The sequence below is a fragment of the Lactuca sativa genome, chromosome 5 (assembly GCF_002870075.4).
Source record: "Lactuca sativa cultivar Salinas chromosome 5, Lsat_Salinas_v11, whole genome shotgun sequence".
NCBI lineage: Eukaryota > Viridiplantae > Streptophyta > Magnoliopsida > Asterales > Asteraceae > Lactuca > Lactuca sativa.
The window spans coordinates 143,309,861-143,381,949 of record NC_056627.2 but is presented as its reverse complement, the minus strand read 5'-3'; the positions used below and the strand labels follow the sequence as shown (position 1 = coordinate 143,381,949).

General features: G+C 35.7%; 1 protein-coding gene, 1 long non-coding RNA gene and 1 pseudogene across 2 annotated transcripts; 1 reads left to right on the top strand and 2 right to left on the bottom strand.

Moving 5' to 3' along the window:
• Positions 1 to 40,689: 40,689 nt before the first annotated feature.
• LOC111908125 (uncharacterized) lies at positions 40,690 to 42,241 on the bottom strand. The gene is made up of 3 exons (XR_002855768.3): positions 41,966 to 42,241; positions 41,547 to 41,587; positions 40,690 to 41,413 (listed from the first exon to the last, which is right to left on the bottom strand). It is a non-coding gene; the product is annotated as an uncharacterized LOC111908125 (long non-coding RNA).
• A 1,471-nt stretch (positions 42,242 to 43,712) lies between these two features.
• Positions 43,713 to 46,127, bottom strand: LOC111908136 (LRR receptor-like serine/threonine-protein kinase FEI 1; annotated as a pseudogene).
• A 295-nt stretch (positions 46,128 to 46,422) lies between these two features.
• LOC128134230 (uncharacterized) lies at positions 46,423 to 47,942 on the top strand. Its single transcript, XM_052771718.1, has 4 exons — positions 46,423 to 47,214; positions 47,285 to 47,351; positions 47,454 to 47,791; positions 47,889 to 47,942. Exons 1-4 carry the CDS (start codon positions 47,044 to 47,046, stop codon positions 47,940 to 47,942), a joined length of 630 nt encoding a protein of 209 aa, XP_052627678.1. The 5' UTR covers positions 46,423 to 47,043.
• Positions 47,943 to 72,089: the final 24,147 nt, after the last annotated feature.

Below are 72,089 nucleotides of genomic sequence, written 5' to 3'. Positions count from 1 at the left end.
TCCACTTAGTACTTATAAACTTATCAGAAAAGATCTTTTTAACATTTCCCAAAAGTTTATTTAAAATACTTCCATGGTATTTGATTCTTGGACTTCCAGTTATTAGAAGTTGATAAGTTTTCAATTTTCCTGTTATAGCATCCTAAAATACTCTTATAGTATTTTAACCTTTGTGTTTGGTTCTACAATTCATCTGGTACCTAGGTAAGTTTTAGACTTGTTGCAACAATACAATCACTCCCAAACACATGTTGGTCATATCTCAAATGAATAGAGTTGATCAGACTATATTGATCCCAGATATAATTACATAATTGTCTAGATTTAACTGTAATGTTCAACATCCAAATACTTTTGTTTTGTTCCTTTTGTGATACTCATTCTAGTATATATATATATTCTGCATGTACTCATACTTTTATAAAATATTGTTATATTTTTAAAGTATAACTCTTGGTCAGAGTGTTTTTATCCCAACGGGTTTATAGTTGTATATCTTTTATGATTGATATACTAAGTTCACTATAAACGATGCTCTGATACTAATCTGTCACACCCCCAAACCAGAACGGCGGAAATGTTCGGAGGCGGAGGACTTCATGTAAGTATCACAACACATGCAATATAGTAATCCAAGTACAAACAACCATTTCATTAATAAGTATAAGTTTTACATAAGTGTTTAAACATTACATATTCAAACACCAAAGTAGGTACAGTAGAAGACAAGAGTCGTGGTACGGTACTAGGTAGTCTTCTCAAGAGATTCGGGAATGTACCTGTCTACTGGATTCCTGAGAATAGAAGTTATTTGAAAAGAGTAGATCAGCATTTAAGCTGGTGAGTTCATAAGTATTTTAGTTCTGTAAGTATACTCTAGATTCTTTGGAAAAGTTCACTGGTTCCTCCAGAACATCCTATATTTCCTGAGGTGATAAACTGATAACCTCAATAGTTTCCCTATGTAATTACTTAGTTTATATTAATTATGTATAACCTAATATCGAACTGACAGTGAAATTGATATATCTGCCCTAAGCCCACAACCAAACAAGGAACAAGAAGTAAGGCGGAAGTCACACATTTCACTGTCAATAAGATATTACTTATATATAACTCTGATATAATAACTAAGGACTTATAGAATTAACCACTAAAGGTCTTTTATGTTATACTAGTTTACATAGATTGAATGAATAAGTTTCATTTGATAAGTGGTTTAATTCCATAACCCGTTTCATTTGTAAAAGTGGTTTAATCCCATAACCGTTCCATTTGTAAAAGTGGTTTAATCCCATAAACCGTTCCATTTGTAAAAGTGGTTTAATCCCATAAACCGTTTCCTTTGTGTAAGTGGTTAAATCCCATAAACCGTTTCCTTTGTATAAGTGGTTAAATCCCATAACCGTTTCTTTTGAAAGAGTGGTTTAATTTCATAAACCATGTCATTTGTAAAAGTATTATTAGTTATATATGTTCTATGGTAAAAACCTTAGTATTAATCCTGGAAAATATTATATTATCCATAATATTGCCTTGTGGTTTTAAATGTTCAAAAACAGAAGTACAAGTATATTTACCATACTTGATTTCATGATACGTAGCTTTGACTGTAAGTAAAAACTACAGAAGGTATATTTGGTCGGGATGTAATTATCTTTTCTTACTGTTCTAAGAGAAGTATATTACTTAGTAATTCACTCATTGTTTTATCCATGTGAGTTCTATTAACCATACTAATATGACTGATATGCCTGCGGCGACGTTCTTCAGGCGTCGGAATGGAATGATATTTGACACCCTAGGACTGCCGGCCAAACTGTAGCGAACAGTATAGGTGCGGGATTGTTAGTCCCATATAGATCTATACACAAATTCACGCTCTCCCTACAAGAGATTCTGGTTAATAGGCCAGGACTTAAAGTCGTACTTAGATAAGTACACCGTGAAGGGTCTCACAAATTTATTGTTTCAACGAGATTTACGATGTATTATTACCCCGTGATTGCTAACCCTGGTACTCTGTATCATACCTTTGTTAATGCAAACCCGATATGATGTATTATTACCCCGTGATTGCTAACCCTGGTACTCTTTATTGTATCTTTGTTAATGCACACCCGGTATGATGTATCTTTACTTCTTTAATATCTTATTCGTATATTAAAAGTATTATACATATCCTGGTATAGATAAATGAATTGTTGGTAATTTCCTTGGAAAGTATACAGTCGTGACTCATACTTGTATATTTAATTTTGAATCATAAATTATACCAATTATAATTTATATGCTCTAATCTAATTAGCATGATTTCTCATGGATGAACACATTTGCTCAGCCCGATACAAAGGTGGTGATACCAAAAGGAGTAACCGAACATTTGCAGATAGACTGCTTGAGGTGAAATCGAAAGGAGATGAGTGATTTGTACCTGGACACAAATACCACATAAACAGATTGCAACACTGTTTGGAATCGCATTTCACCAGCCAAGGAAAACACCTTAACTTTGCATGTTAGGATTGAACCTCCATAGAATTGGGATCCTTTTGCAATCACCTATTTGCACCCTCTGGCAGCTAGGAATGAATTTGAATCACACATTTATTTCTGGACTACCCTAAAGTCATTGAGGTAAGTGTGATTTTGTGTCAGTGGTGGTGGGACATCCCTATTACTAGTGTGTCCATCATTGATTTGTTTTTAAGGTTATACCATGTGGGTTCTCCTGTAATAAGATAAAGCATAACAAGATGAAGGTGCCTGTCACCTCTACTGATAGCCCTGTTGTGAATAATGTAGATATGGCCACGAGGTTAAGTATTAGGGATAGAAAAGATGAATTGTTTTGTTGGTTAATCTGATCTATCGACCCTCGCAAATATTGCCTCAACTAAATGTAAATCTAGCCTCTCACTAGCTTTGATTTTATAATAAAAACACCATTTTGTTTAAAAAACAGTCTATGAATAATATACTTTTTTGTGACTAATTGTGCCTATTCAATGTCTCAGTAGATGTGAAAATTCTTCCAGCTACAAAAGCTGAAGTGACATTTTCTAATACGGGTAAGTAATGAAAGGTTAATACATTTGAAATGTTGTTCCTTTATGAAACGTGTGCTTGCATGTCTCATAAGAAAAGTTTGAGCGATATGAAATATGTTTATAGGATAGATCTTGTGGTATTCAAATTCATATATATACATTGATACACATAAACATACAGACACACATTTCATATATATATTTACACTTATACAAATACGCTGATAGAAAATAAAACGGGTTCTAAACAAAGATTAATCCACCCTGCAGACAAAGAACACCATATCCGCTACTTTAATCAGCAAAGGCATGTATAAAGCTTGTCCAGTAGATGTTTTGTACTTAGGCTTTTTTAATGGATCGAACTACTTGGTGTATCCCGATATGAAGTTCAAGTTGCCTCTGTTATAACAATGGTTCGTGTCCATTGTTTTCATTACCATTTTCCGGATACCAGAAAAAGTGTGGTTTGGATTTATTGACCGAAGAAATTGGCAACCCTGATGCACACATGTGGCGGGTAGATGATATCGCCTGAGCAAATTAAGTCTGAAACAAAACATTAACCCATAAAACTACAATGAGCCCATAAATAGAGTTGACAATTGAAAATTGCACATATTAAAAATTAATGATTTTAGCATGAAGATGTTTTGACCATCATTAATGTTTTGACCATCATGAATGATTATGCAGCTTAAAGGGGAGCCATTCTTTCTTAGAATGAAGGTTAGTTAACTTTTTTAGTTTGTGACTGAAAAAACTTATTGCAAAAGCTATGAGTTCAAAAATTAGAATCACTACAACTAAAATCTCTATCAGATTTTTTTGCTTTAAAAAGATCTAATACTCGATCCTCAAATATATGCATCTGTATTGATATTTAAGGAATAAGCATGTAAAGAACTACATATCAGATCTGCAATTTCCGGCAAGATCTCCATAATCTCCAAACAGTATTCAATAAGAATGGAACTAGATGTCAGATTTAGACTACTGAAACGTTACTAGATATAGCATAAATTGGAAAGTTGAGCAGTAAAAATTTATTGGAATCAAAACAATTACATAAGAAAACGTTATATAAATTTACCTTCCCAACCACAAGATATACGGGCCTTCGAACAAACCCACAAAACCAACTCTTGAAATGTTATGAACACCTAACTGATACTGATCTGAATCTACTAGGCTGACAATAGAATACAGATCAATGTATAGTGTGAGTGACTGGCTATACAGATCAATGTATAGCGGATCTTTACCAGTTTTTTTATCTATGTGCATGATAAAGAAAAAAAAAGCCGACACATAAAACTCTTGGTGATTATCACGACTGAAAAAAAGAAAAAAATCGATAACTTAATGAAAACAAAGCATGATTTTCAGATATGTAAGAAAAGATTGCGATCTAGATTGATAGGGTGGATCATGACAGCGGCTGTGAAATTGTATTGAAATGAACCTGAACATCGTATTTATAATGGTTAAGAAATGTGTAGGCGTAACCCTATAACCCTGATTTCTAGCGTTGGTGATTTGCATCAACCTCCCCTACAATTGTACATATCTTCAAATAGAGCCCAAAGGTTATGCAAAATGACAGTTTTGTTGCTTGATGAAGAAAGTGCTACTTGATTTTTTATTTGTAATTTTTTTAACGGGCTCTTATATATAAATGGCCACAATAGTTGAATAGGTTTTTTAATGTAAATCTAATTATTCAACATGTGTCCAGTACAACAATTGAAACGTCGATCTCAAAGAAACACCTAAATATGGTTTGACTAGAAGTCTTTTTGTAAATATAACCAATACTCTTTAATTTATTTTCTTTTTGGAAAAATATTTCATACATTTTTCTTTCTTGTTTAAGTGAGAATATCTTTCATTATTTGACATTGTAATTATTCCATGTTGAGTATACCGTATTCATCGTTTAGCCTTTCAACATGAAATTATGTAATTAGCGCAAAATTATTATAATTTTTGGCTACACAATTAATGGTTTCACTAAATGTTAAAGTATGATTAATGTGTTAGATGAAATCATAATAAATACGTATACTGCTTATTTTATATATATATATATATATATATATATATATATATATATATATATATATATATATATATATATTGAATTAAATTTCCTGAAGAAAACGATGTTCATAACTAATGAAGATTATGTAAAATTGTGCCTATATTTATCGTTTAACATGCTCTTCAGTTAAAATCTACAAGTCAAAGAAAGCTTGACGATAAATATTTAGTTTTATGAATGTTTTGTCTGAAAGTTTATTTTGGTTGATTATTCGATTACTAACACCCGGTGTTTTGATATTAGCACATTGTTCTACATGAATTGCGACTTTGCATTTTAAGTATATTTGCATTCTTCTTCTATTTCAAGGCAACGTGAGTTTCACAACATATTAGAGACACTTGAATGGATTTTAATAAGCATGCGTGAACCCCAACACATGCACAAACTAGCTATGGACGATTTAAATTTGTTGGTAAATATCCATTGATTTTCAATCATTAACTGGCAGAAAGGCATGGTATTGAATATTTGTCGCAATATATTTGTGAATTTGGTATAAGTTTGAAAACTGGTGGTGGATTTATGAACTTACCAAATTAATTATGGGTAACGTAATAATTGTGTAAGACATGTCTTGCATCTTTTGTAGGGTACTACACCATGAGTAATGCAAAGAAACCCTAGATTCCTTGTCCGATACAACATAACTCGCTACTAATGCTCTATATTCATCAAGAAGCAATGAGGGGAAAATAATAATAAGAAGTGGTAAAAAATCAACATAAGTCGCCACTAAGGATCAACTACTAATCATTTTACACGAAATCAACATCCAATACTATAACAATATGCATGTTTTCTAACTCCTACAAAATGAGTCTAATGCAAACTTTTGGAGACAACCTTTTAGTGTGATTTGTAATTTGTAAAGTCCTAAAAATTCTAAGTAAAAGTTTCATTTTTAAACAACCCAAAATATTCATTCATTCATTCAAAGACAACCAAAATGTATCATATTGTCAATCATCAGAGTGAATCGTTAAAAGATAGTGCAAAATAAAGTTCCACGAGATGCAGATGCAGTTCGCTCGAGCCAGAAACTCCCTTTTGGAACCAGATGTTCCTAAAACATTTAAAACATGAAATCGTAAGCATAATTATACTTAGTGAGCTTCTCAAAATACCACATACCAATACAGGCGTCACCTTACATACATAACGGGCTCGCCCAACATACATAACTGGCCTCGCCCATCATACATAACAGGTCTCACCCAACGGGGTCACCCAATAATAAAACGACTCTCACCCAAAGGGTCACCCCGAATAATAAAAGGGGTCTTACCCAACGGGCCTCGCCCAGGAGTATAACGGGTCTCACACAACGGGCCTCGCCTAATAATATAACGGGTCTCACCCAACTGGCATCGCCCAATAATATAACGGGTCTCACCCAACGGGCCTTACCCAAAAATATAACAGGTCTCACCTAATCGGTTGAGGCATAGTGGAGGCAGTGACTGCAGTAGTAGGGTGGTGGTGTTAGTGTTGGTGTTGCTGATGGCAGTGTTGCTCGAGATTGTAATCGTGTATGGGGAGCATTGTAGGGTTTAGACGGCGTGTATGTGGGTTGGAGTCGGAGGTGGCGTAGGGCAACGCCGGAGGTAGTGTGTGGAAGCGTTGCTAGTCGTTTTGTTCTAGGGGAGAAGAAGCAAAAACAGATCAGTCATCGATTAGGGTGTGTTACGGCGATTATGAGGAAAAAGCCAAAACAAAGGGGGAAGGGGGGGGGGGGGGAATTTTGGACTTTTGAAACTTTTAGGAAATTTGGAGGCTTTCAATATTTTCAAGAATTTGGGTGGTTGAAAGCATACTATTTGAACCGATAGAAAAAATTAAGAGTAAATTACATGAATGTTCCTTATGGTTTGGGGTAATTTGCGCGCTTAGTCCCTAATTTATTTTTTTAACTTAGAAGGTCCCTACTGTATGTTTTTGTTACACAGTTGCTCCCTACTATTTGTTTTTTTACACGCTTGGTCCCTTTCTTACTTATAAAAACTGTTATTTAAATAGGGAATAATGATGGAGTATGTAAGGTAAGGTGAGGGGTGGGGTTGGGGGGTTTGTTTATTTAAATAAATTAAAAAGATCAAGGACAAAATAGTCTTTTTAGGTATGTCATATACTTTTTTATTGTTACTATTTTTTTTCTTTTGGACACACATAAAAATTAAAACATCACTATAAAACACTGTTAATTACATGTGTTTTTAATGTCATAATAAAATACCTATAGTCACATGTTATTCTTTTATATTCAAAATCATTAATTTTAAACATATATATGAAATTAAATTGTTATCATAAAAGACTTATGGTCACAAGTTATTTTTTAACTATCATAATAAAATACTTACGGTCACAATGATCTAAAGTGACTATTGGCTAGTATTTGTCATAATATTTATATGTAAAACAATGACAAAATGTGTGAACATAATTTGCAATGGTGACGGTTTTTAGTTAATATATAACTAAAACATTACTGGAATTTGATTAATGACCTTTGGTGATGCAATTAATCAAATACGTGAAAACCATGTTTCAAAAACACGTGGCCATAGGTCATTTTTGCACTAGTGTGAGGTGTTTCTTTGTTGCTTCCGGCCTTAAAGTGAACCTGGCTAGAACAAACTCATGCTAACTCATGTTACTAACTCGGAGATTCAAAACCTGCCTACTTAGTTGGCTTGTGCCATCAGTTTGTTTCCTTTTGTCCTATCATTGTGTTCCGATGGGTGCCAAGATGACGAGAATATCATATTGGAAAACGACTTTTGGAGGTTGATTAACCTTATGCATTAGTGCTTATGGTAGCCTTGGAACCTAGTCGTCCTCTCTTTTCAAGGTGCGAAATGAAGTCATCAAAAGATTGAGAGCATCCTATTGTAAATTCTTTTGGGTTGGTTTGGATGACAATAAGAAAGTTACTTGTTTTGCTAGGGAAAATGTTTTAGATACCATGGAAAAAGGTGGTTTCAACATTGGCAGATCATTTAATCTCGCTTTATTGGGAAAATGATGGTGACGGTTATATGCTGACTAATGGTCTATCCGGAGAAAATTTTATAACGGCACTATGGAGAGAGACAATGATGGCTTGTAAAAGCGACATTTGGGGTAAAATCATTTATCTTCAGACTGATTTGAATTGAATTTGGACTTTCTTTCCATGTTTTCTATCAAAAACAATAGGGCAAGATGGCTTTGAAGCAAGGATGGCATTTTCTCCGCATCCTCCATCAGGTTCATAAATGATGACGTTTTGTACAAATATAATACTTGCATCACTATTTAAAATCGCATTGCACATGCCAAGGCAAACATCTTAACTATTCATGTTAGGCGTGGTCATCTATAAACTAGATTGAACCTCCACAGAATTGTGATCCCTTTGCAATCACGTATATGCACCCTCTGTGCAGCTAGCAATGATTTTGAGTCACACTTCTTTCTGGACTACCCTTAAGTCAGTGAGGATTTTGTGTCTAGTTTTGGAGGGGCATCCCTATTACTAATGTGTCCATTGATTTGTTTTTGATGTTATACCACGGGGGTAGTAAGATCAAGCATAACAAGATCAAGCTAACCAGTCACCTATGATCTGATGGTCCTGTTGTGGATAATGTAGATATGACCACAAGGTTTTCTTCAGTTGCAAATCCTGGAGCAGCAAAGAGTTTGTAGGTGACATCCGGCTTCGATTGGTTAGGTACTAGAGCTAGAAAAAGATGAATAATTTTGTTGGTTAATCTGGTCTATCGATCCTCGCAAAAATTGCGTCAACTAGATGTAACTTTACCGTCTCACTGGCTTTTTTTTAGAAAAAAAAACACTCTTTTGTTTAAAAAACATCATACAAATAATACCAACTTATATTTTTTGAGACTTATTGTGCCTATTCAATGTCTCAGTAGATGTGAAAATTCTTCCAGCTACAAAAGCTGAAGTGACATTTTCTAATACGGGTAAGTAATGAAAGGTTAATACATTTGAAATGTTGTTCCTTTATGAAACATGTGCTTGCATGTCTCATAAGAAAAGTTTGAGCGATATGAAATATGTTTATAGGATAGATCTTGTGGTATTCAAATTCATATATATACATTGATACACGTAAACATACAGACACACATTTCATATATATATTTATACTTATACAAATACGCTGATATATATTTATACTTATACAAATACGCTGATAGAAAATAAAACGGGTTCTAAACAAAGATTAATCCACCCTGCAGACAAAGAACACCATATCCGCTACTTTAATCAGCAAAGGCATGTATAAAGCTTGTCCAGTAGATGTTTTGTACTTAGGCGTTTTTAATCGATCGAACTACTTGGTGTATCCCGATATGAAGTTCAAGTTGCCTCTGTTATAACAATGGTTCGTGTCCATTGTTTTCATTACCATTTTCCGGATACCAGAAAAAGTGTGGTTTGGATTTATTGACCGAAGAAATTGGCAACCCTGATGCACACATGTGGCGGGTAGATGATATCGCCTGAGCAAATTAAGTCTGAAACAAAACATTAACCCATAAAACTACAATGAGCCCATAAATAGAGTTGACAATTGAAAATTGCACATATTAAAAATTAATGATTTTAGCATGAAGATGTTTTGACCATCATTAATGTTTTGACCATCATGAATGATTATGCAGCTTAAAGGGGAGCCATTCTTTCTTAGAATGAAGGTTAGTTAACTTTTTTAGTTTGTGACTGAAAAAACTTATTGCAAAAGCTATGAGTTCAAAAATTAGAATCACTACAACTAAAATCTCTATCAGATTTTTTTGCTTTAAAAAGATCTAATACTCGATCCTCAAATATATGCATCTGTATTGATATTTAAGGAATAAGCATGTAAAGAACTACATATCAGATCTGCAATTTCCGGCAAGATCTCCATAATCTCCAAACAGTATTCAATAAGAATGGAACTAGATGTCAGATTTAGACTACTGAAACGTTACTAGATATAGCATAAATTGGAAAGTTGAGCAGTAAAAATTTATTGGAATCAAAACAATTACATAAGAAAACGTTATATAAATTTACCTTCCCAACCACAAGATATACGGGCCTTCGAACAAACCCACAAAACCAACTCTTGAAATGTTATGAACACCTAACTGATACTGATCTGAATCTACTAGGCTGACAATAGAATACAGATCAATGTATAGTGTGAGTGACTGGCTATACAGATCAATGTATAGCGGATCTTTACCAGTTTTTTTATCTATGTGCATGATAAAGAAAAAAAAAGCCGACACATAAAACTCTTGGTGATTATCACGACTGAAAAAAAGAAAAAAATCGATAACTTAATGAAAACAAAGCATGATTTTCAGATATGTAAGAAAAGATTGCGATCTAGATTGATAGGGTGGATCATGACAGCGGCTGTGAAATTGTATTGAAATGAACCTGAACATCGTATTTATAATGGTTAAGAAATGTGTAGGCGTAACCCTATAACCCTGATTTCTAGCGTTGGTGATTTGCATCAACCTCCCCTACAATTGTACATATCTTCAAATAGAGCCCAAAGGTTATGCAAAATGACAGTTTTGTTGCTTGATGAAGAAAGTGCTACTTTATTTTTTATTTGTAATTTTTTTAACGGGCTCTTATATATAAATGGCCACAATAGTTGAATAGCTTTTTTAATGTAAATCTAATTATTCAACATGTGTCCAGTACAACAATTGAAACGTCGATCTCAAAGAAACACCTAAATATGGTTTGACTAGAAGTCTTTTTGTCAATATAACCAATACTCTTTAGTTTATTTTCTTTTTGGAAAAATATTTGATACATTTTTCTTTCTTGTTTAAGTGAGAATATCTTTCATTATTTGACATTGTAATTATTCCATGTTGAGTATACCGTATTCATCGTTTAGCCTTTCAACATGAAATTATGTAATTAACGCAAAATTATTATAATTTTTGGCTACACAATTAATGGTTTTAGTAAATGTTAAAGTATGATTAATATGTTAGATGAAATCATAATTATATGTATACTGCTTATTTTATATATATATATATATATATATATATATATATATATATATATATATATAAATTAAATTTCCGGAAGAAAACGATGTTCATAATTAATGAAGATTATGTAAAATTGTGCATATATTTATCATTTAACATGCCCTTCAGTCATCGATTAGGGTGTGTTAGGGCAATTATAAGGGAAAGCCAAAAGAAAGGGGAGAATTTGGGACTTTTGAAACTTTTAGGAAATTTGGAGGCTTTCAATATTTTCAGGAATTTGGGTGCTTGAAAGCTTACAATTTGAAGAGAGAGAAAAAATTGAATTTCCACTGGTTTCATATTTCAACATTGTCACCATAAAACAGTTATAGTTATAGTTATAGTTATATATATATATATATATATATATATATATATATATATATATATATATATATATATATATATATATTATTTTTACTAATTTTTACTTTTGGACACGCATAAAAATTAAAAGATCACTATAAAATACTTTAGTTACATGTTTTATTTTTTTAATGTCATAATAAAATACTTATAGTCACATATTATTCTTTTATATTCAAAATCATTAATTTTAAACATACATGTGAAATTAAACTGTTATCATAAAACATTTATTGTCATATGTTTTTTCAAATGTCATAATAAAATACTTATAGTCACAATGATCTAAAGTGACTAGTGGCCAATATTTATAACATTTTTTTATGTAAAACAATGACAAAATGTGTGACATAGTTCGCAATGGTGACGGTTTTTAGTTAATATGTAACTAAAACATTACTGGAATTTGATTAATGGCCTTTGGTGATGCAATTAACCAAATATGTGACAACCATATTTCCAAAACACGTGGCCATAGGTAATTTTTGCAATAGTGTGAGGTGTTTCTTTGTTGCGTTCGGCCTCAAAGTGAACCTAGCTAAAAGTAAACACATGCTAACTCGTGTTACTAACTCAGAGATTCACAACCTGCCTACTTAGTTGGAATGTGTCATCAATTTGTTTCCTTTTATCCTGTGATGGCGTTTCAGTGGGTGCGAAGATGACGAGAATATCATCTGGGAAAACTATATATTGTTGAGAATTCTCATTCTAAATAGTTTTTGCGCAAGGTACAACAAATGACTTTTGGAGGTTGATTAACCTTATGCATTAGTGCTTATGGTATCCTTGGAACCTAGTTGTCCTCTCTTTGCAAGGTGCCAAATGAAGTCATCAAAAGATTGAGAGCATCCTATTGTAAATTCTTTTGGGTTGGTTTGGATAACAATAAGAAAGTTGCTTGTATTGCTAGGGAAAATGTTTTAGATACCATGGGAAAAGGTGGTTTCAACATTGGCAGATCATTTAATCCCGCTTTATTTGGAAAATGGCGGTGACGATCTATGCTAACTAATGGTCTATCCGGTAATCCGGATAATAAATTTATAACGACACTATGGAGAGAGACAACATGATGGCTTGTAAAAGTGTCATTTGGGGTAAAACCATTCATCTTCTTACTGATTTGAACTATTTGAATAGGTCAAGATGGCTTGGAATCAAGGATGGCATTTTCTCCGCATCCTCATCAAGTTCATTAATGATGATGTCCTGTTAAAATATAATAGTTGCAACACTATTTAAAATCGCATTGCACCTGCCAAGGCAAACGTCTGAGCTTTTCATGTTAGGCTTGGTCATCTATACACTAGATTGAACCTCCACATAATTGCGATCCATTTGCAATCACCTATACGCACCCTCTGTGCGGCTAGCAATGAATATGAGTCACACTTATTTCTAGACTACCCTTAAGTCATTGAGGATTTTGTGTTCAGTTTTGATGGAGCATCCCTATTACTAATGTGTCCATTGATTTGTTTTTAAGGTTATACCATTGGGTTCTTCGGTAATAAGATCAAGCATAACAAGATCAAGCTGCCAGTCACCTCTGATCTGATGGCTTGTTGTGGATAACGTAGATATGACCACGAGGTCACCTCACAACTATCGAACTGCAGTGATAAGATCAAACTCTCAAATCACAGCGACGAACTCCAATACTTATATTCTCCATAGGACAACTTCCATAAATTCCCAATTTACTAAAATTCCCCAGAAGTCAAACTGGTCAACCCTGGGTCAAAGTAAAAGTCAATAGTCAAGGTTAACAGTCCATGTTGACCCAACTCGTCAAGTGCAGCTCACTGAATCTTCGAGTCCTTCCAGAACTCGAGAAATCATGAAAACCCTAGTTGACTCACCGAGTTTCTAGACAACTTGTCGAGTCAATGCAGTGTCCAAATGTCGGGAAAACCTTACGCCAGGCGAGGCCTGATGAGTGTTTTGGGTCAGGCTCATCATATGTTGTTGATAGATCTGTACCAAGTGGGGCTCGATGTCGGGTGAGGTCCGATGGATGTCGGGTGGGGCTCATTGTATGCATGTTATGTTGTATTATGGGGGAACCTCGTTAAGCTTTGTGGTTCCAGTTTTTAGTGTATAGTTTATATTTCTGGTATTTCCAGTTTTAAGGGGAAGAGCTCTGGATGATCACATCGCACACACGATGATTCTCATCATTATTTGATGTTGATGTACTTTTAGATGATTGATGTACTTTTAGATGATTGATGACATACTCTGATTTCCTTATGATTTTTCGTTAACATGTTTGGTTGATGATTTTATTAACACAAAAATGAAACTTTTGGTTATAAATTTTTGGGACATTACACATATCTTCACATAGAGCCTAACGGTTATGCAAAATGACACTTTTGTTACTTGATGAATCAAGTTAAACTTGATTTATATTTTTAAGAATTTCATATATTTATTTTTTTAAACATCAAAATATCATCTTTTCCCAAATTTAATTTGCTATATAGCATATTACCCTTTATAAACTTTTAAATATCATATTTAGCCAAATTTATTTTACAATGTTTTTTATAGTTTGTAATAATTTTTTATCTTAGATTTATTATAATATTTAAAAATTTTAGTCATACTATCTATACCTCTATAATAATGAAAAATCTATTTCTAAATTGTTGGAATGTCACTCTTTTGACCAACACTTCATCTTCAACCCTCTTATTGGAATATATGCATTGATTGCTTACTTTTTGTTGTTGTTGAATATTGTCATGTTGTAGATCGATGATATTTTAAATTACCATTGATATTTTGATGTTTAACAAAGACATATACATGATATTTTCCTATTTAAGATTGTCATATACGATATTTTGATGCTTAAGAAAGATATATATGTTATTTTAGAACTTTAAGAAAAGATAAATATGATATTTAAAAATTAAGTTAGGAAATATTATATTTTGATCCTTAATATTCTTCCTTTATTTTTAGGCGACTGTTATTTGTAAATGGACACAGTACTCCTTACATAACTATATTCTTTAACAACTCTTATTTGCAAATTGCCATAGTACAAACAACATTTATTTTACTGTTTGTCTACAAAATTAATGGTTTCGCTAGAAGTTAAGATTATGATTATGTTAAATGAAATCATAATAAACATGATTGATAATTATATTTATTTTAAAATTAAAATTTGGAAGAAACCTGCGTTCATAATTTACAAAAAGTGAAATTGTGCATGTATTATTTATCGTTTTACATGTCATTGAGTTAAAATCTATAGGTATTAGAAAGCTTGATGACAAAGATTCAATTTTAAGAAACTTTTGTCGAGAAGTTTATTTAGCTAATTATTGAATTTCTCACACCCAATGTTTTGATATTAGCATGTTGTACTGTTTTAATTGCGACTTTTCATTTTATGTATATGTTGATTCCTTCGATATTTCAAGGAAATGTGAGTTTTATTACATGTCAGCGACAGTTGAATGAATTTTGTTAAGCATGCCAAAACATAATAGATCCACAAACTTGCCATGGACGACTGAATCTAAATAAATAAATTGGTTGGTAAATATCCATTGATTGTCAATCACTAATTTCCAAAATGACATGGTATTGAATATATGTGTAACATACACGTTCAGTAATCGTGTTTTTTTAGTTTAAATAAACAATATTATGAAATATTATATCAATTTGATTATTGAGTTCTAACAGATAGTTTTTACTAGAAATAGAGTAAAACTATGCTTGGAATCACTTGGAAAATATTAGAAGTCTTATGAGATTCCAATCAAAAGTCAAATATAGAAATTTAACGAAAATATAAAATTTCAAATAAGTAAAATTTTATTATTGAAAATTGTAAAGAATCTCGTTAGAAACATTTAGGCGAAAACCTCATCGAAATCCGAGTTATAACGAAGAAGTTATGGTCAATCGAAGTTTCGCGACAGAATTGGCACGACGCCGTATAGCGTAAAGAGTGAGTTTTCGATAAACTAATTTTTAGCCATGGTAATCTAAATGAATGTCGTAGTATTCTTTAAAACGAGAACTTTCATAAAAGAACGTTCAAATCTGACTTCGTATGAGGAAGTTATTATTTTTCTAAAGATTCGGTATAGAAGTAGACAACAAAAAACTTGAAATAAAGATCAAGCGATATTTAGCCGACACAACCTAAATGAGAACCGAAGGTCTCGTCAATAGTAGTACAACGGTAAAAATAACAGACGAAAACGGACGTCGGATGAAGAAGTTATAAAATTTTAACGGACTTTTCTTGTCCCGATTCGTAAAAAATATAATATAATATAATATTAAAAATAAAGTAAAAATTAGTGGATGGAGTCTAAATAAAAATTTTAGAGCATAATCTCACCTACTCGTGGATATAAAGAACGTCAAAAACGGAGCTCGTATGCGAAAGATATGGATTTTTGAAGTTCGGAGCACAAACTTGGAGAATTTAACTACATTCACGACATGAACACAGTGAACTCAATGGACAGACACTTTTCAAGCATAGAAGACACACATCAAGCCTAGGGGATGACCAGGATCAAAGTCACAACATGAACATACATGGTTCACGACGTGAGAATCGATTTTTCAGGCTATAAATAGAAATCGAGCCCTCAGAGTTTATGTTACAAATTCTAACTCTCATTCACTATCTAGCCTCTCTCTAGCCTCTCTCAAGTCCCTCTAACATCCCCTGAAGTCCCGGTATCACCCCCGACACCCTAAGCGAGTCGTGACGCTCCGAAGTTCCCGATAAAATCATATTTTCTAGTCGAAATGTTGCCCCGCGTAAAGTCCGGATTTTAACTAAAATCCTCGGTTTCGTCAAAGAAAGTTATATATAGAAACTAAGTGCTTCCCGACTCGTCATATCATTTTTCAGTTAATTCACAGTGAGTTTCAATATATAGGGACAATTATATGTTATGTGTTATACGTGCTATGTACTTTCCTATGTTATCTTGATTTTTATACTGTTGATCATGTAGAGCATGTCTCGTATCACTTCTGGTATTGGCTTTGAGCCTCTGGCCATGTAGAGCATGTCTCGTATTATTCTGGTATTGAATTTATATCTTTGGCCATGTAGAGAATGTCTCGTATCACTTCTGGTATTGGCTTTGTGCCTTTGGCCATGTAGAGCATGACTCGTATAACTTCTGGTATTGGCATAGGGCTATGTAGGGCTGAAAGCTTGTATATTCTAGCAAAATGATAATTCGAAATTGTATATCTTGTGTGTCATTTGGACTGAAGTTTTATTGATGTATATCAAGTATTGAGCCTAGAAGACACACGACAAGCCTAGGGGATGACCAGGATCAAAGTTACGACATGAACATACATGGTTTATGACGTGAGAGTCGATTTTTTCAACCTATAAATAGAAATCGAGCCCTCCGGCTTCATGTTACAAATTCTCACTCTCATTCACTCTCTAGCCTCTCTCAAGCCCCTCTAGCACCTACTGAAGCCTCAGTATCATCCCCGACACCCGAAGCAACTCCTGACGCTCCGAAGTTCCCGAGAAAATCATATTTTCTAGTCGAAACTCTGCCCTCGTAGAGTCTAAATTTTAGCAAAAATCCTCAGTTTCGTCAAAGCAAGTTATATATAGAAACGAAGTGCTGCCCGAATCGTCATATCATTATTCGGTTAATTCACGGTGAGTTTCAATATATAGGAACAATTGTATGTTATGTGTTATATGTGCTATGTGCTTTCCTGTGTTATCTTGATTTTTATACTATTGATCATGTAGAGCATATCTCGTATTACTTATGGTATTGGCTTTGAGCCTTTGGCCATGTAGAGCATGTCTTTTATTATTCTGGTATCGGATTTATGCCTTTGGCCATGTAGAGCGTGTCTCGTATCACTTCTGGTATTGGCTTTGTACCTTTGGCCATGTAGAGCATGACTCATATAACTTCTGTTATTGGCATAGGGTTATGTAGGGCTGAAAGCCTGCATATTCTAGCAAAATGATAATCCGAAATTGTATGTATTCTGTGCCATTTGCGCCGAAGTGTTATTGATGTATATCAAGTATTGAAATTGTTAAGCCTCTTTGACTGTATATCTTTGAATCAATCCTCAATTGATATGGAAAGCTTGTCGCATGATTCACATATGCCTTTGTTGTTCCTTGTTCCTCTTTGTTTTTGCCATATTGAAGTATATATATATATATATATATATATATATATATATATATATATATGGCATAACGTTATATTGTATCTATTATTGAAGTCAATAAACGTCACCGCTTACCCCTCTCAGTGTTTAACAATTGCATGAATTGAGAATCCAGTATAGTCTTATACTGTTGGAAGATTTAGAATAGTTTATACTATCACTTTTGTTCTTGGGTTTACGTTTGTATAAAACTTTAATATCCTGGATAGTTATGTAATATACTAAAACTTAGTCGGTTTGTATCCAGTCTTTTGTAATCACCCTATCAATGTAGGATATTATTTATGAATATGCATGTAGCATGTATTGGAGTAACAATAATTGAGGAGTATTGAAAGTTTGGGTCTTTCAATCATATGAAAGTTGAGGTCTTTCAATCATGGTATCAAACCAATAGTTTAAGTGAACTAAATTCCACGGATTGGTATTTAGATTTAAACTGTCAGAAGTTTAACATATGAACGGATTCATTAGGAGTATATGGATACAAACCATAGGAAAGAATTAAGTAAAGTATTTGGTAATAACAAATCATAATATTCTAAAAAACTATGTTACCCCAATTTTTAAAAGCAATGGTTGAACATGAAGCTAGCCATACGCCAGAGGTGGGTGGAGATCCTCGTCCTGATGAAGGAGACACTCCAGTATCCCCTCGTGAGGTGCGAATTATGGATAAAGTTACTGGTGTTATTAGACAAGCTCTCGAAGAACACAAAAAGAATGGTGATAAAGGAAATGAGAAAGTCACCGGAGAACCTTCAAAAGCAGAGACGAGACATCCTTCATTCAAAACTTTCAAGAGTAGTGGTGCTACAGAGTTTTCTGGTGTTCTTAATGTGTAGGCGTAACCCTATGACCCTGATTTCTAGCGTTGGTGATTTGCATCAACCTCCCCTACTACTGTACATATCTTCAAATAGAGCCCAAAGGTTATACAAAATGACAGTTTTGTTGCTTGATGAAGAAAGTGCTACTTGATTTTTTTATTTGTAATTTTTTTAACGGGGTCTTATATATAAATGGCCACAATAGTTGAATAGCTTTTTTTAATGTAAATCTAATTATTCAACATGTTTCCGGTACAACAATTGAAACGTCGATCTCAAACAAACACCTAAATATGGTTCGACTAGAAGTCTATTTGTAAATATAACCAATACTCTTTAATTTATTTATTTTTTGGAAAAACATTTGATACATTTTTCTTTCTTGTTTAAGTGAGAATATCTTTCATTATTTGACATTGTAATTATTCCATGTTGAGTATACCGTATTCATGGTTTAGTCTTTCAACATGAAATTATGTAATTAGTGCAAACTTATTATAATTTTTGGCTACACAATTAATGGTTTCACAAAATGTTAAAGTATGATTAGTGTGTTAGATGAAATCATAATAAATATGTATACTGCTTATTATATATATATATATATATATATATATATATATATATATATATATATATATATATATATATATATATTTTAAATTAAATTTCCGGAAGAAAATGATGTTCATAAATAATGAAGATTATGTAAACTTGTGCCTATATTTATCGTTTAACATGCCCTTCAGTTAAAATCTACAAGTCAAAGAAAGCTTGACGATAAATATTTAGTTTTATGAATGTTTTGTCCGAAAGTTTATTTTTGTTGATTATTCGATTACTAACACAAGTAATCAGGTGTTTTGATATTAGCACATTGTTCTACATGAATTGCGACTATGCATTTTAAGTATATTTGCATTCTTTTTCTATTTCAAGGCAACGTGAGTTTTACAACATATTAGAGACACTTGAATGAATTTTGAGAAGCATGCGTGAACCGCAACACATGCACAAACTTGCTATGGACGATTTAAATTTGTTGGTAAATATCCATTGATTTTCAATCATTAACTGGCAGAAAGGCATGGTATTGAATATTTGTCGCAATATCTTTGTGAATATGGTATAAGTTTGAAAACTGGTGGCAGATTTATGAACTTACCAAATTAACTATGGGTAATGTAATAATTGTGTAAGACATCTCTTGCATCTTTTGCAGGGTACTACACCATGAGTAATGCGAAGAAACCCTAGATTCCTTGTCCGATACAACATAACTCGCTACTAATGCTCTATATTCATCAACAAACAATGAGGGGAAAATAATAATAAATACTGGTAAAAAATCAACACAATTGTATGGGAGTTCTGTTACTACTAATCATTTTACACGAAATCAACATCCAATACAATAACAATACGCAGGTTTTCTCACTACTTCAAAATGAGTCTAATGCGAACTTTTGGAGACAACCTTTTAGTATAATTTGTAATTTGTAACGTCCCAAAAGGACTAAGTAAAAGTTTGTTTTTAAACAACACAAAATATTCATTCATACATTCAAAGACAACAAAAATGTATCATATTGTCAAACATCAGAGTGAATCGTAAAAAGATAGTGCAACCAAAAGCTCGAGGGGATGCAGTGCGCTAAAGCCGGAAACTCCTTTTTGGAACCAGAAGTACCTAAAACATTTAAAAATGAAACTGTAACCATAAGTATACTTAGTGAGCTTCTCAAAAATACCACATCCCAATATGGGCTTCACCTTACATACATAACGGCCTCACCCAACATACATAACTGGCCTCGCCCATCATACATAACGGGTCTGACCCAACGGGGTAGCCCAATAATAAAACGACTCTCACCCAATGGGCCTTGCTTAATAATATAATGGGTCTCACCCAATGAACCTCGCCTAATAATATAACGGGTCTCACCCTAGGCAGTTATAGTTGTCCAAAATGAAATATCGGTCAAGCGCCAATATTTGAGATATAGGTTATCGCGGTGGGATATCGGTGGAATATCTATTTTTATATCATGCATAATTAATATATACAAACATCAAACATATATAAATGTAATATAACAAGTCAAAACTTAAAACTATCAATGTTCTAAACATAATCTTACGTAAGTCATGGAATCTTCCTCTAAGTCCACATCAACCAAGGCATCCAATTATTTTATCGAGATCTTCCATATCAACTCTAATATCATCATCATCATCATCATCATTTGAGAACTAAGTACTTAACACATCTACATGATCAAACCAATAGAAACTAGCAAGTTAACACTTATGTATTTAACAATTAACATAACAATAAGATCGGTTAATACTTACAACATGAGTTTATGACCTAAAACTAACAATTAAGTACTTAACATAATAGCAGGTTCAGTTAAGTTAAGACCATAAGACTTAAGGCCATGACTTAATACTAAAAAAAGAAAGTAAAATTACTTAACCGATATCCCACCTGGAAATCACCTGGAAATATTGGTAAATATTGGTTAAATATCGGTAAATATCACCGATTTTTGCGGTCCGATATTTTCGACCAATATTTGACACAACTATTTTAAAAAGTACAGATAACCGATATCCCACCTGGAAATCACCTGCAAATCACTGATATTAACTTTTGGTCTCACCTAACTGGCCTCGCCCAATAATATAACGGCTCTCTCCCAACGGGCCTTGACCAATAGTATAAGAGGTCTCACCCAATGGATAGAGGCATAGTGGAGGCAAACTGCAGTGGTAGGGTGGAGGTGTTAATGTTGGTGTTGTTGACGGCAATGTTGCTCGAGATTGTAATCGTGTATGGGGAGCATTGTAGGGTTTAGACAATGTGTATGTGGGTTGGACTCGGAGGTGGTGTAGGGTAATGCGGGAGGTAGCGTGTTGAATCATTGGCGTTCATTTCATTCCCGGGGAGAAGCAAAAACATATCAGTCATCAATTAGGGTGTGTTGGGTGATTATGAGGGAAAGCCAAAACAAAGGGGGACAATTTGGGACTTTTCAAACTTTTAGAAAATTTGAAGGCTTTCAATATTTTTAGGAATTTTGGTGGTTGAAAACATACAAAAGGGTTTCATTTTTCAACACTTTCACCATAAAAAAGTTATAGTTACATATACCTTTTTTATTGTTATTATATTTTACTTTTGGATACACATAAAAATTAAAACATCACTATAAAATACTTTTAATTACATGTTTTATTTTTTTATTGTCATAATAAAGTACTTACAGTCACATGTTATTCTTTTATATTCAATATCATTAATTTCAAACATACATATGAAATTAAACTGTTATCATAAAACACTTATTGTCACAAGTTTTTTTAAATGTCATAATAAAATACTTACGGTCACAATGATCTAAAGTGGCTATTAGCTAGTATTTGTCACATTTTTTTAATGTAAAACAATGACAAAATGTGTGAACATAGTTTTCAATGATGACGGTTTTTAGTTAATATGTAACTAAAACATTACTGGAATTTGATTAATGACCTTCGGTGATGCAATTAACCAAATACGTGACAACCATGTTTCTAAAACATGTTGTCATAGGTCATTTTTGCACTAGTGTGAGGTGTTTCTATGTTGTGTCCGGCCTCAAAGTGAACCAAGCTAAAAGTAAAGTCATGCTAACTTGTGTTACTAACTCAAGATTCAAAACCTGCCTAATTAGTTGGCTTGCGACATTAGTTTGTTTCCTTTTGTCCTATCATGGTGTTCCGGTGGGTGCCAAGATGACAAGAATATCATCTTCGAAAACTATATATTGTTGAGAATTTATTCTCATTCTAAATACCTTTTGCGGGAGGTCCGACAAACGAATTTTGGAGGTTGATTAAGCTTATGCATTAGTGCTTATGGTAGCCTTGGAACCTAGTTGTCCTCTCTTTTCAAGGTGCCAAGTGAACTAATCAAAAGATTTAGAGCATCCTATTGTAAATTCTTTTGGGTTGATTTGGATGACAATAAGAACATTACTTGTATTGCTAGGGAAAATGCTTTAGATACCATGGAAAAAGGTGGTTTCAACATTGGCAGATCATTTAATCTCGCTTTATTGGGAAAATGGCGGTGACGGTTTTATGTTGACTAATGGTCTATCCAGAGAAAAATTTATAACGGCACTATGGAGAGAGACAAAATGATGGCTTGTAAAAGCGACATTTGGGGTAAAATCATTAATCTTCAAACTGGTTTGAATTATTTGAAATTTGGACTTTCTTTCCATGTTTTCTATCAAAAACAATAGGTCAAGATGGCTTGGAATCAAGGATGGCATTTTCTCCGCATCCTCCATCAGGTTCATAAACGATGACGTTTCGTCAAAATATAATACTTGCAACACTATTTAAAATCGCATTGCACCTGCCAAGGCAAACATCATAACTTTTCGTGTTCGGCTTGGTCATCTATACACTAGTTTGAACCTCCACAGAATTGGGATCCCTTTGCAATCACCTATATGCACCCTCTGTGCGGTTAGCAATGAATTTGAGTCACACTTATTTCTGGACTACCCTTAGTCATTGAGGATTTTGTGTCCAGTTTTGGAGGGGCATCCCTATTACTAGGGTGTCCATTGATTTGTTTTTGAGGTTATACCACGGGGGTAATAAGATCAAGCATAACAAGATCAAGCTAACCAGTCACCTCTGATCTGATGGCCCTGTTGTGGATAATGTAGATATGACCACGAGGTTGTCTTCAGTTGCAAATCCTGGAGCAGTAAAGAGTTTGTAGGTGACATCCGGCTTCGATTGGTTAGGTATTAGAGCAAGAAAAAATGAATAGTTTGGTTGGTTAATCTGGTCTATCGATCCTCGCAAAGATTGCCTCAACAAGATGTAACTTTACCGTCTCACTGGCTTTGTTTTTAGGAAAAAAATAACACACTTTTTTTAAAAAAACATCATATAAATAATACCCACTTATAATTTTTGATACTTATTGTGCCTATTCAATGTCTCAGTAGATGTCGAAATTTGTGCCAGCCTTGCTGAACTGACATATTCTAATAGGGGAAAGTATTGAAAGGTTAATCGATCGAACTACTCAATGTATCCCGAGATAAACTTCAAGAAGGCCTCTGTTATAACAAAGGTTCAGGTTCATTGTTTTCACGATTTATCTAATACACTAAACTGAAGAGGCCTATCCGGTTAATGGAATAGGTATGGTCCGGATTTATTGACCGACGAAATTGGCAACCTTTATGCACACATGTTGCAGGTAGATGATATTGCCTGAGCAAATTAAGTCTGAAACAAAACATTAACCCATAAAACTATAATGAGTCCATGATAGAGGTGACAACTGAAAACTGCACATATTAAAAATTAATGATTTTTACATGAAGTTGTTTTGAGCATCATTAATGCTTTGACCATCATTAATGATTATGCAACTTAGTGGGGAGCCATTCTTATCAGCCATCCAATTCATCCTGTTTATTAGAATGAAGATTAGTTAACTTTTTTGTTTTGTGACTCACAAAACTTATTGCAAAAGCCAAAAGCTATGAGTTCAAAAATTAAAATCACTAAAACTAAAATCTCTATCAGATTTGTTTGCTTTAAATGATCTAATACTCAATCCCCAAATATCTGCATCTTTAGTGATATTTAAGGAATAAGCATGTAAGGAACTACAGACCAGATCTGCAACTTCCGTCAGGATCTCCATAATCTCCAAACAGTTGAGCAGTAAAAATTCATTGGAATCGAAACATTTACATAAGAAAACGTTATATAAATATACCTTTCCAACCATAAGATTTAGGGGCCTCGGACAAACCCACAAAACTGACTCTTGAAATGTTATGAACACCTAACTGACACCGATCTGATTCTACTAGGCTGACAACAGAATACAGATCAATGTATAGTGCGAATGACAGGCGAACAACATAATCTTCAAATCACCAATATATGCCTAGCGGATCTTTACCAGTTTTTTGGTGTATGTGCACGATAAAAAAAAGGTCGACACATAAAAATCTTGGTGATTATCACGACTGAAAAAATGCAAAAATCGATATCGATAACTTACTGAAAACAGTGTATGATGTTCAGATATGTAGGAAAAGATTGTGATCTTGATTGATAGGGTTGATCATCACAGCGGCTGTGAAATTGTATTGAAATGAACCTCACCATCGTATATATAATGGTTAAGAAATGTGTAGACGTAACCTTATAAGAGCATTAGGTATGGGTAACATTATAACACCAACTTCATATGCCACCTCATCTATAACACCACCATAACACCAATGGGGAAATGGTATTCCCCATGTTATAACATGCAAAGAAGTAGAGAGAGAAAGAAACAAAATGATTTGATTGGTTGATAAAGGTAACAACCAATTAAACTTCTTGTTGCATCTTGTGCTCATCACAACAAGATATGCCATAACATCCTCTTAACAAGAAGGAGGGGTGGTGTTCATCTTGTTATGACTAGGTTCTGAGGTGCCACATCAGCAAAAATATCACTTCTCGGTGCCCATACCGTATGCTCTAACCCTGATCTCTAGGCTCTGGCGTTTGTGATTTGCAACAACCACCCCTACTATTGTACATATCTTCAAATAGAGCCCAAAGGTTATGCAAAATGACAGTTTTGTTGCTTGATGAATAAAGTGCTACTTGATTTTTTATTCGTAATTCTTTTAATGGGCACTTATATGTAAATGGCCACAATAGTTGAATATCTATTTTTATGTAAATCTAATTATTCCTAAGCTACTCTTAGTTGAACATGTGATTCGGACAAGACATGAATCGTCGACCTCAAAGAAGAAAAAACAACACTTGAATACGGTTTGTAAAAACAACGAAGTCTTTTGGTAAATGCTGACAATAATCTTTATTTTATTTATTTTTTCTAAAAACATTTGATACATTTTTCTTTCTTGTTTAAATGAGAGTATCTATCATCATTTGACATTGTAATTATTTCAGGTTGAGTATACCGTACTCATGGTTTAGCCTTTCAACATGAATTGGTGTAATTACCGCAAACTTATTCTAATTTTTGGCTACAAAATTAATGGTTTCACTAAATGTTAAAGTATGAATAATGTGTTAAATGAAATCATAATAAATATGTATACTGCTAATTATATTTATTTTAAAGTTAAATTGCGGGAAGAAAACAATGTTCATAACTAACGAACATAATGTAAAATTATGCCTATATTTATCGTTTAACATGCCCTTCAGTTAAAATCTAAAAGTCATAGAAAGCTTGAAGATAAATATTCAGTTTTATGAAAGTTTTGTCTGAAAGTTTATTTTGGTTGATTATGGGATTACTCACACCCGATGTTTTGATATTAGCACATTGTCCTACATGAATTGCATCTTTGCATTTTAAGTATATTTGGATTCCTTTTCTATTTCAAGGCAATGTAAGTTTTACAGCAGAGACACTTGGATGAATTTTGATAAGCATGAGAGAACCATAACACATGCACAACCTTAGTATGGAGGATTTAAATTTGTTGGTAACTATCGATTGATGTTCAATCATTAATTGCTAGAAAGGCATAGTATCGAATAATTGTCGCAATATATTTGTGAATTTGGTATAAGTTTGATAACTGGTGATGGATTTATGCACTTACCAAAATTAACTATGGGTAATGGAATAATTGTGTAAGGCATCTCTTCCATCTTTTGCATGGTACTACGCCATGAATAACGCGTAGAAACCCTAGACTCCTTGTCCGACACGACCTAACTCGCCACTAATGTTGTATATTCATTAACAAACAATGATGGGAAAATAATAATAAAAAAGTGGTAAAAGATCGACACAATTGTAAGGGTGTTCTTCTACTAGTAATCATTTTGCACAAAATCAACATCCAATACAATAAAAATATGTTGGTTTTGTCACTACTACAAAATGAGTCTAATGCAAAATTTTGGAGACAACCTTTTAGCATAATTTGTAATTTGTAACGTCCCAAAAATACTATTTTTTTTCATTTTTAGACAACCCAAAATAATCATTCATTCATTCAAAGACTACTAAAATGTATCGTATTGTCAAAAATCATAGTGATTCGTAAAAAGATAGTGCAAAATAAAGCTCTAGGGGATGCAGTGCGATCAAGCCAAGAACTTCCCTTTGGAACTAGAAGTTCCTATCAGTTAGAACCTCTAGAGATGCAGGTGTTGTTTGACAAGGAGTTGTTTGTGTGTAACATCTCGAGATTTGGTAGGTATTTCCAAACCCTTCTCTATCATTATTTTATCAAATTATAGCCTTCGGGGATTGAGAATGTAGAACCCAGACAAGTTCAAGGGCCAAGTTTGCAAATTGGGCCAAAAAGGGGTACGCCGCGCGTACATAGGAGTACGCTAAGTGTATAAGGGTCCGCCTTAATACGCTTGGCGTACATTTGTGTACGCTGGGTGCACTCGCATCAGGATGGAAACCCTAATATTTAGGGTTTGAGGCCTATATAAGCAACATAATGTGCACCAAACCTTTCTTACCTCATCCTCCACAAGATCAAACTCGTCTCAGTGAGTCGGAAGGGAACTAAAGGAATCGGTCCACGACTGGACTCGCCGAGTCAAGAGTCGGACTCGACGAGTTGGGACGAGTTGTCCCGCGATTCGCGATCAATGTTGATTTGATGAGTGGAGGGTTGACTCAGTGAGTCAAGTGAGGACCAGGAGTGTGAAGGACACGCATGGACTGGCCGAGTCACATTGGTGCACTCGACAAGTCTGGTCAAGGTTGACAGTTGACTTTGTTGACCTTGGGGGTTTAGTCAATGATTGGACATTAGAGTCAAGAGAGGGGTAAAATGGTCTTTTACCCTTCTGTGGGTGCCAAGAGAGGGTTGAGTCTAGTCTCGAGAGTTATATTCATGAGAGTATTTCCCTTATGTGTTAGGGGGTGGCGAGTTCGAGATTCAAGTGTGAGAAGATCTGCTTTCTGCTTTCCAGGTGAGCCTTCTCATTATACTTTACCTAGAGTGGTAACAGAGTTATGTGATAGAGATATTATATGATATCTATGTGATATATGGGACTGCATTATTTCTATGTGATTTATGCTATGTGTATATCAGAGTTAGGACCGGAAGGTCCATAGAGCTAGGACCAGAGGGTCCGCAGAGTTAGGGCCCAAGGTCCCACAGAGTTATAGCCTCGAGTGGCTAATATATGTTATATGTGGTATTTTTAGAATTATGTGCCAGTGTATTTATATGCTATTTATGTGTTGAGATTTATTGTGATATGTGATTCAGAGTTCTCAGAGTTAGGACCTGTAGGTCCATAGAGTTAGGGCCGGAGGGCCCACCGAGAGTTGGGACTGGAGGGTCCTACTGAGACACACTGACCAGAGGGTCAGCAGAGATTATAGCCTCGAGTGGCTAATATGTGTTAGAGTGGTATTTTGGGGAACTCACTAAGCTTCGTGCTTACAGTGTTTTGTGTTATGTGTTTCAGGTTTCCTCAGAATCACGGGACGGCACCGGCTCGATTGTACACACCAGAGGAAGCGTTTGGTTTGAGGATCCTGGTTTATTAATAGAATGAACAAAATAGTCCTTTATTGTAATTTAATCAAAATGGGATTTTTATGAAAAGTGTTAAAGAGATAAGCGATTTTAAATGAAAAATTTGTTTTCAAAATTTCGGTGTTACAAGTTGGTATTAGAGCCTTGGTTTGAGGGATTCAGATGCACCTTTGGGTAAATCTGGACTCAAACTAAGGAAGTAAGAAATGTTTTCAAAGAAATGATTTCTAAAAGTGAATAAGAGTTCAAAGAGAAAGCGAGAAAGAGCATTGTGTACATTTAGCCAGAGCCCGAACGGTGATTTCCCAAAATACCGTTACGTTTGTGTTATGAGATATTTATGATGCACTTTATGAGATATTATGCATGCTAGAGACAGGCTAGGTACTTCATATCTTAGGACTAGAGTGACCTGATTTGTGACGCCTTAGGCTAGGAGTTGTTGTTATATGTTATGTGGTTTTGAGTATGAGTGAGAATATTCAGTTGAAATCCTTTTAGGGGATTTGAGTAGAGGAGTAATCTAGGAGAGACGCCTAGATGAGAGTTGTGGTGCTTATCGAAAGAATAGTTAGAAGCCGCGAGGGGTAGAGTTGCAGAGTTTGGTGGTACTTTTGAGGATGAGCAGAGCAAGTGGAGTTATCACCCAGAGTGAGTTCTATGTATTCTTCGATGCCCGAATGCTGCTTGCTTCGTGCTTTGTGGAAATCTCGATGATGGGAGTCAACTACCAAATGAATATGACGATATTCAGGAGGTAGATGACTGGCATCATTAGGAGCTCTTCAGCAGCTGATGGCGGAGAAGTGGGAGGACCAAGGAAGAGCCTAGGGAGTGACCTTAGCCAGATGAGTATGCTGGCGGAGTAGAGCATTTCGCTCAGGAGCGAGCACGCGTGGCGGAATTAGTAAACAAGAAGGTTGAACAGCTACTTAGGAGCTCTGGATTGGTCCGTGTGGAATGTATGGGTAGATGTGGCAGGTAGTATGGGCCCGTACTACCGAAAGCAGAGGACCCATACTTGATACAGGAAGTATTCTGAAGGTTCTAAGTAGCAGATTGAGGAGTGATGTTATGGTTTGAGTACCATACATCGGAGCAGATTGGGGAGTGATGTTATGGTTTGAGTACCATACATCGGAGCAGATCGAGGAGTGATGTTATGGTTCGAGTACCATACATCGAAGCAGATTGAGGAGTGATGTTATGGTTCGAGTACCATACATCGGAGCAGATTGGGGAGTGATGTTATGGTTCGTGTACCGTGCATTGTAGTAGATTGAAAAGAGACGTCAAGGGCTGAGTACCATGGTTCTTAGCAAATGATGCTTGTGATTCTCCGGTTATCCGATCAGGATTGATTGGTGGAATTTGGACGCGATGGGGTTTTAGGCCTGAGGGCCATGATTGGGTCTGAAGAGGCATCCCTTGAGAGGGAGTTCGGGAGCATTTCAGAGTACCTTGGTTAGATGTCAGATGTAGTCGCAAGACTCAGGGGTTGGTAGAGAATGCATTTATGAGGGATTACGGACTGAGTGAACAATCATCCGAAGGAGGAGATGTCGCCTTCTGTGACTTGTTGGGTGTTATTTATGCTTCCTATGGGAGAAAGAGAGGCATGAGATTTCAGTTTTAGGTTTAGGAGTAAACCCTACAGGTTGACATTGATGTCAATGTTTTCCACCAGAGTTTTAGGCAGCGTGTCTGCCATGAGGAAATGATCTACCATGAGCAGGTAGTCAGTGGGGACTGTGATGGTCAAGGATCACATTACATTGAGTATAGTAGGGCGTGTAGTAGCGGTATCAGCGGGTAATCCAGTTGAGTATATCAGAGTGGTGGCTCTTCTGTCTATGATGGGTATTGAGCATGGAGGTGGAGTCCTTATTCTCGTGAAGATTCACGTGTTGGAACGGGGGTTGAGAAATCGATGATGAGGAGTATGATGATTTATTGTTTCAGTCTAAGAGTCAGTGCCAGTATTGGACAGTTGGGATGTTCAGTATTGGGAGGGTATGAGACTTCAAATGGATAGAGGCGGTCATGATGAGAAGTTCCTGAGAATTTCTTCGAAGATTTAGGGTATTTGAGGTTTCTTGATCTCTACGTGGGGAGATCATTGGGCGTTGTATGGCACCTTCCAAGCGTAGGTGCGATGTTTCTGGAGGAAACCAGTCTGTGGGGTAGAGTGTTGATGCGTCAATTGGTGATGGTTTGAACCCTAAGTGGGGGAGAACGGGGTATTTTTGAGGGAACCAGAGATTTGTGCAATAGCGGTTAGGGGTTGGACATAGAAACTTGCGGCTCGAATTCATGAGACCAGGGTCATTTGTGATCAAGGAAAGGAGAATGGTGAGATAATGCATGTGGTATGTGTCTGAGAAAGGATGGGTACCTCCACGGCAGGTGGCCAATGGTCAGGAATCTGGTGGTGGTCAGGTCCGTTTCAAGTGGAAGGCTCGTAATGATGGTATGGGCAGTTGAGAACATCTGGGTTGAAGTATGGATTATATATGCCCTTTTTGGGGAGGATAGAAGATTATCGAGCAACCAACTCCTGGGCCGGTATGTGTCCTTGCTTGGATTTTGAGCAGCAGGAGAAGAGGGTTTCAGAGGATCATCAACGTGTTCTGAAGCGTTAGCGCTTTCTTTGTATTCCAATCGAGTGTTTGGATACACTGAAGTTGCGCATTGGGTAAAATGGAGAATTATTTATGGGGTTCAGAGGAAATGTATTGTTGTATCTGTATGGTGCTGGGGGGTAGGAGATCAGTGGTTGAGACAGGACATTGTGATGTTCTGTAATGGTGTTCCGTAGTACCCGGGTATAATGTCCCGATTTCGGAGTACTTAGAATCTTGAGTTTGAGATGACTAGTGGTGCATCATGTATCCACGGTTCTAGTGGGAGCCCTTCGAGTATTGGGATCAAGAGGGATTATTTAAGAAAGTGGATCTCCGCAAAGGTAGGTATTTTGTTATGACGATTGCCGCCAGAGTCTGTGATGCATATTCGGGTCGAGTATGTGTAGCTACCTATGATAGTATGCGGAGCATGAGTTAGTGGAGGTAGTGTGGTGTTGTGATACTACGGGGAGCTGTAGTACTCACTAGTCAGAGGGTGTTGTGATACTGCGGGGAGCCGTAGTACTCACCAGTCAGAGGGTGTTGTGATACTGCGGGGAGCCGTAGTGCTCACCAGTCAGAGGGTGTTGTGATACTGCGGGGAGCCGTAGTGCTCACCAGTCAGAGGGTGTTGTGATACTGCGGGGAGCCGTAGTGCTCACCAGTCAGAGGGTGTTGTGATACTGCGGGGAGCCGTAGTACTCACTAGTCAGAGGGTGTTATGATACAGCGGGGAGCCGTAGTACTCACTAGTCACAGAGTGTTGTGATACTGCGGGGAGCTGTAGTACTCACTAGTCATTAAGAGGTCATCATGATGTTGCGGGGAGCCATAGTACTCACTAGATGGAAAGAGAGTGTGATGATGGAGTGTTCTCCGATCAGTGTATGATGTGGAAGAGTTTTGGGCTAGAGTAGCCCTAGTATTGAGTTTTTGGAGCCTGGTTGTTGAATTGGGGGCGAGACTGGGGTCTCCGTCTCTGTCGGGAGATTCAGCGAGATGCACAGGAGATATGCGCAGCAGACACCAGAGGTCAGAGTTAAGTCGATCCTTGGTTGGAATGTATTTTTCATATGAGGAAAATAGAATTTCGTGACTTGCGTGTCACTGGGCTGGGATAGTGGTCACAGGGAGGAAGTTAGTGAGATATTTTGGATCATGTTATGGGTGACCTTTGGAGGTTCAGCTGTGGAGTCAAAAGCTGACCTGGTGCTCAGTCTTGAAGAGGGATATGAGAAATGAGCTAGTGCTTATCATGGTAATGTCTGAGGACACTTTAGAGCGAGCGAACGATTCAGACACTCGACGACATGCTTCGGGCATGTGTATTAGATTTCGGAGGGAGTTGTGACACGTATTTACCCTTGGTTGAGTTTTCCCATATCAACAGCCATCATTCGAGCATTGGTATGGTACCCTTTGAGCTGTTGTATGGGAGGAGGTGTCAGAACCCCATTTACTGGGGAGAGGTAGGGCAACATGTGATGGGAAGTACAGAGATCGTGCTTCAGATGATAGAGCAGATACAACAGGTCCGACAGAGATTGCTAATGGCGCTGAACCGTCAGAAGAGTTATGCGGATAGAAGACGATCAGAGCTCGAGTTCCAGGTCGGTGATTTCGTCCTCCTGAAGGTATCTCCTTGGAAAGGAGTGATTTGGTTCAGGAAGAGGGGCAAGCTGGGGCCCCGATATGTTGGCCCGTTCCAAGTGATTGCGAGGGTAGGCAGGGTAGCCTACCGGTTGGAGTTACATGCAGAGTTGGGCCAGATTAATGACACTTTCCACGTATCGCAGCTAAGGAAGTGTATAGCCGACGAGTCGGCAGTGGTACCATTAGAGGATATTTTGGTGGATGCGAGCAAGATCTACGTTAAGAGATCGGTGGCGATTAGGGATCGGAAGATCAAGGTTCTGAGGAACAAGGAAGTGTCCCTGGTGCAGGTCCAGTGACAACATCGGAAGGGGTCAGAGTTGACTTGGGAGCCGAAGCGAGGGATGCGCGAGCAGCATCCAGAGTTGTTTGCAGAGTAAGACTTCGAGGACGAAGTCTGATTCTAGTGGGGGAGAATTGTAGCATCCGGGTTCCCAGGTATATTATTTTATTCATTTATTTTGGGGTTTGTGGAGGGACTCGGTGAGTTGGTGCTTAGACTCGCCGAGTAGGGTCGCGAATTCTTATCCGGGTTAATGACCGGACTCGGCGAGTACATGGGTGGACTCGGCGAGTACGCACTGTTTAATGAAACCCTAATTTTGTGGGTTTGGGACCTATTTAAAGGCCCTTATGGCTGTCAATTGCGGCTACCAAACCCCAGAGAGAAACCCTAAGAGAGCTGGAGCATTTGTGAGGGAGAAGAGGCCATTTGTAATCCTTGTGTTAGTATTATTGCAAGAAGAAGGTGACCAGGGCAAGAGAGGGGCTGAAGAGGATGCTATTCTGTGAAGTTCAGAGCCAGAGACACCATTCTTGAGGTATTGATTCGACCCTTCCTCAGTTTTGGTGATTATTTTTGGAGTTAGGATTTTCTAGACCCTTTAGAGACTAGATTTGGTGAACATTTGGCCCCTTCTCGTGTTAAGGCTTTGGATCTGGATCTAACGAGGTCCAGAGACCTTAACCCTCTAAGCTTTATGTGTATTAGTGGAAGGAATGAGACTAGGGTGTCATATTTGGGGTCATTTCTTCGAATAGAGTTCTTGAGCCCTTGCATGAACACCAAGATCGAAACTTTACGTGATTATCTTGCTTGTGAAGGCCAGATCTATAGATTAGAGGAACCGATCTGACCTCAGGAGGTCATTTCAGTTCGAGCAACGGCATGACCTCCCCGAGTCGAGAGTCGGACTCGGTGAGTAAGGCTAGGGTTTTCCCGATAATCACATAGTTGGTGACTCGCTGAGTTGAGGAACGACTCAGTGAGTCGGAAGGGAACTAAAGGAATCGGTCCACGACTGGACTCGCCGAGTCAAGAGTCGGACTCGACGAGTTGGGACGAGTTGTCCCGCGATTCGCGATCAATGTTGATTTGATGAGTGGAGGGTTGACTCAGTGAGTCAAGTGAGGACCAGGAGTGTGAAGGACACGCATGGACTGGCCGAGTCACATTAGTGCACTCGACAAGTCTGGTCAAGGTTGACAGTTGACTTTGTTGACCTTGGGGGTTTAGTCAATGATTGGACATTAGAGTCAAGAGAGGGGTAAAATGGTCTTTTACCCTTCTGTGGGTGCCAAGAGAGGGTTGAGTCTAGTCTCGAGAGTTATATTCATGAGAGTATTTCCCTTATGTGTTAGGGGGTGGCGAGTTCGAGATTCAAGTGTGAGAAGATCTGCTTTCTGCTTTCCAGGTGAGCCTTCTCATTATACTTTACCTAGAGTGGTAACAGAGTTATGTGATAGAGATATTATATGATATCTATGTGATATATGGGACTGCATTATTTCTATGTGATTTATGCTATGTGTATATCAGAGTTAGGACCGGAAGGTCCATAGAGCTAGGACCAGAGGGTCCGCAGAGTTAGGGCCCAAGGTCCCACAGAGTTATAGCCTCGAGTGGCTAATATATGTTATATGTGGTATTTTTAGAATTATGTGCCAGTGTATTTATATGCTATTTATGTGTTGAGATTTATTGTGATATGTGATTCAGAGTTCTCAGAGTTAGGACCTGTAGGTCCATAGAGTTAGGGCCGGAGGGCCCACCGAGAGTTGGGACTGGAGGGTCCTACTGAGACACACTGACCAGAGGGTCAGCAGAGATTATAGCCTCGAGTGGCTAATATGTGTTAGAGTGGTATTTTGGGGAACTCACTAAGCTTCGTGCTTACAGTGTTTTGTGTTATGTGTTTCAGGTTTCCTCAGAATCACGGGATGACACCGGCTCGATTGTACACACCAGAGGAAGTGTTTGTTCTGAGGATCCTGGTTTATTAATTGAATGAACAAAATAGTCTTGTATTGTAATTTAAACAAAATGGGATTTTTATGAAAAGTTTTAAAGAGCTAAGCGATTTTAAATGAAATTTTTTTTTTGAAAATTTCGGTGTTGCACTAAGCCTTCGAGCTTACATCTATCGATTATTGTTTCAGGTACTTCTAGTGATCGCGGGAAGGCCAAGGCATGATCGTACCACTCCTCTTTCTATTATGATTTTATGATTTGATACTGGGATACTCTAATGATTTCTATTTTGAAAACAATATTTGTAATGTTAAATGGTTTAAAATTTTTTGAAAAATTTTAAATTTGGCATGATTTTTATGGATGTTACATTGTGAAGAAGAAGGATGGGTCACATCGCATGTTTATCTAATATCGGGAGCTGAATAAGATAATAGTGAAGAACCGTTATCCACTCTCGATGATCGGTAATTTTCTTGACCAGATTCAACGTGCATCTTGGTTCTCCAAGATTGATTTGTGTTCTGGTTATCATCAGATGATGATCAGAGAGGAGGACATGTAGAAGACAACCTTCCAAACTCGTTGTGATCATTACAAGTTCTTGGTGTCGCGGTTCGGACTCACCAATGCTCCAACAGCATTCATGGATCTCATGAACTGCATATGTTGGCCTATACTGGATCGGTCTATGATTGTATTTATTGATGAAATCCTAGTCTATTCGAATACATAGGAGCGGGATGAGGAGCATTTGAGAAATGTGTTGGTGTTGGATTAGTGTCTAATTCCGTAACCGTATTTGGTAACTACTTGACCCGGTTATGCATAGTCCTTTTGGGTTGACTTCACCATATCAACTTGACAGGGTAGTTTACGGAGAGAGAAATATATTATTGTTTATTAATATATTATAAGAATAATATGTTAAAAGAGAAATCATATTATTTAATTAATATTAGTGATAAATTAATTAGGAATTAATTTGGTGACTAAAAGAGATTAATTGAATAAAAGGGACTTAAACTGTTAAATGTGTAATAGTTGAATTTTGGGCTGGGAAACCTAATGGATCAAAGGGGTGAACAAAATTATGATGCGAGTACATCATATTTTCGTCCATGGCCTTTATTCCAGAAGGTTCCATGGGCTACATGGGGTTTAAGCTGTCCATTAGGGTTTTGACTGAAACCCTAGCTGCTCACAATATAAATAGGACCCTATGCATGCAATTTTCGACCACTTGTTTTCAAAGAACCCTCGAGCCGATTTTGTATGCCTCCTCACTCTCTCAAATACTACCTTCTTGTTGTTGGTGTTTGTAAGCCATTAGAGGATTGACAATTGTGACTCTAAGCTCCAAGAACAAGAAGATTCAAGCAAGCAACAATAGGTAATAATATAGATCTGATTTGTATCTTTAATTTTCAAATTCTTCTCATTAGATCTAGGGTTTATAAGCCTTGGATGACTGCATGTACAATTAGTGAAATCTAGATCCAAGCATTAAGGTTTGCATGAACACATAGGATGTTGTTTTGGCTCAAACTCATCAGTGGTATCAAAGATTTGATTAGTTTCAATTGTATTTGATGCTAATATGTTCGTTCATTGCTTGTAATGAATTTTTTTTATGAAAATACCCAGCTCATGACGTGACTCACTTCACGACGTGAGCCCAGTCTGTATGATAGACTCGACGAGTGCAGTTGGCTGCTCGACGAATGAGGCCTACTAACAGTAAGACTGACATTTTACATATACATATATAATATTCAACTTTTAATTCTATATAGTATAAGTGTGTATTTTACACTTTTAAAATACTAGGTGGTTTTAATTAATAAATTATACCTTTTAATTTAATTAAATATAAACCATATCATTATGGATTTATTAACTCTCTTTTAATTATACACTTAATTAATTTAATAAAACCCTGAGGGTGTAATTTGAACTTTTCAAAAAAAAAAAAAGAAATTAGGGTTTTAGAATTTAAAATTTAGAAATTAGAAATTTTAATCAAAAATCAAATTCCAAAAACTTCCTAGATCAAATTACAAATAATTCAATTATTCAAATAATTAGTGGTTATCTAAATTTGACCTAATTAAATTTCCTTACAAGATAATACAAATCAAAACTACAAATAATTAATCTTTATCTTATAAAACAAGTAATTCTCTTATTTTGACAATTATCTACTATTTGGATTAGGATAAACAATACCATAATGAAAAAAAATCGGATCGTATCTGGAAAAAAAAATTATGGTAATTATCCAAATCAATATATGGCAAAAATTTCGAGATTAGCTGTCAGAACTATGCTCACGTCGTGAGCCTGGTTAGAACCCAAAAAAACGAAATTTTGTTCATCTTCGAATGATAAAACATAGCTTCAAATACGTTAGATAAACAACCTAGTCTCTGATACCACTGATGTGTTATGAGCACTAAATCAATCCTATGGTGTATTAGATTTTTCGGCTATAGTAAGGCTTGGAATTCTGAGAATTGTGTAAAACACTTTCAGATTAAAGCATTTGGCTGGTACTCCCAATATTCTTTAATCAGATAAGGCTTAGAAAGACAAGAATTTAGAATGTTTTGATGATAGTTTCGTATGTACCAAAAATGAGACCAAAACCAACTTTATGATCTTCGTCTGAAAACTGTCAGATGACAGTTTCAAACTGTCACAAAACTATAAAAACTGACATAAAAATGGAAGTTTGGATAAGGTCAAACAATGGTCAATTCTTTGAAAATCCGATTTTCTGATGCATTTTTAATATAGCAACATACCCAGCCAGGGGCTCTACCCCTTGGACCCCGCCAGGGGCTGCCGCCCCTTGGACCCTGCTCCCTGGGGCGTTGCCCACAGACCCCCCATTCGTTTAGGGGCTTCGCCCCTAAATGACAGTGTACTTTGAAAACTTGATCAAATTTAAAAAAGTGTGTAGTCTACACCTTCCTTACTTGTTTAATATTTATCAAGATCACTTTTGGTCAACAAAGTAGTCCCATTACACTTAAATAATATTGATGATAACAAATCACCAACATGGTGTACATGCAAACACTAAAGCTTTGGATCTAGTTTGTCTAATGAACATGCAATATTCATCAAAATCTCATAAACCCTGGATCTAGCATATAATAATCGATATTATCATATTAAAAGGGTTTAGATATTACCTTGATTGTTATGTAGCAATAACAATCATAAATCTCCTTTATCTTGACTCTTGAAAGCCTAGTGCCTCAAATGTTGCACCTCTAATGGAGTCACAAACACCATGAGCAACAAGATGACTTAGGAGAAGGAGGAGGAGCACCACAAACGTCCAAGAGCCCTTAGAGATCACTTAGTCACGTTTTGGGAGCGTTAGGGGTCTTTATATACTTGTGTGGGATGCTAGGGTTTTAGGTGAAAACCTAATTCAATGTTTAGGCCTTAAGCAACCCATGGAGTTCCTTAGAAAGCCCTTGGACGAAATCCATATGGGCTTCCCATAGATTTCGTCCAATCCCCTTTCCATTAGGAATCCATAGCCCAATTGCAACTATCATATAATTGCAATATTAGTCCCTTTTATTTAATTAATCTCTTTTAGCCACAAAGTTAATTCTTATTAATTTTTAACTAATACTCCCTCCGTCTCAAATTGATAGCCCACTTTTGCTTTTTGAAGTCTTTTGTGCTCAACTTTGACCTTAAATATTTCTATTTGTGTTATATATTAGTTGATAAAAGTTATAACAATGAAAAAACATATTAAAATAAAAATATTTAAGGCAAAGTTGAAGAAAAAAAACTGCAAAAGTCAAAAGTGGACTATAAATTTGGGACGGAGGTAGTATTAATTAAACAATATGATTTCCCTTTTAATATATTATCCATATAATATATTAATAAATCATAATTAATCCTCTTTATCCTTAATTCATCCTATCAGTTGCTATGGTGAAGGCAACCCAAAAGGACTGTGCTCACAATCGAGTCAAGTACATACCAAAATAGTTATGGGCTTAGACACCTAATCCAACAATAAAAACCTAAACTCCCTCTGAATACTAGTTTCATTTTTCAACATTGGCATCATAAAACACTTATAGTGATATATTTTTACATTTGGACACACATAAAACTTAAATGTCACGATAAAATACTTTTAGTTACATGTTTTATTTTAATGCCATAATAAAAATACTTACATTCACATGTTATTTTTTCATATTCAAAATTATTAATTTCAGACATACATATGAAATTAAACTGTCATCATAAAACACTTATTGTCTCGTGTTTTTTTAAATGTCATACTAAAATAGTTAAAGTCGCAATGATTTAACTTGACTATTGGCTTGTATTTGTCACAATTTTTTATGTAAAACTGTAACAAAATGTGTGAACATAGTCTGCAATTGTGATGGTTTTTACTAAAATATGTAACTAAAACATTACTAGACTTTGATTAATGACTTTTAATGACACAATTAACCAAATCCGTGACAACCATGTTTCTAAAAAACGTGGCCATATGTCATTTTTGTACTAATTTGAGGTGTTTCTTTGTTGCGCCCGACCTCAAAGTGAACCTGGCTAAAAGTAAACTCGTGCTAACATGTGTTACTAACTCGGAGGTTTAAAACCTACCTACTTGGTTGGGTTGTGCCACAAGTTTGTTTCCTTTCTCCCATCATGGTGTTTCGGTGGGTGTGAAGATGACGAGAATATCATCTTGGAAAACTATATGTTGTTGAAAATTCTCATTCAAAATAATTTTTGTAGAAGGTCCAAGAAATATCACTATTGGAGGTTGATTAACCTTGTGCATTAATGTTCATGGTACCCTTGGAACCTACTTGTTCTATCTTTTCAAGGTGGCAAATAGAGTCATCAAATGATTGAGAGCATCCTATTATAAATTATTTTGGGTTGGTTTGGATAACAATCAGAAAATTACTTGTATTACTAGGGAAAATGTTTTATATATCAAGGAAAAGGTGATTTAAACAATGGCTGATCATTTAATTAAATACGCTTCATTGGGAAAATGGCGGTGCTGGTTCTATGCTGACTAATGGTCTATCGCAAAAAAAATTATAACGACACTATGGGGAGAGACAGACTGAATGATGGCATGTAAAAGCGGCATTTGGGGCAATATCATTAGTCTTCAAACTGATTTTAATTATTTGAATTTGGACTTTCTTTCCATGTTTTCTGTCAAAATCAATTGGTCAAGATGGCTTGAAATCAAGGATGGCAATTTCTCGGCGTACTCCGCAAGGTTCATAAATGATGAGGTTTTGTCAAAATATAATACTTGCAACACTATTTGGAATCGCATAGCCCCTGCCAAAGCAAACATCTTTGATTTGTTTTTGAGGTTTTACCATGTGGGTTCTCCTGTAATAAGATAAAGCATAAAAAGTTCAAGCTTCCTGTCACCTCTGCTCTGATGGCCCTATTGTGGATAATGTAGATATGGTAACCAGGTTGTCTTCAGTTGCAAATTCAGTTGCAGCAAAGAGTTATTAGGTGACATCCAGCCTTCTATTGGTTAGGTATTAGAGCAAGAAAAGATGAATAGTTTTGTTGGTTAATCTGGTCTATCGATCCTCGGAAAGATTGCCTCAACTAAATGAAACTCTATCCTCTCACAAGCTTTGTTTTTATAATAAAAACACCCTTTTGTTTAAAAAAACATCACATAAGTAATGGCAACATATATTTTTTGTGACTTATTGTGCCTATTCAATGTCTAAGTAGATGTGAAAATTCATCCAGCTACAAAAGCTGAAGTGACATTTTCTAATAAGGGAATGTATTGAAAGGTTAATACATTTGAAATGTTGTTCCTTTATGAAACGTGTGCTGGCATGTCTCATAAGAAAAGTATGGTGATATGAAATATATTCATATAGGATCTTGTGGTATTCAAATTCATATACAATGGACACACGTACACATACGGACACCCATTTCATATACATTTATACTCATACAAATACACTAATAGAAAATAAAACGGTTTCTAAACAAAGATTAATCCACCCTGTAGCCAAACAACACCATATCCGCTACTTTTATCAACAAAGACTTGTATAAAGCTCGTCCAGTAGATGTTTTGTACTTAGGCTTTTTTAATCGATCGAACTAGTTGATGTATCTGTTTGGTTAATCGGTTTGTTTAACCGATTAACGGGCAATGGGCAAACGGGTGTCATGGGTTATTAGTTGACTAGGTTTGGAGGATATAACGTGGCTTAGTTGCCACTTAGATAGCAGCACATTGTGTAGCTAGTTTTCAGCTTAGTTTGTTATTTCTTGTTGTTTAAATAGATGTAGTTGTACTCGTTGTTACAGGGAAGTGAATAAGAATAAGAAAGATAATTCCTCTGTCTCAATGCTCTCTTCACTTTTGTATCTGTGTTACTTCGTGTATTGAGTGGCCTGATCCAACAGTATCCCGATATAAATTTCATGTTGATTGTATCCACCGTTTATCTAATACATTAATCTGAAGAGGCCTATCCGGTTAATGGAATAGATATGGTCCGGATTTATTGACTGACATAATTGGCAACCCTGATGCACACATGTGGCCGGTAGATGATATCGCCTGAGCAAATTAAGTCTGAAATGAAACATTAACCCATAAAACTACAATGAGTCCATAATAAACTTGACAACTGCAAACTGCACATATTAAAAATTAATGATTTTAACATGAAGATGCTTTGACCATCATTAATGATTATGCAACTTACAGGGGTGCCATTCTTTCTTCTTTACGCTCCGCTACAGGAATCTACAATGAAGATTGGTTAACTTTTTTGGTTTGTAACTCAAAAAACTTATTGCGAAGGCTATGAGTTCAAAAATTAAAATCACTAAAACTAAAATCTCTGTCAGATTTTTTTGCTTTAAAAAGATCTAATACTCGATCCCCAAATATCTGCATCTTTAGCGATACTAGGGAATCAGTATTTATAGAACTATAGATCAGATCTGCAACTTCCGTCAGGATCTCAAAATATAATCTCAAAGCAGTATTCAATAAGAAAGGAATTAGATATCAGATTTTGACTAATGAAACGTTACTAGATATAGCATAAATTGGAAAGTTGAGCAGTAAAAATTTATTGGAATCAAAACAATTACATAAGAAAACATTATATAAATTTACCTTCCCAAGCATCATATACATGGGCCTCTCACAAACCCACAAAACCAACTCTTGAAATGTTATGAACACCTAACTGATAGTAATCTGATTCTACTAGGCTGACAACAGCATACAGATCAATGTATAGTGTGAGTGACTGGCTATACAGATCAATGTATAGCGGATCTTTAACAGCTTTTTGATCTATGTGCATGATTTTCATGATTTTCAGATATGTAAGAAACGATTGTGATCTAGATTGATAGGGTCGATGATGACAGCGGCTGTGAATTTGTATTGAAATGAACCTGAACATCGTATTTATAATGGTTAAGAAATGTGTAGGCGTAACCCTATAACCCTGATTTCTAGCGTTGGTAATTTGCATCAATCTCCCCTACAATTGTACATATCTACAAATAGAGCCCAAAGGTTATGCAAAATGACAGTTTTGTTGCTTGATGAAGAAAGTGCTACACTGCTACTTGATTTTTTATTTGTAATTTTTTTAACGGGCTCTTATATGTAAATGGCCACAATAGTTGAATAGCTTTTTTAATGTAAATCTAATTATTCAACATGTGCCCAGGACAACACTTGAAACATCGATATCAAAGAAGAAAAGCAACACCTAAATATGGTTTGACTAGAAGTCTTTTGGTAAATATAACCAATATGCTTGAATTTATTTATTTTTTGGAAAAACATTTGATACATTTTTCTTTCTTGTTTAAGTGAGAATATCTTTCATCATTTGACAATGTAGTTATTCCACTACTACAAACATGGCTTTTAGAGCCGGAAGAATTCGTCGCTATTCCGTCACTAAATGTTGTTTGCGATGGATCAGCGACGGATTGACTCCATAGGTAATTAAAACGTGGCAAATAACTCAGCGAGGGTTTTAGCGACGGATCTTTTTTTCCTTGCGACAAATTTTGCGATAGAATATCCGTCGCTAAATGTCACTCAATACATTTACTCAGCGCATTAGCGACAAAATTTGTTAAAGTCATTCCGTCGCTATTTTGTCGCAAATTTCCGTGATCAGTTTTTTTTTTCCGTAGCTAATCCGTTGCAAATTTCATATACTAATGATTTTTTTCCCGTCGCTGATCTGTCGCAAACGTTAGACATGATTTTTTTTCCATAGCTAATCCCTTGCAAAATTCATACATTAATTTTTTTTCCGTTGCTGATCTGTCGCAAACTTTAGACATGATTTTTTTCCGTAGCTAATCTCTCGCAAAATTCATGCTTTAATTTTTTCTTTTGTCACTAATCCATCGCGAACTTGTAATATCATTTTTTTATTACGATTCTAAAAGAAAAAAAAAATACTACAATCATCAAATTATTATGCTAAAAAAACATCAAATAATGATACAACCAAACATTACAATACCAAAACTATCAAAGTTTACCAAAGTATCATTCAAAAAATATTCAAAAACAAAATTGTCCACATAACATCAAACTCCAATAGTTGAGAATATTTTAACACCAAGAAATCCAAAGTATGCAAAAGAGGTACAAATAGAAAAAAAAAAAAGTTTAACCTTCAAAATAAGCATCGGGAAATGAGTTTTCACATAACATAAGTTCAAACTAACATTTTAGTTGCTATCTTCATTTCATGTTCATCCAATCATCTTTGGTTCTCATTCCTATAAAACATTATTCAAAACAATCAAAAACATCAAATACAAAAGGTTAACAAGTCATTCAAAAACATCAAATACTAATGGTTAACATCATATTACCTCTAATTTTCAATTTCCCATCAGATTTTGCAAGGTTGCATACATCTATTGCTGCAGCTTTGGCATCCATTTCCTCCCGCATTTGTTGATGATTTCTCATTGTCGATCTTCTGTTATTATATAATTCAACTACAAGGGTAAAACTGTCATTTCACATGTATTCAGACAGAAAAAAAAACCGATAGTTTGAAACTACAAGGGTAAAAAGGTCATTTACCCATCCGACAATATTAAGGTCTTTCTCGATAAACTGTCTTCTCTGTCGCTCTACCACTCTGCATATACTCTACAAAAAAAAAATAGTAATTTCATTCATTTATTTCTTTACTTCGTAAGAAAAAAAAGTAATACCTGGAGCAAGATAGCCAAAAGTTCCAGCTACAATTGTTGTGATATGAGATTCTTCATCTTCCAAGAGTTTTGCAAGACCAAAATCAGAAACCCTTTTGTAGTTCCCATAATCACATTAAGTCGAGCATCCCAACCTAAAAGCTCAGATTTTTCTGCAAAAAGAAAAAACATTTTTCAAGAAAATGGAAATTGAAGAAAAAGGTGTTTGTAATGTTGATTTTTCATTTCTTACCACCAGATAAGTAATCATATATTAACAATTTTGAAGTTGGAGAGTTGCAATGGCCTCTTAGATTTACTAGATAGCTGTGTTTAATGCTTCCAAGAATTTCAAGCTCTCTTTCAAAGAATCGGTCAAATCCTTCGTTTAATTTTACTATTCTTTTAATGCAAATATGTTTCCAATTCCATCATCCATTGATAGTTCCAAATCCTCCAGCTCCAGTTACATGTTCTTCATTTAAAGTTTCCAGCTATTTTATAATATCTTTTGAAGAGTATGGTAAGTCTCCATAAAACATCACAATTGATAGTTCCAAATCCTCCAGCTCCAGTTACATGTTCTTCATTTAAAGTTTCCAGCTATTTTATAATATCTTTTGAAGAGTATGGTAAGTCTCCATGAAACATCACAATGGAAGTATATGATATGATCTTTAACTGTTATTAGAAATAGAAATAGAAATGAAATTCACCCCCACCAACATCTACTGCAAGACCTTTGGCATCATTTTTACCGAGTTTTTTTGTAAAGAAAACAACCCCAGAAACACATAAGTGCAACAAGAAGCAATGCCTCCTAGAGTTTTTCTTTACATTCTGGCTTCCTGTTTTTATAAAATCTACATTTATTAATTCTAAAACATAAAATGCTGAGTAATCTATTGATTTAAACAAGGAAAATGAATGTGATACTATAGTAGATAACATAGAGATATTAGTTTACGCAATAAGAAACTTTTATGTAATATCTTGTAGATTAAGAAGAAATTTTAGTAGAGTTTTTATGAAAATGTACAGAAAATGTTATCTTCAATATTTGGATGAAACTTTTATGCAGCAGATTAGAAGAAAGATACAAGACTGTTTATAAATTTGGAATTTAAGGTAAAGGGTAGTTGGGTTAAATAAAGTCAACTAAAAATAGTTTGACTGAAATTAAAAAGTTATAAAGAAAACCTGTAGGCTGTGAGCTTGTTGAACCTCCATTATCATCTTTACATAACTGATTAATATGCTTCCCAAACAAGCCACGATTTCCAAGAAAACTGCAAATAAGCAACAAACAATTACAATTTTCTTCATGATATAACAGAGTCAACACAAAAGTCAACATACAAAAAAGTTTTAGAAAAAGTCAAAAGGGACTGAAGAATGAAGAATGAAGATAAACATATACTTACAAATTGAAAAGGCTCCTCATATTCCCAAGTGATGTGGGAATACTTCCACTCAAAGAGTTGCTAGAAACATCCCTGCAACATACACAAACAAACCCTATTTTTAACTTTTAAGAAGAAGAAAAAAAATTATTTACTGTGGACAATATTTCAGTAACTTACAATGTTTGAAGATTCGAAAGATTTCCTATTTCAGTAGGAATAAACCCACTTAAGTAATTATTCTGCATCATTTGAGCATCTTTATTTTTAGATGTTAACATCTTAAAAAAAATCTGCATTTTTATGTTATTGGACAAGTGTTTGATCGTTTTTTAATATTTCTTTATATATATATAGATATATATATTTTGTAGTATTGTCATAGAAAGTCAAATAAGAATCATTCTTTTTGTTGCCTAGTTATACAGATGTAGAAGAAGATCATCCTATTTATTTTCCACTCTCTCACCCCCACAAATGTGAATCTAGCAAAGTCAGATCTTCAGGTCTTTATCTTTTGTTGTATTTATTTGTTTATTGTTGCATCCTTCTTTTCTTCTAATTCTCTAACTATCATCTAATTCTCAATTAACCTGTTAAATTCAACTAGCATAAAAAACAATGTCTATTCACCAAAAGATATACAAAAACAGTGTCTATTCTTATATGAAGGCACCAAAAGATATAAAAAAATCATAACAGAGCAGAACGTACCTTGATAATCTCTACCAGCTGATCTACACCACTTTCACCAGGAAAAAGAGGCTGTAAATATCCAAAACTCATAAAGATCGGCAAAGCTTTTTAAAAGTTGCAACTTTAAAAAATTCTAAATCACAAGAGCACACAGAGAAAAAAGGAACTGAAAGTTAAAATGATTCTAAAAGTAATTACAAAAATGGTCGATATGGTTTCTCATTTTTGTAATAAATAAGACTCATTTATGATAAAGCCACAACTTTTTATACATAAAAGTACAAATAATTTCTAAATTTGGATTTTAGGTGCTAACTTGAGAGAGGAGAACTATCAAGTGGGAACTACATTTGTCATTGACCAATTTGCATCTTATTTTCAGCAACTTATCTAGTTGAATCACCTTTGACCACCTTTATGGATCTTTTCAACTAATCCTACGAACCCTTTATTTTATTCTGACTTCGAAAATCTCATCACTGCATTCTCATTTAATCTCCAAAATAACTTTGAGGTAATTTTTTGACCACCCCAAAGAATGGTATGCTTTCTATATGATCCACAATCACTTTTCCAACTATATTAAATTGATTTTAAAGCTATAAATATTTGACTTCATATTTTCTTGCTTTCAGGCCTGAGCTCTTTTCTGTTTTAGCTCAACAGCCTCAACCATCAGATGTTCTTACTTCACACAAAATCTTTATGATTCTTTTCCGAACATTAAAGGAGTTATCCACCAAACCTCTTGCATCAGATCAAAAGAATTTTGTTGAGGTAAATCAATTGTGGAAAAGAAAAGTTAACAACTTCATATAACCATTTAACATGTAATCTTACATTAATTTTGTTTTAGCAGATAACATTCTAGTTTTTTTAGTACAGCTGGCATCTGTGGCAAACTGATATGAAGACCATACTAAATGGCTTCTCTTCTCTTACTCAAATCACAAACTCAAATGCTTCTGAAAATTATCAAGATCAACTTTATTTAACATGTGAAAGATGGTTTATGTGCTCAAAGATAATCCGTCCGTTGATAGTTTCAGGGTTTCCAAGCGATGAAAAATCTTTACAGGTACAAAGAGTATTATCGTCTTTTCACATGTTCCCTCTAGGAATCTATTTAACTTAACAATAACTTGTAGGAGGTTCAGCCAGTCAAGGAGGTCTGTCCTTTGCTGTTAAAAGCAATCCAATCTCTCCTTCCATACTGTGAGTATCAATCACTATCATTATTGACCAAAATGCCCTCCCACTAGTTCCATTTAGGAAATGAAATTCCATAAATTTTGATCCTATAATCTTATTTCACAGATTCATCTTTTGGGGAACACCATTTGAAACTTTTTGAATTTATAAAAAGGGCTTGGAAGAAAGTGATGAAGATTTTAACTGCAATTCAGACAAGGCATCCGTATTCTTTTGGTGACCAAAATGTCCTCCCCCTAGTCATGGATTTCTGCTTAAATAAAATAACAGATTCTAAACCAGAGATAATGTCATTTGATCAGTTTCTTATTCAATTCATGTCAATGGCAAAAATTGTTCTTGAATGCAAAGAATACAAACCAATCATGACCGGATGTGTGGTAAATGAGAAAGTAATAACCCTTGAGCGAAGAAAGAAAAACATTTCTGGAGCTGTTGCAGGAGTACTTTTATCTCTTTTGCCCAATGAAAGAGTTGTACTCTTGTGTAATGTATTGATAAGAAGGTAGGTGAAAATTTATCCTTTTTACTGTTTTGTAGGATAGAATTGGAGAAGGAATGGAATGGTTCAATTACTCCATTCCATTGGAATGAAAGAAAGATATTTGTTTTGTAAAGATAGTCGATTTCTGTGAGAGACTTTCAAGCAAAACCAAGCTTCCAAGATCCAAACAGCACTAGTGCTATATCAACCTTTGCAAATCATAGATTTATTTCTTGAGGGTAATATTGTCCAACTAACCCAAATTCGCCCTAACAACCACCTAAATTACCCAGCAACACTGCAACAGGTCTGACCAAGCCATGAGTTAAGAGCCTCAATACAGTCAGGGAAGAGACAGAGAGAGGTGAGTGGACGCAGGTTTGGTAACAAAAAAAGGTACAATTATAATGATGGAAATATTTAACGAGGGTATAAATGTCAATATGTATAATTATAAGTGGATGAATAAAAATTTGTTTGTGGAAGAATCACCCCCCATTAGTACTTTGGTGAATATCATCAATCAACTAAACAAGAAAAAGGATATAAAAACCAAAATCATCCGTAAAGAACTCTTTATGTGTGATGGTTGAAAAATAACTAATCAGGTATAACTTTTTTTGTTTCACCAAAAAATTAAACTGAAAATCAAAAGAAAGTCACTAAAAGAGGTTTTGTGCTGCCTTTCAGGAAGTGGCACCTTCTTCTGCGGCACCCAAATTATATTCATAGCAATTTCAACCAAAATTACTTCAAATTTAATCAAATTCCATCAATTGTAACATCAATTCACAGCAAGTACTATCATCTAACACATATAACACATAACAATGGCCTAAAATTATGCAATTCATCCACAAAAGTTCAAAATTACCTCAAAGTTATTCGAATTTGTAAGAATAAGAGCTTGAATGGGATGACCACCACAGTTTTCTAGCAACCAACAGATCAAACGGCGTTGGCACGAAATCACGAGTCAACGAGGAAGAGAGACAGACCGAGAGGAAAGCCACACGGATGTTCTTTGGCGTCGCTTCAAGTAAACATCAATGAGAGGTAATACAGGTAAGTGACGCGATGCAGGTGGACAGTGGTGGAAGTGATTTCCATGGTGGAGGATGCAATTGAGTCAACGCATTGCGATTTAGGGCTTTGGGAGGAAATCGTGCTTAGGGCTTTCAGACAGAATGAAATTAAAACGAATGAATGTAAAGAGAAAAGAGAGCGAAATGAGAAAAAAAAAGGCGTGGCCCTTTCCGCGATCGATTGACAAGGCCCAAGAAAAAAAATCCCATGTTTTTAAAAAATCCGTCGCAGCTCCCAGGCTAAAAATCTTTAACTTGCGACAGATTAGCAAGGGATTTCTTTTTATCGAAAAAGTTAGATCAATCGGTCTCTAAGCCCTCGATGACCCATCACTAAATTTCTAAAATTAATTGAGTTGATGGTTTTGTGAAATCCGTAGTTGATCGCTCGGAAAACATAACCGTCGCTAATTCCGTCGCAGAAGGTTTGGTTTCTAGTAGTGTTCCCCAAAGGCGGAGCTATGTTGGAGCCTGGGGTAGCACATTTTTTTTTAGTTTTGGGTTAAGTTGTTGGAGAACTTTGTGATATCCCTTAGTTTATACCAATGTTTAAACTCTAAAATCCAAAAGGCTAAAAGCCCAATTGTGAATTATTTGGGCTGTCAAAACATGTCGTAACACAAATCAAATAACAAAAATATAAAAATCGTTGCTGCCTACCGTGGAAGAAGACGGATTAACCGTAAGCATGCGATGGAATAACGAAGGGCACACACAAAAATTGTTGGATGTTTAGAGATCCCAACCTCCAAAATCCAAATCTTGAAACAAGTAAGTTTCCAACTTTTTCTTTCAAGTTATAAAATAGTTCAAGTAACTTGACTGCTTTACTAGGATTTCACTAAAATTAACACGTACTTAGGTTTCGATTGCATTGATTTTAAGAAAATCAGAATTCCAAACTTCATGTTTAACACTTGAAATTAGGTTTCCATTGCCTATATCTTGAAATTAGGTTTCAATTGGCATTAACATGTACTTTGACAGTAACATAAATCGTTTCTGTTAAAGTCTTGAAAACCCAAACCTGTGTAACCAGAACCCGAAAATCCCAAACCCGAAAAATATCATATTGTATATTACGCAGTAAAAATGTTGTGCTATCCCTGAACTTTTGTTCTGGATCCGCCACTGGTGTTCCCGGTTGAGTATACCGTATTAATGGTTTAGCTTTTCATCATGAAATTATGTGATTAGCGCAAAATTATTATATTTTTTGTCTACAAAATTAATGGTTTCATTAAATGTTAAAGTATGATTAATGTGTTAAATGAAATCATAATAAATATGTATACTATTATATTTATTTTAAAATTAAATTTCCAAATGAAAACGATGTTCATAATTAATGAAGATAATGTAAAATTGTGCCTATATTTTTCGTTTAACATGCCATTCAGTTAAAATCTACATGTCAAAGAAAGCTTGACGATAAATAATTAGAGTTTTATGAATGTTTTGTCCCAAAGTTTATTTTGGTTGATTATTGGATTATTGACACACGGTGTTATGATATTAGCAAATTGTTCTACATGAATTGCGACTTTGCATTTTAAGTATATTTGTATTCTTTTTCTATTTCAAGGCAATGTGAATTTGACAACATATTAGTGACACTTGAATGAATTTTGATAAGCATGCGAGAACCACAACACATGCAGAAACTTGCTGTGGACGATTTAAATTTGTTGGTAAAAATCCATTGATTTTCAATCATTAATTGCCAGAAATGCATAGTATTGAATATTTGTCGCAATATATTTGTGAGTTTGGTATAAGTTTGATAACTGGTGGTGGATTTATGAACTTACCAAAATTAACTATAGGTAATGTAATAATTTGGTAAGGCATCTGTTGCATCTTTTGCATGGTACTACACCATGAATAACACGAAGAAACCGTAGACTCTTTGTCCGATACACCATATCTCGCCACTAATGCTCTATATTCATGAACTAACAACGAGCGGTAAATAATAATAAAAAAAAGTGGTAAAACATCAACACAATTGTAAGGGTGTTCTTCTACTACTAATCATTTTACATGAAATCAACATCCAATACAATAATACTATGCAGGTTTTCTCACTACTACAAAATGAGTCTAATGCAAACTTTTAGAGACAACCTTTTGGTATAATTTATAATTTGTAATATCCCAAAAAATAATAAATATAATTTTCATTTTTAAAAAACCCAATATATTCATTCATTCATTTAAAGACAACCAAAATGTATCATATTGTCAAACATCAGAGTGAATCATAAAAAGTTGGTGCACAATAAAGCTTCAGGGGATGCAGTGCGATCAAGCCGACAACTTCCTTTTGGAACCAAAAGTACCTAAAACATTAAAAACATGAAACCGTAAGAACAATACTTAGTGAGCTTCCCATAATACTACATACCAATATGGGTCTCACCCACCATATATAATGGGCCTCGCCCAACATACATAACTGGCCTCGCCCATCATACGTAACAAGTCTCACCCACCGGGCCTCACCCAATAATAAAACGGGTCTTACCCTACGGGCCTTGCCAAATAATATAACAAGTCTCACCTAACGTGCCTTGCCCAATAATATAACATGTCTCACCCAATGAGCCTCACCAAATAATATAATGGGTCTCACCTAATGGCCCTCACCTAATAATATAACGAGTGTCACCTAGTGGGCCTTGCCCAACATACATATATACAACTATGAAAGACTCGTAAAGAAAACAAGCATCTAGTATCATACATAGTATAGTGAGAAGACCCACCTTAATCTAGCAAGCAGAATCTTAACATCACTACCGTTACGGGCTAGATGAACTTCTCCCTCATTGATCCCCTATAACCTATACTAGAAAACTCTACTTAGATGACTTCTAGATCACACGTATACGATACGTTATTCATACTTTTACTTTTGGAGACTCTCTTGAACTATTTTTTCTACAACATTTATATTTTATTCATCTTATATTCTATATTTGGGTATGTATTATTCCAACATAAGCTTAGGGTCACACACACAAACACCCACATAAACCTAAATCGACTTTCTTCTCGTTTTATACATACACACCCCCAACCAACTTGATATATATATATATATATATATATATATATATATAATGTTGATAATGTGTAAAACATTGAGACTTAATATAAACTTAGATTTCATGAACTAATAGTGTAGCACTTCATTTTGAGAGTTTCGAGACAAAACTCGGGAAAAGGGTGTCGTTTCTTGGTTCTAGACAGCAACAGAACAAACAGAAAAGTTAAGGGAGTCAAGAACTTATTTAAGCAACCCTAAACATTGTATGAACTAGATCTAAAAGCTTAAAAATGAGAAATGAACTTGTTTTTGAAAAATCTCTGAAAGCTTATGAGAATTTCAAAGTGTTTGAAGGTGTTTTCTTGATTCAAGTTTCTCACACATGATCTAAAGTGTAAATAGGCTTAAAATTCACCTCTGGAGACAATTAAAAAGAATTTAGAAACCTTGAAACTCGAGAGTAAGGTCTAAAAACAAAAATCTCGAGAATGGTGTGCATAAGAGGCTTTGAAGTCATTCCAAGTTTGTTTACATGGTTCCAGCAGTCCAACCAAGATTTCATGCCTTTAAGGGACTAGAAAACGCTTTTTCCAAGAGAAATAAGGGTCAAGGACTTATCTAAAGTGACTAAAATAGGTTGGAGCCATAAATCCCAAAACTTGGGATTTTCCCCGGCGCTATGGAGGCTGTCGGAGGAGGATCTGACTTCGTTAACAACATGGAAAGGTCGAGGGACAAGTTAAGAATGCATGGAAGCTAGCGCACAACGAGAAATATAACTTTTAGGGGCGCCACCATTAGGGACGCGTCAAACCCCGAAACCTAAGGCGGAAACGTTCCGGGGCGGAGGACATCATGAATATCGCAACCAATGTACATAGTAAGCATAGTAAACACAAAACAATACATTACATAGAGTTATTACATTTGTTTGAATCAATGTGTTACAAGTGTCATATATATATATATATATATATATATATATATATATATATATATATATATATATATATATATATATATATATATATATATATATATCATATGAACAGAAGTACAGACGTGTCTTCTTCGTACTCCGTCTTCGCCAAAAGGATCGCTGGGTACCTGTCTATGTGGACCTAAGAACACAAGCAGTTTGAAAATCAGCATAAAGCTGGTGAGTTCATAAGCGGTTTCGTTTTGAAAAGAATGAGTTCCCTTTTGGTTTTCTGAAAAGTTGTTATCCAAGAAAATCCCATATTTTCTTATAAAAACAGTTTAGTTATCATTCGTTTCACGATTCGATTATGAGTAGTTATGTTATCCCAGGAAAATCCCATATTTTCCTATTAGTTTAGTTTTCCGTTTGTTACACCATTCGTTTACGAGTTGTTATGTTATCCCAGGAAAATCCCATATTTTCCTAACGTTGCGGCTAGTTCTTAGTTCGGATTTCGATGTACTAGTATCTACCATACTTATAGCATTAGTTAGGTATTCTGATATCTTAGTTATCATACACTCGAATATCGATTATCTACTATACTTAGTTATATTTTTGAATATTTGGATACACTCAGAAACATACATTAACTGTATTTTCGATGTTCTGGTGATTTCCAAAAGAGTACATTAGACGTATCTTCGAAACTCTGTCGACATCCAAAGGCGTATGTTTTCGAAACTCAGTCGATGTCCAGAGGCGTACTTTCGAATTATTTTCGAAACTCTGGTGACACTCAAGGCGTACACTAACTGTATATTCGAAGTCTTGGCGTCATCCAAAGGCGTGCTTTCGTATTCGTATTCATATACATATTCGTATTCGTATTCGTATTCGTATTCGTATTCGCATTCGTATTCGTATTCGTATTCGTAGTTGTATTCGTATTCGTATTTGTATTCGTATTCGTATTCGTATTCGTATTCGTATTCATATTCGTATTCGTATTCGTATTCGTATTCGTATTCGTATTCGTATTCGTATTCGTATTCGTATTCGTATTCGTATTCGTATTCGTATTCGTATTCGTTCTGTTTCTAACTATGTGTTATTATCCCTTCACTCTCGTATCTACGGGGAGTGGTAAAGTTCTAAGTATAATTTTATTTTTCCTTCAATCTCGTATCTATGGGGAGTTATATGAAGAACAATTTAATGCTTTAAGATTCATGCTTTTAACAACAATTATATGGAAATTCATTTGTGAAATATAAAATATAACATTTTAAAAACAAGCTTCACAAATAACATGACGGTTTACTCTACAAGTTGAACGATTGGTTAATACAGTTTTTCGTGTTAAAAGCATATGAAATATGAAATAGATCAAATGAAATCATAAGTTTGAGTACAAGATTTTCTTGTACTTTTGCTTGTATTCCCCCCTAAAAACATTGAAAACCATTGAAAAAGGGTAGGGGTATGAACTCACTGGTTGAGGAACGCGTCAGTTTGGATCCTAAACGTTAATTCGGGGCTTGCAAATGCACAAGATTCCTATGTAATTTGAAAAGATACACATTTGTATCTAATTAGGACTTGAACTACTAATTATTTGAGGACATATACTTTTAGATGCGAAAACACTTCATTCATGTGTTTGGAGGGACCCGGTGATATCTATGGACACATATAGCTTGGATATGGAGTTTACTCTTCAAGAGTAAACTCTCAAGAGAGTTCATAGACCTAATGACCCACTCCCCATGAGTTTACGGCCGTAAACTCATGGTGGGGTGTTCTAGAGTGCTAAATGGCCTTGAATCAATTGAGGGGTAATTCTAGGTTTGGTTCTAGAGCATTGGAAAGGGATTAAGCCACCACATGGACTACTTAAAGGAGTTTACGGCAGTAAACTAGGAGTTTACAGCCATAAGCTCCCTCATACTCATTCCTCATACGTTTTGGTGGTGCTAAGTCAATCACATATGATTTCAAGTCATTTTACAAGCCAAGGGGTGAATTTAGGGCACCATTTAACCCATTTATAGGAGTTTACGGCCCAGGAACCCATTCTTGGGGGGTTTACGTCCGTGAACTCCTAAAGCAAGGGTTTTCATCAAGTTTAAGGCTTATAATTTGTTTGTGTTTGCTTCTAGATTTTAGTTCAAGGCTTAGGAGGTATGTAAGTGGCAATTTAACACCTTAGAAGGAGTTTACTACCCATGAATGGGTGTTTACGGCCCAAGCATGTTCTTGGGCAGTAAACACATGTTTAATCCTCTAATAACGAGTTTAAGATGTTCTAAGTCCATTCCATTAAGTCTATAAGCCATATCTAAGCTCCAAAGATGGTTTGGAAGGGTTTTAAGGCTCAAAAACCCCACTTATATGTGTTCACGGCCCTAGAATGTTCCAGGGCCGTAAACACATGTTTATGGTCCTATATCATGATTTGAACACGAAATTGAAGGTTAAAGATGCTAATATAAGGGTTAGGTTAGTTACCTTGATGATTTTGAGCCTTAATTTGATGATTTTGGACTTAGAGTTTGGATTTGAGGAGAGAGGTTAGAGAGAGAGAGTGTTTAAAAGCTTCAAATGAGGCTTAAACAACTTTAAATATGTTTCATGTTTGGGACACGGTGGAATTCTACCCGATACCGACGTTAGACGAGGCTTTTGGTTGCACCTGATTAAGTTGTCGTAACCCGGCGGGACCAATTCTAAAAATTTTCAAATTAATAATTTGGGCCGTTTACATGAGTTTCTAGGGAGTTTGGACACTCATGAGATTATAATAAACATATAATTTTAAATAACTTAGCCCAAAACGAAATCGGAACGAATTGCTAAAGACGAGTTTTATGGGTGGAACGGGTTACGGCGATGGAACAACTTCGGGTTGTCACATTATCCCCCGTTAGAGGGAATTTCGTCTCGAAATTCAAAGATTAAGATACAGTTCATGAATTGAAAAGAGATATGGATGAATCTACTGCTTTGGGTCTTCACGCTCCCAAGTGGGATCGGGTCTCCGCTTGACATTCCAGCGAACCCTCACTATCGGGATGCGGCTTTGTTTCGTACGTTTAACCTCTTGATCTATGATTTCAATTGGTTCTACCATGAAGTTCAGACTTTCATTGGTTTCGGTATCATCGAAGGGATTGCTATGGTTTCGCCGATTAGGTACTTCTTAAGGACAAAGACGTGGAATATCGGATGAATGCTGTTAAGTCCTGAGGGTAGTCGGAGTTTGTAGGTTACGGAATCGATCCTAATGAGGATTTCGAAAAGTTCTATGTATTTCGGGATACGCGTTTTAGAATGTAACATACCTTCTTTCTCATCGCTAACTATCTCGATGGTGGATGTTTCAGTTACTAGTTGAGGACTAGGTTTATGAAGATGTTCGAATGAATAGCTAATAGTTTATATTTCAGTACGAGAATCGAAAAGGATTGCAAGCATAAAGGTTGTCGAAGAGGAATATACCTATGGCAATGGTGGGATCGGTGGCTGCCTCACTTTTTCCTATAGCTAGGACTCGTCCGGTTTTGCCATATGTTGCTGCCTTAGGGCAGTTTCGCTTGTAATGTCCGACTTCTCCACAACTGTTGCAAGACTGATCGATACCCGCTCTAGAAGCTTGACTGGTTGATTGGGTTGGTGCTCTGCAGCTTCGCGCGAGGTGACCCTCTTGGCCACAGTTCTTACAAAACTTTGCACGACAAGGGCCTGGGATACGATGGTGGTAACTGCACCTATTGCACCACGGAAGGATACTGGTATACCCGGTGATAGGTCCTTGGGCTGAGGCACCGATAACAGAAATAGCAGAAGGGGTAGTGGCAGCATGGACAACCATTATCTGTTGTTTCTTCAAGGACTCCGGGGAAGACTGACTCTTCTTCTTCTTCTTCCAGAACTTTCTTTTCTCACCACTCTTCTCTATCGATTCAGGAGTGGTGGCCGCTTCCTTTGGCTCATTGTTATGGTCAATCAAGGTTTGTGCTAGGAATTTGGCGCTGTCATAGGTATCCGGCTTTGCAGCTAAAATGTTCCCTTTGGTTAGTTGGTTCAATCCCCAGATGAACCTCTCAACCTTTCTACTCTTCGGGGTAACCATTCCCGGATAGAGTAATGCCAGGTCATCGAATCTAGATGTGTAGGCGGCGATATCGAAACCCTTCATCTTCAGGTTCCAGAGTTCATGCTCCAGCTTCTGAATTTCACCCCGAGGGCAGTATTCTGCGAACAGAAGTTCCTTCATAACTTCCTAACCCATAGCATTTGCTACAGGTAAAGTTTAGGATTTGACTCGGTCATTCCACCAAGTCAGAGCTTTATTTGTGAATGTGCAGGCGTCGAATTTCACCCTGTCGGATTCTGAACAGGCACAGATCTCGAAGATAGATTCGATTTTCTCTAAGTACCGAGTTAGAGAAATGACACCCCTTGTGCCATCAAAGAATGTGGGTTTTGCGTTCATAAAGTCCTTATAGGAACACTCATTCTGGTGTCCCTGGCTACGTTCCTGGTTTTGGGGTTGGGGACCACCTCCTGAACCACCGGGGTTTATTTGAGACATGGCGGCTACCACTACGGCAGCAACAGCTGTCTAGAACATGACATGATCAAATTAAGGAGGAGGTGGTGGTGGCGTAGGGTTGTTGTTGTTCTTTGATCTGGGTCTTTTCCTAGGAGGCATCTTGATCTAGAATAGCCAGGAAAGAGAGGATGATAAGTCCTCTGAATTGAAACAAGAGATATGATACAAGGGATATCTCATTACGACAGATATAGAATTCCATTTAACGATAAAGCAGGAAAGAGTTATCAAAGCAGATAAATTATCGCTAAGGGAATGATCAAGGAACAATGCTTGAATGAGGATTTCTACAACGGATTGGCTCGAGAAATAATCCCATAGTATTTCATGATTTGCTGCAACGACGGCTCGTTGTTTGAGGTATTGGGTATGTTTTAGGCATGCTGCATACCACAGTCACTCCTAAGCACATGTTGGCCGTGTCTCGAATGAATATAGTTGGCCAGGCTATATTGATCCTAAACACGACTACATAACTGCCCAGGCTTAACCGCAGCGTACAGCACCCATTTACTTATGTTTTGTTCTAATTGTAGTTACGGATTTTGACGGTTAGGTATACTTGTATATTTTTGAAAATACTTATATTTTAAGGTATACTTTTAGTTCAGAGCACTTAGGCCCCTTAGTGTTTATAGTCTTATAACATGTAAGGTTTGGTATACTAGTTCACTAAAAACAAGGGTCCTGATACCAATCTGTCACACTCCGAAACCCAAGGCGGAAACGTTCCGGGGCGGAGGACAGCATGAATATCGCAACCAATGTACATAGTAAGCATAGTAAACACAAAACAATACATTACATAGAGTTATTACATTTGTTTGAAATCAATGTGTTACAAGTGTCATACATATATATATATATATATATATATATATATATATATCATATGAACAAAAGTACATACATGTCTTCAACGTACTCCGTCTTCACCAAAAGGATCGCTGGGTACCTATCTAATGTGGACCTGAGAATACAAGCAGTTTGAAAATCAACATAAAGCTGGTGAGTTCATAAGCGGTTTAGTTTTGAAAAGAATGAGTTCCCTTTTGGTTTTCTGAAAAGTTGTTATCCAAGAAAATCCCATATTTTCTTATAAAAATAATTTAGTTATCATTCTTTTCACTATTCGATTATGAGTAGTTATGTTATCCCAGGAAAATCCCATATTTTCCTATTAGCTTAGTTTTCCGTTCGTTACACCATTTGTTTACGAGTTGTTATGTTATCCCAGGAAAATCCCATATTTTCCTAACGTTGCGGTTAGTTCTTACTTCGGATTTCGATGTACTAGTATCTACCATACTTATAGCATTAGTTAGGTATTCTGATATCTTAGTTATCCTACACTCGAATATCGATTATCTACTATACTTAGTTATATTTTCGAATATTTAGATACACTCAGAAACGTACATTAACTGTATTTTCGATGTTCTGGTGATTTCCAAAAGACTACATTAGACGTATCTTCGAAACTCTGACGACATCCAAAGGCGTATGTTTTCGAAACTCAACCGACGTCCAGAGGCGTACTATCGAATTATTTTCGAAACTCTGGTGACACTCAAGGCGTACACTAATTGTATATTCGAAGTCTTGGCGTCATCCAAAGGTGTGCTTTCGTATTCGTATTTGTATACCTATTCGTATTCGTACTCGTATTCGTATTCGCATTCGTATTTCTATTCGTATTCGTATTCGTATCCGTATTCGTATTTGTATTCGTATTCGTATTCATATTCCTATTTGTATTCGTATTCGTATTCGTATTCGTATTCGTATTCGTATTCATATTCGTATTCGTATTCGTATTCGTATTTGTATTCGTATTCGTATTCCTATTCCTATTCCTATTCCTATTTCTATTCCTATTCGTATTCGTATTCGTATTCGTATTCATATTCGTATTCGTATTCGTATTCGTATTCGTTCTGTTTCTAACTGTGTGTTATTATCCCTTGACTCTCGTATCTACAGGGAGTGGTAAAGTTCCAAGTTTAATGTTATTTTTCCTTCACTCTCGTATCTATGGGGAGTTATATCAAGAACAATTTAATGCTTTAAGATTCATGCTTTTAACAACAATTATATGGAAATTCATTTGTAAAATATAAAATATAACATTTTAAAAACGAGCTTGACAAATAACATGACGGTTTACTCTGCAAGTTGAACAATTGGTTAATATAGTTTTTCGTGTTAAAAACATATGAAATATGATATAGCTCAAATTAAATCATAAGTTTGAGTACAAGATTTTCTTGTACTTTTGCTTGTATTCCCCACCTGAAAACATTGAAAAACATTGAAAAAGGGTAGGGGTATGAACTCACCGGTGGAGGAACGCGTTAGTTTGGATCCTAAACGTCAATTCGGGGCTTGCAAACGCACAAGATTCCTATATAATTTGAAAAGATACTCATTTTTATCTAATTAGGACTTGAACTACTAATTAGTTGAGGACGTATACTTCTAGATGCGAATACACTTCATTACATGTGTTTGGAGGGACCCAGGTGATATCTATGGACACATATAGCTTGGATATGGAGTTTACTCTTCAAGAGTAAACTCTCAAGAGAGTTCACGGCCCTAATGACCCACTCCCCATGAGTTTACGGCCGTAAACTCATGGTGGGGTGTTCTAGAGTGCTAAATGGCATTGAATCAATTGAGGGGTAATTCTAGGTTTGGTTCTAGAGCATTGGAAAGGGATTAAGCCACCACATGGACCACTTAAAGGAGTTTACGGAAGTAAACTAGGAGTTTACGGCCGTAAGCTCCCTCATACCCATTCCTTATACGTTTTGGTGGTGCTAAGTCAATCACATATGATTTCAAGTCATTTTACAAGCCAAGGGGTGAATTTAGGGCACCATTTAACCCATTTATAGGAGTTTACGTCCCAGGAACCCATTCTTGGGGGGTTTACGGCCGTGAAATCCTAAAGGAATGGTTTTTTCATCAAGTTTAAGGCTGATAATTCGTTTGTGGTTGCTTCTAGATTTTAGTTCAAGGCTTAGGAGGTGTGTAAGTGGCAATTTAACACCTCAGAAGGAGTTTACTACCCATGAATGGGTGTTTACGGCCCAAGCATGTTCTTGGGTAGTAAACTCATGTTTACTTTTCTAATAACGAGTTTAAGGTGTTCTAAGTCCATTCCATTAAGTCTATAAGCCATATCTAAGTTCCAAAGATGGTTTGGAAGGGTTTTAAGGCTCAAAAACCCCACTTATATGTGTTCATGGCCCAAGAATGTTACAGGGCCGTAAACGCATGTTTATGGTCCTAAATCATGTTTTGAACACGAAATTGAAGGTTAAAGATGCTAATCTAAGGGTTAGGGTAGTTACCTTGATGATTTGGAGCCTTAATTTGATGATTTTGGACTTAGAGTTTGGATTTGAGGAGAGAGGTTAGAGAGAGAGTGTAAAAGCTTCAAATGAGGCTTAAACAACTTTAAATATGTTTCAAGTTTGGGACACGGTGGAATTCTACCCGATACCGACGTTAGACGAGGCTTTTGGTTGCACCCGATTAAGTTGTCGTAACCCGGCGGGACCAATTCTAAAAATTTTCAAATTAATAATTTGGGCCGTTTACATGAGTTTCTAGGGAGTTAGGACACTTATGAGATTATAATAAACACATAATTTTAAATAACTTAGCCCAAAACGAAATCGGAACGAATTGCTAAAGACGGGTTTTACGGGTGGAATGTGTTACGGCGATGGAACAACTTCGGGTTGTCACAGGACGACAAGTACCTTTAGGGACGACATCCAACAATTCGTCTTTTTTTTCATCGGTAAAGGTCCCCGTCGCCGCTAATAGTGTCGTCTCTAAATGGTGGTACCAGCGATCTGTGTGAATGCCTCCGGATCAAGTTATGACCCTACGATTACATCTTGATCCGACGGATAGGGTTAACGAAAAAATTGGCGCGTCTTTTCCCTCCAACATGTCGCCGCTAATGGTTAATTCAGCGTCGCTAAAGGCGTCGCCCCTAAAGGGTGGCCTTTTTGTTCCCCTCCAGGTAGCAGATCGCAGACTAGGTATCACCTCCACTCCATTTCTCTCTTGTTCTTCCGGCGATTTCAATGCTTTCCCGGTGACTGGAGACTCGTTTTGTATCTTCCATCAACTATTAACCACCGGTGCACCCCACTTCTTCAACTGGAGTGATATCCAGCACCTCACCGGCGTACCTGCTCTACTGGCGAAGTTCTGAGTTTCCGACGTATTTCTCCACCGACAAAGGCTTGTTTTCCTTTCTGATTTCCACCGTTTTTTGTTATTGTTTCCATTTATCTTTCTTTCTTTTTTTTTGCTAATTTTACTGCTTTTGGTGGTCTTAAGGAGATTTCCTCATTACAACCACCAATCACCACCACTACTGCATGTCTCCGGTGAATTCCCAACCTCCACTACCGCCATCTCCACCGTTTTCAGTTCTAGTTCTACAACCACAACCACAGGTGCATTAATATACTCTATTTATGTATGAATTTGATATATATGTGTATTAATTTGATATATGTGTGTATATATGTATATATGAATTTAATATATATGTGCATGAATTTGATATAAGTGTGTATATATGTGTATTTGAAAATGTGTTTGATTATATGTTAATTTAGTATAATCAAAAGTTATATATCGTGAGTATGTGTATTTGGCTTTATGAATGTGTTTGATTATGTGTTTTTATCTTTTATTAATTTTATTAACTTCTATGATTTCATTAATAATATTACTCAATATTTGTAATGTAATTATTTGTATTATCTATAAATTATAATACGGTTTTTTTATAACTGAACATTTTTTTTTCTACCTAAGTTTGTTAATTGTATATAACCTGTTATTTTGCAGGATAGTTATTTTGTTTTTTATGTTTTGGATTGCCAAATTAATCAAAATTTTATATATATAGTAATTGCCGATTGTGATTTATCATTTTGACTTTTAAGAATACTATATTTTGTCATCATTTTTAACATTGTTAAATATATTTTGATATTTCTTAATTTATTATATGTTTTTGTCGACTTTTGATCTAAATATCTTCATAGTAATAATTTGTATAAACATCGCATACCCTATATCTTTTTTCTAGATCCGTCACTGCACTTGTGTCATTTTTTTGGGTTGCATTGGTTCATCTCATGGCTGTTGTGATGGGCCATGGAGGTGATGGTGGTGACGAGCCACCACATTCGTTCGGTGGAGATTTTGGTGTTCACCAGATTTATGTTAATTAAGATTTATTCTAATTCATTGTATTTCATATTGTATGTATATAAAAAACTATATTTAAATTTATTAATATTTTTTTGCAGTTGTACCTCCCAGACGAAGAGGCATGGCAGTAAACAAGAAAATGCATCGGCTATATGAAGCGAACGACAGACAACCTCTAAAAATAATATTTGACAGGAATACTTTTGTGCCGATTGGGGATGTATATGAATGCTTCATTCGGGAGTTTGAAAGTTATATCTGGCGCGGCATAGCTTTGGATAAGAACACCTGGAAAGAAGTTCCTAAAGCCGATCGAAATGGCATGTTTACATATCTTTCGGTAATTATCTATAAAGTTATATTTAACATGTTTAATTTTAATTTATTTTTAACTTCTATATTTTTTGTAGACATATTTTGATTTTCAAGCCATTTCAAATGATCTTGATGCTAGAATTTTATGGGCATCACTGAATCATTGGATATGTCAGCGGTATAGAGGCCGCAAAAATATTGCAAAAGGTAAATTTATAGATATGCTAGAGGGTGCTGAGGCAGCAAGGGCTCGACCCCCTGTGGGTATGGATTCAGCACGTTGGAGTGCTACTATTGACCACTTCTTAACTGATACACATTGTAAACGATCCAGTGTAAACAAAGAATGTCGAAAGAAACAAGTAGTTAAAAATCGTGGGGGGACGTGCAGCTACGGTAGTGCTTCTTTCAGAAATGTAAGTTATATTAATGTCTATTTAGTTATAACATATTTTGTAATGTTTATTTTAGTATAACATATTTTTTTAATGTTAAACAGAATTTGAATAAACTTGAAGTACATCATCGTGCACATGTTAATAAACAAGGGGAATTCGTTGACCCATTAGTTGAAGAACAATATGTAAGTTATTATTACTTAAAAATGAAGTAGAATATTGTTTTTTTTGTGTTCGTTTTGAAATATATTGACAATCTTCGTGAAATGCAGAATGCTTTAGTTGCTGAGGTTGCTTTACAAACTGAGCACATAGCCGACTCTGGTGGGGATCCGAACTCCATTGATTGGATAGCCTTATTTGAGAAGGTGTTAGGTGCTCGAAGGGGACATGTGAGTGGCATCGGGCCTAAGCCTTCCGTAACGGGTACAAGTGCTCCCACCCAGTGTCAGTCACAGTCACAAACACCACAACCAACACAGGTACTTATTAATTTGTTGTAAATTTTGTTGTTTGATAGTTTGGTAGCTTGTTAGTTTGTTAGTTTGTTAAATTGTTATGAATTTGGTAGTTTGTTAAATTGTTAAGGACTTCATGTGTTTGTGACTTAATTGTCAAGTAATAATAATTTGTTCTTATAGTATGATATATTTTAACGTATATTCTTACTTTGTAGGATGTGGATGTTAACGCTTTTGTCCAAAACCCGACGTTTGTGACTGCACTTGGAGATATTATTCGCTCCTTTAGCAAGCAAGTTGACAATGCGACCAACATCAACAAGGAAAACAATGATGAGGACAATGATTAATATATATTGTTTTATGATATGGATGATGTTATTATGGATTTAGATGATGTTAATGTGATATACTTTCTCTATGTTATTTGATGTTTTATGTAATGCAGATTTTTAAATTATAAGTTTTATAATTTTATAAATTATGTATTTTTATAATATAAACTAATATAAAATATAAATTTTATCTAAAAAAAAAAAAACAAACATTAGTGGCGACACCTTTAGGGACGATCTTCAGCATTAGTGACGACACATCCCACTGGAATATTTGGCCAGAATAATATTGGCCGGTTGCCGAAATATTATTAGGGACGATCTTCAGCATTAGTGACGACAACTGGTATTAGCAACGACAGGTATTAGGGACGACGCCTTTAGGGACGACTTTTGAGTATTAGCTACGAGTTATTTGCGGCGACCCAATTGGGACGACATGTCGTCCCTAATACCTTTAGGGGCGACTTGCTTGACTATTTGCGACGCTTTTTATCGTCCCTAAAGGTCTCATACCATGGGATTATTGTAGAACTAGAGAAAACAGCTTGGAAACCCCACTTTCTTCCTAAAAACTCTAAACTATAACACTCTCGAGTTTGCACTAATATCAACAACAATGAAGGAAGAGATTTGTTGGTTACGAAGCTGAAATCAGACCTTGACAACTTCCAATGTCGCAGGTCCTGAACACGTGAACACGACAATGCAATTTTTTAACTTGTCAAATATGCTCCTTCAAGTTTGGAATGTTTATAAATCCAACCCTAAGCTTAATTCCTATTAATAACAATGGTTTCTTGAAATTAAAATCTTATCCCGATACTAAATATACCCAATTTGTTTTAATAAAGTGTTTTTGTTGTCTTTATTATTATTATTATTATTATTATTATTATTATTATTATTATTAATAATGTGATTAATCAATCTTTTAGTATAATGAATTTGGGTTCAATTAATCTAATTCATCTCCTTCGGTCTATGAATGCCTTTTAACTAGTAACTCCACTTATTTCGCATTCCAAGTTATCCTTGAATGAAATCATTATCCGAAGTATTTAATAACCCTATTTGAAAATGGGTAGACTGGAAATCGGGCGTTACAACTCTCCCCCAGTTAAATCAAATTTCGTCCTCGAAATCCATCTCAGTTAGAATCTCTGAAAACAACATCATCACAATCCATATGCTTCCTCCAACCACTACATAAAATTAAAGAATTCATAAAGGAAATTTTAGAGACCACTTGCAAACTAACCGATGCCAACATAAAACCAAATCACGTGGATATACTCAATCACAACAACTTCCATTCTCTCCCCAATTGTAAACCCCAACATACATTGAAACTACACAAGTCGGGAAACGCTTAAACTGTAACTAGAAACTAGCTCCTTCAATATACCTCACAAAACTGAGAACCCATCAGTCTAAACTCTAGAACCATACCAAAGGACTGATGGTCATTCATTTATGGTACCTGCCCCTAATCCCAAACTGAAAAAAAAACACCAACCAACCATGCAGAACGAACACCCAAAACATCTCGATCATGAATTTCAACCAATCCCAAATCCGTAAATTATGTGTAAAAGACTTCAAGTACATGCCTAACTTCCTTACTGACAAGTCACCACTAATTAACCACTCCCACTAGCATACCCTGCTAGTCCCATAAAGCTACATATATACGTTGAGTTTTTCAGCGTTTCACATTCCAAAACAACTTTAATTTTAATAGGATCTACCTTCACCCCTGCTTTGCTGATAACTTGTCTGAGAAATTGAACCTCTATTAGCCAAAATTCACATTTTGAGAATTTCACATATAACTCCACTTTTTGAAGGAGCTCCAATATTTGTTGTAGGTGGATTTTATGCTCATCCCAAATCTTTGCGTAAATGAGAATATCATCTATAAACACTATGAAAAAGTTATTTAAAAATAGACAACACACTCTATTCATTAAATTAATGAAAGTCGCAAGTGCATTTGACAATTAGACCGACATTACCAAAAACGTATATTGACCATAATGGGTGTGAAATATTGTTTTCAATACATCCCCTTCTCGCACCTTTATTTAATGGTACATCGATCGTAGATCAATTTTTGAGAAGAAACTTGCCCCTTGCATTTGATCAAATAAATCATTTATTCACCGTAAAATGTATTGATTCTTTATTTTGATTTTATTTAATTCTCGATAATTAATATACATACGCAATTATCCATCTTTCTTCTTTACAGATAAAATAAAGGCACCTCAACGAGACAAACTAGGTCTTATAAACACACAATGCAACAACTCTCGCAATTGCATCTTCAACTCTACCATTTCTAACAGGGCTAACTGTGACAACCCGAAATTTCCATTCTAAACAAACCATATCAAGTCAATAGAAGTTAGAACAGTTACAGTGAAATTCCAGACTTTGGGTATAAGTTTGAGTATTCCAGGATTAACACTTAAGGAGATATCAGGAAAGTGGATGCACTAGGGTTTTGTGCAACACTGTTATTCAAAAACTCTATGATATTAGAATTCATTCCAGGAATAAAATATTTTCTGCCAAAAATCCCAGGACTATATATAGAAATCTGAACCATATTCATTCATTAGTTACACTGCCAACTAGAGAAAAGCCAAATTCTCTCTCACGGATCTTTGGGTTTTCATCCTAAATTGTGAGTACTTGTATCTAGTTGTATTATATAGCTAATATTGTGCCTAATAACATCAAAATCGGATCAAAACCCCAAGATTTGAGAGTTTACCGCCCAAGAACACTTGGAGAGTAAACTCTCTTATAAGGGCCAAAGTGTGCCCAATGTCCCTCCAAACCTTGGAAATGAACCTTGAGACTACCCATAGCTGGTTTAGACATCCAAAACATTAAGAATCAAGGGTTGAAAGTGAGTTCACGGCCAAGGATGTTCTTGGGCCGTGAACTCCATTTTTAGGTACCAAAACACCCTAAAAGCCTTCCTTAAGCCAAGAGACTAGTTTATACATGTACCCTAATGAGTTTAGGACTAGCAAAAACCCTTAGAACACTAAGAGTAAGGTGTTCACGGCCCAAGAAGTTCTAGGGCCATGAACTCCAAACAATAGTACCAAATGGTGCTATAAACTCTTCTAAAGCCCTGTACACTAGCATAGTTTAGTTCCTAGTTGATTTAGGGACTTGAAAACACCAAGAACACCCTCCCAAGGGAGATTACGACCGTAATCTCCATGGGATATGGTCCCTAGGCCGTGAACATTGAGCAAGGTCATTTTAAGCCCTTAAACCCACCCAAACACTTGTTTAAGCCTAGAAGCACTTCACCACATAAGTTGTAATAGCTTTAAGCTTCATTTAGTTCCCGAATAGAGAGTTTACGGCCAAGAGTTTACTCCCCTGGGCCGTGAACTCCAACACACATGGTCTTTAGACCATAAACTCCCGTATAAGGTCTTGCACTCTCTTGTTGCAACCCGATAGCCTCCTAACACTTGACCAAAGTGTTTTCCGCGCATTAGGATATTTATACATGGTTAATTAGTGTTTTAAATCACTAATTATTTATATACATATGTCTTCATATGTAATTAGGATCATGGTGTGTGTCTAAAGTCATCACTTGACACCTAGCAGTCCTACCTCTTTAGTTCATCCGTATCAGCCACAACAGGTGAGTTCATACCCCTTAATCAATTTTTAACTATTTTTTAAATGTGTTATGCGGGGGGGGGGGGGGGGATACAAGTAGAATCATGGTAGTTGTTATATCAATCACTTGTGATTAATAAACAACATTCAAATGATTGGCTACTCATTAGCCGTTTTACCAAACAGTTTCCTTCAAATGTTTATCGTAAACACTTATTAAGTTTAAAACTCCTTATTAAACTATACATTTTACTCTGTATGTTCCTTTCAAACTCATTTACAATTGTGTTTCAAACAAATATTTCCTTATACTTAAACTGTTTTATCAAACCCATGCTTTAAAACCATTTTATAGATTAAGATTAAGTCGATCTTTTCTTAGATAATAATTATGATCAAAGGTTTTGCAAAACTTATTTTCTGCTTTTATATTATAAATTGCATGCCTCTATATGTATAGTTATAAAAGAAATGTTTAAAAGAATTAGGAAGGCTATCCACCCTATTTCCTTTTCGCGCTTGAGATGTGGTCTGGTGGGACATCGGGTATCCGTCCGAAGGTTGTTTAAATATTAGTTATATATCATATGTACATATATAGTCATAAAGGTCCTTCCAGTTCATCCAATGCCCTTGGGTAGCAAGGGTATACATCCATGTTCATATGTACCAGTTATATTACTAGTAAGCTACCATATGGGTAGTTTAGGAAGATACTATAACCATTACTAGAACACAATATCATACAATGAGTCAGTTTATTCATGAGTCAATACTTGCTAGATAGAGAGAGAACACACATTACAGCTAGTACACACAGTACATTACTATACATGCTAGATAGAGAGAGAACACACATTACAGCTAGCACACGTAGAACATTATAGTACATTACTATACTATTACATAGATATGTTTACATGATTACACTTACATGAGTACAATTACATATTACACTTACGTGAGTATGCTTACATATACATAGGACAGACGTCACTAGGTGCTATATCATGCAACAAGTTCAGGATCTAACTATACCGATGAATCACAACGCAATTGTGATAGTTATATCGGGTATCTATGATCATACTAATATGGATGTGACATGTAGTGCATATATGCATGGGCGTCTAAAGGTCTCAAAATCCCTTTGACAGGGGAGCGTATAGCCTGGGATCTAGCCATCACATTATACCTTATCCCTCAAATAAGGCAATTGAGTATAGAAGTAGTTATTTATTACAAATACTACAGTACTTAGAAGAATTACCCTAGACTTTAGGTAATTAGTACGGTTGTAGTTCGACACTACACCATAGTAGTATTTCATTTCCCATTACATTCACTTTGTGAACATTCACACGACGCACGGTAATGTAGAAACTATGTTTTTGGTTAATGATAGTCAGATTTAGTAAAATACACTCTCTTACAAGAGCCATACACATAGACACTAGACGCCTTGGTAGAAGGATACGATTAGTAGGAAACATAGGGCTTCCTAGGATCATACAAAACATTTTTATACTTAAATTCATATACATTTTTATACTTACAATTCATATACATTTTTATACTTTAAGTTCATATACATTCTCAATACATACAAGTCATATACATACAAATACTTACATACAAATTAAGACACTAATATACTTATGATCTCACTAGCTTTAAAGTTGATACTCTCTTTCAAAATAACTTGTATCCTCCGGTCAACCATAGACAGGTACCGATGCAAGGTTCAGGGAAGATGGTGCTCGTTCAAGACGCATCTTTCATTTTGATTTATTCTTTAGTGTCTATTATAATTTGACAGAACACTTGTATTAAAATTATATTATTAATGCAATGGATGATGTTGTTGCTTGTTTACTACTTTTCATTGTTATGATAATGTACATGACATCCTCCGCCCCAGAACGTTTCCGCCGTTCTTGGTTTTGGGGTGTGACAGATTGTTATCAGAGCATTGTTTATAGTGAATTAAGTATATCAACCCATAAAAGATATACTAACTATAAATACATAGGGATTAAAAATACCCTGACCAAGAGTTTATACTTTAAATAATAAAATATTTAATTAGGTATACGTACCTGCATTCATACTAAAATCAGTGTCACTAGGACAGTACAAAAGAATAACGATTATTGGGCAACACAGGTGGAATTAGAGACATATAGTCAAAACTGGGAAGATATAGCTTGATCAACTATATTACCCGAGGGTTGACTAGCATGTGGCTAAGTGTAGTTGTGTGGTTGTAACAAGTCTAAAATCTTACCAACCCTACCACAAGGAGAACAGTAGAACATAACGTTAAACTTAAAATACTATAGGGATATTTGGTGTTACTATAAGTACTTTATACTTAAGAATTAAAACGAGATTTTCATTACTAAGTTGATAGTTGCTAAGTGGATACACTAAGGATATATGTAATTAGGATGTTATAGACTTAGAATCTGTAAAAATTTTACTTTACCCCTATTCTGTGTGAATTTGGAGTTAAAGTCACATATTCGAAGGCCTATCCTATTTCGATTACCTACAACTAGTATGCACTTCACAAATAGCGATGTAACTAATGAAGATTTTCTAAATAATTATCTAGATAGTTCGTCTAATAATTATTTTCTTACCCTAATTCTCGTGTAGATAACATGGCTAGACTCCATCCCCACGACAACTAGTACCTTCCGAATGAGGTCATTGCTGGATGGTTTGAAGAAGAACCAGAGAATGATCATCCTATACCTGTGAATGATCACCATGATGAAAACCTTTCGAACGATTCTAACTCCGAACCAGAGGTTGAGAACCTACCCCAAGTAGCTTCATTTCCAATTCCTAACCCTCGTCCGACTTTTCATGGCCCGACGCCTGAGTGGGTTGAATGCTTGGAAACATGGAGCCAAGGACAAGTTCAGCCCATACCATTTAATGGTGACCGAAGCTTTTACGACTTGAGGAATGGGGGCTCAGCACACAGAATCTTGCCTATCTTGGTCCGCAGAGTGGCCCGGAATGAGATTCAAGGCAGGACAGCCCTACATCAAATCACCGAAGTTGTCGCCGATGCGAGAATGCATACCATCCGCATCATTCGTCTAGAAGATGCTCGCGAGAGATCAGAGAGAAACCATGAAACCCTACTGCAAGCACTGGCTGAATCACGAGCCGAAGTCATAGAGCTCTGCGTACGCCAAAGGGTGTACAAAAGACACCTACTTGATGTTGAACGTCAACTGGCTGAACTGAGAGTTCACCAGAAGGATGACCGTCGCCAGTAGTAGATGCTTTACTTCATTTCCTTGTTAGAAAGTAATCGTTTTTTTGTCTCTGACCGAAGTGGCATTTTCTATGAAACTATCTTGTACTATAAGTACTATTGGTTAGGTCTTTATGCTGTCAAGAACTATCTTCTCTAGATATGATGTAAGACCTTTTGCAAGGTCATTTTCCCGAACTTTTACATCATGAATATCAAAGATTTTGACAGTCGGCTAACTATCGTGTCCTTCTTTATTCAAGTACTCTCATCATACTTTCATTGGAGTCTATCTGAAACCTGCTTTAGTCAAGTCATTGGACTATAGTAATCTAGCTCCGGAGACATTTCCAAGTCTCTTTCAGTGGTTGGATCATGTTATTCACCAACCAACGATACATCGGCTTGAGCGAAAAACATCTTGAGACCATTCTAGAAACTCACTTCCATTCCGTGCTAGGACTGCATCATAGGGATGTAGGTCAAACTTTCGAGAGCATAGTCTTACCCCTTTACTTGAACAATCTAAGTACATCTAGGGTCAACCAGAATCACTCACAAAATCCTTATCTTTCGTGTTACAGAATCATGTCGTCATCAGGAAGCAACCAATCGGACAACAAAACTTCTACTTTCCCTATGGACGCCGCTACTTTTCAAGCCACTGTTACAGCTGCCGTGATGGCTGCCATGACAGCTGTCCTTGCAAATCGCTGCACTGTTAACGCAACCAAGACTGAAAAAGGAGTTGACAACCCCGATCGTGTTAACGATCCGAGGAATAAACAAATAGTAACAGTCGCCAGCGCTTAAAACAACAGCTCAGAGTTCAAGAAATGAAAACGTCAAGCCCAAGTTGAACGCAAGCGATTTCAGAGAATTTC

Bases quoted from the DNA above. Each gene is read 5' to 3' on its own strand.
- LOC128134230 (XM_052771718.1), top strand. From the start codon at position 47,044: ATGAAGACCATACTAAATGGCTTCTCTTCTCTTACTCAAATCACAAAC. The intron at 47,215-47,284 runs GTACAAAGAGTA...AATAACTTGTAG, and splicing joins GCGATGAAAAATCTTTACAG to GAGGTTCAGCCAGTCAAGGA. The intron at 47,352-47,453 runs GTGAGTATCAAT...CTTATTTCACAG, and splicing joins CCAATCTCTCCTTCCATACT to ATTCATCTTTTGGGGAACAC.